The sequence below is a fragment of the Eulemur rufifrons genome, chromosome 13, assembly GCF_041146395.1.
Source record: "Eulemur rufifrons isolate Redbay chromosome 13, OSU_ERuf_1, whole genome shotgun sequence".
Classification (NCBI taxonomy): Eukaryota; Metazoa; Chordata; class Mammalia; order Primates; family Lemuridae; genus Eulemur; species Eulemur rufifrons.
In genome coordinates, this window is record NC_090995.1 from 657,523 (window position 1) to 729,611 (window position 72,089).

The 72,089-nt window shown below is 39.3% G+C and overlaps 2 protein-coding genes, 1 long non-coding RNA gene and 1 pseudogene across 3 annotated transcripts; 3 read left to right on the forward strand and 1 right to left on the reverse strand.

Annotated features, from left to right (window-relative positions):
- The first annotated feature begins 379 nt into the window (after nucleotides 1-379).
- On the forward strand, nucleotides 380-1,666 carry LOC138393912 (zinc finger protein 678-like). The gene is given in 1 exon segment (XM_069485449.1): nucleotides 380-1,666. A coding segment is annotated over 1 exon segment (1,287 nt).
- Nucleotides 1,667-33,601: 31,935 nt separating this feature from the next.
- Nucleotides 33,602-34,694, forward strand: LOC138393913 (transcription initiation factor TFIID subunit 10 pseudogene; annotated as a pseudogene).
- Nucleotides 34,695-51,537: 16,843 nt separating this feature from the next.
- Nucleotides 51,538-64,119, forward strand: LOC138394003 (uncharacterized). Its single transcript, XR_011235282.1, has 3 exons — nucleotides 51,538-51,634; nucleotides 63,522-63,809; nucleotides 63,988-64,119. It is a non-coding gene; the product is annotated as an uncharacterized lncRNA (long non-coding RNA).
- On the reverse strand, nucleotides 53,212-55,779 carry LOC138394005 (dual specificity protein kinase TTK-like). Its single transcript, XM_069485590.1, is given in 1 exon segment — nucleotides 53,212-55,779. A coding segment is annotated over 1 exon segment (2,568 nt).
- Nucleotides 64,120-72,089: the final 7,970 nt, after the last annotated feature.

Below are 72,089 nucleotides of genomic sequence, written 5' to 3' on the forward strand. Positions count from 1 at the left end.
GATTCCTGTACATCAGCACAGAGGAAGGGCTTTGGTAGGTAAATGTAACAAACTTTCCTTCCAGTACCATTTGGTTCCTGGTGTCATTCTCATCTGGGGTGCTATGAACTATTACCAGTTATGATTTCTCAAAAAGTCATGTTCATAAGTATACTTTTAAGGTCATACATCTGTGATGGAAGTAAGACCATGGTATTCTATTGTGCTTTCTTGCTAATGTGCTTGGTATAGTTTTATGTATTCAAATTGTGAAGTATATTCACCTGAGTCTAGTTAATGAGATACTTTGTTATTTTCATTTATTTCAGAAATGTCTTCCCATTGCACCCGAGACCTATTGCCAGAGCAGGGCATACAAGACTCATTCCAGAAATCAATAATGAGACTACATGGAAGCTGTGGCCTTGAAAATGTACACTTAAGAGAAGACTGGGAGTGTGTGGGTGAGAGTAAGAGGCAGAAAGTATATTATGATGGTCTTACTCAATGTTTGTCAACTACCCATAGGAAAATCTTCAAACATAATAAATGTATAAAAGTCTTTACCAAATCTTTAAACCTAAATACACATAAAAAAAGACATACAGGAGAGGGAAGTTTCAAGCATAATAAATGTGGCAAAACTTTTAACCATATCTCAAAACTTTCTGCAAATAGGAAAATTCATATAGGAGAGAAACCCTACAAGTGTGAAGAATGTGGAAAAGCCTTTAACCGGTACTCAAAACTTACTATACATAACAGAATTCATACTGGAGAGAAACCCTACAAGTGTGAAGAATGTGACAGAGCCTTTACCCAGTCCTCAATTCTTACTCTACATCAAAGAATTCATACTGGAGAGAAACCATACAAATGTGAAGAATGTGGCAAAGCCTTTACCAGGTGCTCACGTCTTACTGAACATAAAAGAATTCATACAGGAGAGAAACCATACAAATGTGAAGAATGTGGCAAAGTCTTTAGCTGGTGCACAGACCTCATTCAACATAAAAGAATTCATACAGGAGAGAAACCTTACAAATGTGAAGAATGTGGCAAAGCCTTTACCCACTGCTCACGTCTTACTGAACATAAAAGAATTCATAGTGGAGAGAAACCATACAAATGTGAAGAATGTGGCAAAGCCTTTACCAGGTGCTCACGTCTTACTGAACATAAAAGAATTCATACAGGAGAGAAACCATACAAATGTGAAGAATGTAGCAAAGCCTTTAGCTGGTGCACAGACCTCACTAAACATAAAAGAATTCATACAGGAGAGAAACCATACAAATGTGAAGAATGTGGCAAAGCCTTTACCCAGTGCTCACACCTTACTCTACATCAAAGAATTCATACAGGAGAGAAACCATACAAATGTAAAGAATGTGGCAAAGCCTTTACCCAGTGCTCACACCTTACTCTACATCAAAGAATTCATACAGGAGAGAAACCATAGAAATGTGAAGAATGTGGCAAAGCCTTTAGCTAGTGCACAGACCTCAATCTACATAAAACAATTCATAGCGGAAAGAAATCCTACAAATGTGAAGAATGTGGAAAAGCCTTTACCCAGTGCACAGACCTCACTCTACATAAAAGAATTCATACAGGAGGGAAACCATGCAAATGTAAAGAACGTGGTAAAGCCTTTACCCAGTCCTCAATCCTTACTCTGTGTTAAGTCATAGTGAAGGGAAACCACACAAATGTGAAGAATGTGTCTAAGCCTTTACCCAGTGCTCACACCTTATGGTACATAAAGAAAAATCATACTGGAGAGAAATCCTACAGATATGAAGAATGTGGAAAAACCATTACCTGGGACACATACCTTATTCTACGTAAAAGAATTCATACTGTAGAGAAACCCTACAAATGTGAAGAAGGTGGCAAAGCCTGCAATAACTGCTCACATCTTACTGAACATCAAAGACATCATACTAGATAAAAGTGAGATAAATGTAATGACTATGGAAGTGCTTTCCCAAAGCATTAGCCTTAAAATGCACAACAGTACTTATTCTGAAAGTAAACAATAATAATGTAGAGCACCGAACATACCTTTACTTCTATCACAGATCTTATTGGACATGAGAGAACTTACACTGAAAGAAACCCTCCAATGTTTTCTCAAGCATTTCTCAACATCAGAAAATTTTTAATAGATAGAAACCTTACAAATTTAATGAACGTGAAAAAAGATTTATGGAAAAGGTATACCTTAGAGAAACAACACAGAATTGATACTTAACAGATATAATAAATTTCGGAACAGATTTAATCAAAAATCAAGTCTAAATAGATATCAGAGGATTCACAGTACAATGCACTAAGGCACTAACACATTCACCCATTTCTTTAAACCAGGTTGTTGATTATAGAGAATAATCCAGTTAAAATAGTTAGATAATTTATTTGTATGTCAGTTTTAAAAAAGAGAGAGATTTTTTTGAGAGTTACAATTACATGTAAAATATACTTTCTGGTCAGGGTGGGATGAAAATGGAACAAAGTATAATCTTTTGCATTTTTTTGACAAGCAAATACTGATGTGATTCAACTCGCAAAGCAGTAGATGTTATGCTTTAATTCCTAGTATGTATGTGAATGTGTGTGGGTAATGGTAGGTGCATCACAGGTATTAGAAGTCTTTCTGTATTAAGTAGGCATCATTCATGTACTTTTCCATGGAAAATTGAAATCACTGAAATGTAACATGTATGAAATGGAGAGATGCTTTGTGGTTGACTTTTAACAAACAGTATTTCAAGTGATGTATAATGTAGGTATAGAGACTAATATTCTTCTCATCATAATCAGAATGAAACAATTACAATATCAGAAATAAATTGTTTTACTAATTGGAAATGAGGATGATGAAATAGAGTGAATTTTGAAATATTTTTAGATTACATGTAAACTTAATTTGTTTTATTAAGTTAAAAAAAGTTTCTATTGTGTCAAACATGTTGTAGATTGAATGAAGTGTTATTTTGCCACTAACATTAACCTGTCTGATGTTACTCAGAGTTGGAGGTAACGGATTGTAAAAATGTACAATTGGTTGCACACTAAAATGACATCATTTGTGATCCTTTTTTGTAGTGGCTTTAAATTTCTAATACTTTGAAGAATAATGTTCCCAAAAGTTTTATTATTTTTGCAATTACTTTGTTACTGTAATGCTTATAATAAAGATTGTCCATTTAATGAAAAGCCATCCATTTCTGAACACTGAATGACTACTTGTTCCATTTTATTCTACATTTTTCTTTCAACATGCAACCTCTTTAGCCAGTGAAGCACAAATAAACACATTTTTTATTTACATAGAATCAAACATGCAAATATATCATGGTTAAGATGAACTTTAGTTGTAATAGATTTACAGAGTAAGTAATTATGTTTGTGTGAATGTGGATGTATACCTATTTTGAAAAGAAAAGAAGAAATATTGGAAAAAATAGGTAATTTCAAAAGTGTTGAGAATTTACTAGCAAACTAGAAACTTCAAAGATTCTGAAAGCAAATTTTTTTTTTTGCTTTATGTTGAATTAATTTGTTTAAAAGGCCGGGCGTGGTGGCTCATGCCTGTAATCCTAGCACTCTGGGAGGCCGAGGTGGGCGGATCGTTTGAGCTCAGGAGTTCAAGACCAGCCTGAGCAAGAGCGAGACCCCATCTCTACTAAAAATAGAAAGAAATTATATGGACAGCTAAAAATATATATAGAAAAAATTAGCCAGGCATGGTGGTGCATGCCTGTAGTCCCAGCTACTCGGGAGGCTGAGACAGGAGGATCCCTTGAGCTCAGGAGTCTGAGGTTGCTGTGAGCTAGGCTGACGCCACGGCACTCACTCTAGCCTGGGCAACAGAGTGAGACTCTGTCTCAAAAAAAAAAAAAAAAAAAATTTGTTTAAAACCCTAAAGCTTCTGGTTCAGAACCTGCCCATGCCAGTCCTCTGTTCTTACATGCTTATTACTCATGCTAGGCCTGATGTATAATTTTATTATTTCAAAGTTCATTAAGTATTCTTTATATGACATGCTCTTCAATTATAAGAATGATTTTTATAAAATTTAATAGTGCTCATAAAATAATCTGAAGGTATGAGTAATTCCACAGTGTATCAATTTCATTTTATTTATTTAGCACATTCTATATTTTCCTTCTAATTTGCGGAGTGTATTGAAAGCACTTTTGGTCACTGTTTCTTTTACTTTTGGTCATTGACCTAATTGATTTATTGACTGTGTCAGCTAATTTGTTCAAGTAAACACTAAGAAGGATTTATAAATTATGGGGTTGTTTTGATATTTAAATAGAAGGAACAATTACATGACAGTCTTATGTATGTAACAGATGCTTTATAATTAGCAGTAAATATTTCTGTGGGAGTGAGTTTGTGGTTCCAGGTAAGAGATTGAAAATGTCCAGGGTGAAAAAATGGCACTGACTTTGCATGTGGAGAGAAGAGACCTACACAACAACCAACACTTGGAATTTATAAGTGGAAACTCTGCTTCTTTGATTGCATAATTTTCTCCATAATTTTTTTCCTATCTTTTTATCTTCATTCCCTGCTACAAATGTATCTAAGCCATTCTTCTTTCTGCCTGTACTTGGTCTACAACTTTCTCACTGTTGTACTCACCCCCTGCCAGTTCACACAGTACTTTAAAAGTTCTGATGAGAAGTGCAGAATTTTTTAATTTGGTGAAAATATAATTTAACTAGAGAGTTTGAGGCCATTTATAGGTTATACATGCAGCATTCTGATTACTTAAGATTAGAGAGATTCAGCATCCTAAGGTAAAAGTAGGAGCCTTAAAGTACAAAGAAAGATAAACAATTCTGAATGCCAGAGGATTAAATCAAGAACTCAGTACTTTTTGTTTTGTAAAAGCAAAACGTTATTAGATCCTAACATATAATGTCATAAATATGAAAATAATTAAAATAAGTAAAGCATTCATAAGTTTGTGATGCATATGGTAAGCACTATATAAAGAAACATCAGAACTTGGCCATCTTTTAATAGAGAGTTTAGGTAAAGGAAGAAGTTTGAATTTAATTTTCTATCAATTATTTATAGTACAATATATGTATCCATCTAGAATCTACTTATGAGTATGTATTTTCAGTGCATTTTTAGAATTTAATAGAATGATTTCTGTGGATTTAAAATTTGGAATGATCTTTCTTTACCTTATATTTCAATCTTAGAGAATTTATTTTACACGACTTTATTTGAGTTTGTACAGTACGTAGTATACAGTTTTCGTTTTCAGTCTTCTAACTGTGGCCAGCAATTTGGTCATTCTCTCTAGAAGAATCTCGGATCATGGCAGCTTTTTGATTGAAAATTTCATCAGTGATTTGGTATGCAATCTTGTTTTCTGTGCTGACAGTGGCCAGAGGTGGCACAGTGAGCACCGCATATCTCTTTAGTTTCTTCCATACCATAATCATCAACACCAAGAATTCCAGTTGTCCTTAGCTTAACATAAAAGCATTCAAGCCCTTTTCATGTTCTGTGCTGGATTCTGAATCTGCTGGTAAATATCAGAGTTCCCTTGCTTATGACTGACAAATAGAATGACAAAAACAGCACTAAAGCTGTATATTTTTGATACTGTTCAGTTAAGCTCATGACAAAGATCCAGGCTCAGCATTTAGAACAGTGCTATACTTCAAAGATTTTTATTGATTTTTTAATTGATTGATAACCTTATATGTATTTATCATGTAAAATGTGATGTTTTGAAATATATATACATACACACTCACATCCCCATTGTCTAATGCTTATTCTAGCTAATTAACAGATGCTTTAATTCTCATAGTTATCACTTTTGTGGTGAAGAACACTTATCATTGACTGTCTCAGCATATATTTTTTTAATTTTTATTTTTTTAATTCTTATTTCAGCATATTGTGGGGGTACAAAGGTTTAGGTTACGTATATTGCCCTTACCCCTCCCCCAAGTCAGAGCTTCAAACGTGTCCATCCCCTAGACAGTGAGCATCACACTCATTACGTATGTATACACCCATCCCCTCCCCCACCCACATCTGCCCGACATCCGATTAATGTTCTTCCTAAATGTGCTCTTAGGTGATGATCATTGAAACCAATTTGCTGGTGAGTACATGTGGTGCTTATTTTTCCATTCTTGTGATACTTCACTTAGTAGAATGGGTTCCAACTCTTTCCAAGGAAATACAAGAGGTGCTATATCACCATTGTTTCTTATAGCTGAGTAGTACTTCATGATATACATATACCACATTTTATTAATCCACTCATGTATTGATGGATGGGCACTTGGGTTGTTTCCACATCTTCTCAATTGTGAATTGTGCTGCTATAAACATTTGGGTGCAGATATCTTTGTTATAGAATGTCTTTTGTTCTTTTGGATAGATGCTCGGTAATGGGATTGCTGGATCAAATGGTAGGTCTACTTGTATCTGTTTAAGGTATCTCCATATTGCTTTCCACAGAGGTTGCACTTGTTTGCAGTCCCGCCAGCAGTGTTTGAGTGTTCCTGTCTCTTGGCATCCATGCCAACATTTGTTGTTATGGGACTTTTTGATAAAGGCCATTCTCACTGGAGTTAAGTGACATCTCATTGTGGTTTTGATTTGCATTTCCCTGATGATTAGAGATGTTACGGATTTGTTTCATGTGTTTGTTGGCCATTCTTCTGTCTTCTTTTGAAAATTTTCTGTTCATGTCCTTTGTCCACTTTTTGATAGGTTGTTTGATTTTTTTCTTGCTGATTTTCCTGAGTTCTAAATAGATCCTAGTTATCAGTCCTTTGTCAGATGTGTAGCATGCAAAAACTTTTTTCTATTCTCTAGTTTGTCTATTTACACTCGTGACAGTTTTTTTTTGTTTTTTTTGTTTTTTTTTTTGGCTGTGTAGAAGCTGTTTAATTTATTCAGTTCCCATTTATTTATTTTTCTTGCTGCTGTGATTGCTTTTGGGGTCTTCCTCATTAATTCTTTTCCTAGGCCAATGTCTATAAGAGTCTTTCCCACATTTTCTTCTAGAATTCTAATCGTTTCACACCTAAGGTTTAAGTCTGTTATCCACCGTGATTTGATTTTTGTGAGAGGTGAAAGCTGTGGGTCCTGTTTCAGTCTTCTACATGTGACTATCCAGTTTTCTCAGCACCATTTATTGAATAAGGATTCTTGTCCCCAGAGTATGTTTTTGTCTGCTTTGTCAAAGATTAGATGGCTATATGAGGATAGTTTTTATTTGGATTTTCTGTTCTGTTCCACTGGTCTGTGTCCCTGTACTTGTGCCAATACCAAGCTGTTTTAAGCACCACAGCTTTGTAGTATAGTTTAAAGTCTGGTAAATTAATACCTCTCATTTTGTTCTTATTGCTTAAAATTGCTTTTGCTAAATGGGGTCTTCTTTGGTTCCATACAAAGCATAAAATTATTTTTTCTATATCTGTGAAAAATGATTTTGGTAATTTAATAGGGATTGCATTCAATCTGTAGATCACTTTGTGTAGTATAAACATTTTAACAGTGTTGATTCTTCCGATCCATGAGCATGGTATGGTTTTGCACCTATTTACATGTTCTGCAATTTCCTTCCTCAGTGTTTGATAGTTCTCCCTGTAGAGGTCTTTTACCTCCTTAGTTAAATGTATTCCTATGTTTTTACTTTCTTTGTTGATATTGTAAAGGGTATTGAGTCTTTGATTTGGTTCTCTGTTGATTGTTATTGGCATATATGAATGCCTCTGATTTGTGTGTATTGATTTTGTATCCTGACACTACTGCATTCATTTATCAGTTCCACAAGTCTCTTGGTTGAATCCTTGGGGTTTTCTAGATATAATATCATATAATCTGCAAAGAGTTAGAGTTTGATCTCTTCTGTCCCCATTTGGACACCCTTCATTCTGCTCTCTTGCCTGATTGCTCTCACAGGGACTTCCAGCACTATGCTGAATAGCAGTGGGGACAGTGGGCAACCTTGTCTGGTTCCAGTGCTGAATCGGAAGGCTTTCAATTTTTCCCCATTCCGTATGATGTTGGCTGTGGGTTTTTCATATATGGCTTGTGTTATTTTTAGGTAGGCTCTGTCTATGCCTATTTTATTAAGCATTCTTATCATAAAAGGGTGTTGAATTTTTTCAATTGCTATTTCTGCATCTATGGAGAGGATCATATGGTCTTTGTTTTTGCTTCTATTTATGTGGTGTATTACATTTATAGATTTGTGTATGTTGAACCATCCCTGCATCTCTGGGATGAAGCCCACTTGGCCATGATGGATTATTTTGTTGATAAACACCTGGATTGGATTTGCTAGGATTTTATTGAGAATTTTTGCATCTATATTAATGAGGGGTATTGGTCGGTGGTTTTGTATTTTTGTTGCATCCTTTCCTGGTTTTGGTATTAGAGTTATGCTGGCTTCAGTTATACTATGCATATTCTCAGATCACAATGGAAAAGTAGAAATCAACCCTAACAGAAATTCTTGTTTCTGCTCACAGTCATGGAAGCTAAACAACCTTCTCCTGAATGATCACTTTATAAATGAGGAAATCAAGATGGAGATCAAAAGATTCTTTGAACTAAATGACAAAGGAGACACAAGTTATCAAAATCTGCGGGACACAGTTAAAGCAGTCCTGAGAGGAAAGTTTATTTCCATAAATGCCTCTATCAAAAAGACAGAAAATTTACAAATAGACAACCTAATGAATAGACTCAAAGAGCTGGAGAAAGAAGAACAGACCAACCCCAAACTCAGCAGAAGGAGTGAAATTAATAAGATCAAATCAGAACTAAATGAAGTGAGCAACAGGCAATTTTAAATTGATCAAAATAAAGTGATAAAAGATAAATGAAAATATCAAAATAACAAAATGGAACATAACCACAGAATGTACAGTCATTTATAAGGTAATACTCCAATATTACAGTCACATTTTTGTCGTACATTTGAAAATTTACCTGAAATGGAAAAGTTGATGGAATAACCACCAAGAGAAAATATTTCAAACATAGTATCTTTAAACACAGACTAGTGAAATATATTCTAACGACAGGATAATGGCAAAGATATATCAAACTACATTAAGTAGTTTTGTTTTGTACTACTACTGGTATTATTTTGAGACACATAAGACAAATTGTTAAGTAATTATACTGATATTATCAAAAACAAGATTTTCAGGAAAAGATAAAATATTTTAAATAGATAGAAACAACTAGTTTAAGTAAAAATTCTATAATTTTAATTTTAATTAGAAATATAAAATTATAGTTTATTTTTCTCTTTCTAGAAAAAGCATAGTTATTAACTCTCTGTTGCAAAAAACATAAAAGCCATGCTAACTAGTAGCAGTGAGAACTAGAGTTTCCCAAAAGTTGTCTTTAGATATAATTCTCAGGTAAATTAACTATGATTTCTAAAGAAATGCTAACAATAGTCCTAAAACATATTCTTCTTCAGAAAGCAAGAGAGATATCAAAGAGTAATGAGGTCAAGTGAAAAGGAAGCAAGAGTACCTGAAGTAGTTCCACTGGGTAAAATTTGGACACTTTGAGCATCAAAAAATATAATAATTGAAGCATATTGAAACATCCAGATTTGAAGAAACTTCTCATTTCCTAACAATCTCTCTTCCCATAAATAAGATTATTCACCACTGGAGGAATACATATACTGCCTCTGTAATATGAATTTCATTAGTGTAACCAAAATTGTTACAAAAAGTTTTCATTATAAAATGCAGAAGTAATAACAGGAATCACAATCATCATTTTTCCTTCCTTGATGAAATCATGGATCCAGCCAAGGATCATCAGTGCCTCATAAATATTGGAGGTCGCCCTTGCCCCTGCAGGGGGCACTGGGATTGGAGAGATGACATAGGCAGACAGCAGACAGGACGGAGCACTTGAACTCGAACTCTGTGCTGGGAGCGGTCCCACACCTCGTTTTTCTATTTGTTCTTGTTTTGTTTTGTTATTTATTATTATTATTACGAAGTTTCATTCTTCAGCAAAAAGGAAAGCCAATAAACTTTTTGTATTTATGAACAAAATATTCACAACAGGGCAGTTAAGACGTGATTAGAACAAAAAACCAAGCACTTTAATTTTTTTAGGTGTCAGATGAGTTTGTCAAATGATTTTGTGACATCTCTATGGTTCTCCTGGAGAGAGTTGGAACCCATTATATTAAGTGAAGTATCCCAAGAATGGAAAAACAAGCATCACATGTACTCACCAGAAAATTGGTTTCCCTGATCATCACCTAAATACACATCTGGGAACGACACCAATTGGATATCAGACTGAGGTGGGGGGTGGGGGAGGGGATGGGTGTATGCCTACACAATGAGTGCATTGCGCACCGTTTGGGGAATGGTAACACTTGAAGGTGCTGACTTGGGAAGGGGGGGTGGGGAAGGGAGGGATATATACCTACATGATGGGTGCAATGCGCACGACCTGGGGAACAGACACGCCTGGAGCTCTGACTTGGGGGGAAAGGCGGTACAGGAGCAACGTATGTAACCTGCAATTCTGTATCCCCCATAACAAGATGAAAAAAAAATGATTTTATGTATCTATAAAAATTATATAATTTTTATTCCTTCTGTTGATGTGTTCTGTCACATTTATTGATTTGCATTTGTGAAATCATCTTTGCATCTCTGCGATAGATCCCACTTTATTATAGTGTATGGATATTTTAATGTGATTTTGAATTTGGTTTGCTAGTATTTTATAGAGGATTTTTGCATCTGTGTTCAATAAAGGTACTGGCTGTGGTAATGCTGGCCTCATAAAGTGAGTTTGGAAGTGGTCCCTCCTATTCAATTTTCAGAAGTTTGAGGTTTGGCATTGATTCTTCTTTAAATATTTGGTGCAATTGTCTAGTGAATCCATTTGGTCCTGGGTTCTTGCTGGGAGATTTTTTATTACTGATTTAATCTCTTCATGGAAGACAATTTTTCCACAGAAAGCCAGGGGCCGTGGAGCTCAGGCTATGATGCGTGGCACGGTTCTTAACAGGCCACGCACCGGTTCTGGGCTGCCGCCTGGGGGTCAGGGACCGTAGCTTTGCAATATAATCGTTTTCATGTCTGTAAAATTAGTAGTAATATCTCCTCTTTCATTTGTTATAGTACTAATTTGAATCTTTGAGTTCTCTCTCTCTAATTAATCTAGGGAAAAGTTAGTAAATTTTGTTGATCTTTTCAAAGAAACAACTTTTATGATATCAGATCTCACAATTAAGTCTTTAATCCATCTTGAGTTAATTTTTGTATATGGTGAGGGGTAGTAGTTCAGTTTCATTTTTCTCCATATGGTTCTCCAAGTTTCCCAGCACCGTTTATTGAATAGGGCATCATTTCTCAGTGTTTTTTTCTGCTTTGTTGAACATCAGTGGGTTGTAGCTATATGGCTTTTTTTCTATATCTAAACATATCTAAACATAAAAAGATACAGTAAAAATGCAATAAAAAAGATTAAAAATGGTACACATATATAGGACACTTACTATGAATGGAGCTTGCAGGACTGGAAGTTGCTCTGGGTGAGTCAGTGAATGAGTGGTGAGTGAATGTGAAGGCCTAGGACGTTACTGTAAACTATTGTAGACTTTATCAAACTTAGGATATACCACTTAAGTACACTTAGGCTACACCCCTTAATTTATTTTTAAAAGTTGTTTTTTCCTTCAATAATAAGTTAGCCTTACCTTACTGTAGCTTTGCTTTATAAACTTTTAATTTTTTTTAACTTTTTGACTTTGTTTTAATAACACTTAACTTAAAATACAGACTGTATAGCTGTATAATAATAGTTTCTTTCTGTATATCCTTATTCTATAATCTTTGTTTTGTTTTATATCTTTTTTTTATTATTTTTTAAACTTTTTTTGTCAAAGACTAAGGTAAAACACACACATTAGCCTAGGCCTGCACAGGGTCAGGATCATCATTCTTACTATCTTCCACCTCCACTTCTGTTCTACTGGAAAGCCTTCCCAGGCACTGACATGCCTAGAGCTGCCCTCTTCTGTGATAGCAATGCCTTCTTTTGTAACACCTTCTGAAGGACCTGCCAGGTGTAGTTTTACAGTTGAATTTTATAATAAGTATTACATAGAAAGAGTAACTCTAAAGTAACAATAAAATGATAGTATAATAAATACATAAACCATTATGTATTTCCAAATATTATGTACTGTACGTATGTGGGATACTTTTATATGACTGGCAGCACCTTAGGTGTATACACAAGCATCAACACAACCACATGAATAGGGAACATATTGACATAGTTTAAAATATAATACATGAAAAGGAAAACATCGAGAAATCGCTCTCCTATTCCCTTTACCCACCTCTTCCTTGTGCGCGCTCCCGACCACCCCTCAAAAGAACTGTCATTGATTACCGGCTTCTATTATATATTAATGCATATAAAATAAAATAATGCATTTTTATTCTTCCCTCTTGATTTTTTAGAGAGAATGTATAATATGCACACTTCTGCACATTGCTTTATTATTAATTTAATCTACTTGGAGGTTTTTAAACACCACTACACAGAGAATGGGCTCCATTCTTCCTAGAGCTGCACTCATTCCACCGTATGCATGTGTGGTGCTCTATTTACCTAGTCCGCTGCGTATGGACACTTGGGTCGTTTTTCTGACATTTCGGTACCAAAAATCCTGCCGTAAATAACCCTGCCCAAGTACATCTGTAGGCTAACTTCCCAGAAATTGATGGGTCAAAGAGCACCAGAATTTTATATTTTGATAGATGTCGGAAATTTTCCCTCTAAAAGAGTATCAATTTATATTCCCACCAGCAATACCCGAAGATGACTGCTCCTCCTCAGCCTCGGCAACAGAGTGTAATATTAAACCTACAGAAATGTTTATGGGTCAAAAATACCTTCTTTTGTGTCACTTATTAGGAGTGAAGTGGAGCATCTTGTAATATATTAAACGCTGAGCGGCAGCACAGCTTGCCTGGCCTTTGCCTTCTGAGGAAGAGGCTGTTTCACTTGGCATCCACTCTCCGTTCGTTCCATTCTTATAAGGAGATCTATGCTTGGCTTGTTCCTGGGGGAGTGTGGGCAGGGGTGGGCAAAGGCTGGCAGGGGCCATTGCCCGCCACTGTTTGCCCTGAGGGGGTGAGGCAGGAGGAGGAGGGACTGGGTTTTGTGGGGCTGCAGGTGGCCCTGTTCCCCTTCGCTGAGGTTGGGGACCTGTGTGCCCTGCCTGGGTAACCGTTTTCTCTTCGGACAAGAATGCACAGTCTTGCGCAGGCCTGCAGAAGCGGGCATCTGCATGTGACCCTAGGTAGGCTGTGCTTTCCCCGAGCTCTCTTGGGGCCCTCTGGGCGCCTGGAAAGGGTGGCTTCTCCCCATCGTCGGTCTTGGAGCGGGCCGGTCCTGCGCGGGGAAACCCCGCCGCCTCCCTGCCTGCGTCCTGCTGGGCTGTCAGGTCTTAGCCAGGCACCGCTCCGGTCACACTTGCTGTCCCTGGGTCTTGCCTGGCCGTGCCTTACCTCCCACCCTGAAGAGCAGAGGGGACAGGTCGCAGCCCCTGGCAATGAAGACTGGGCCTCGCAGGCTGAAGGTGGCTCCGTGGCGGCATCCAGGAAGCAGCAGCGGGATCCACGGACCGGTCGCCCATCGCCACCTCACAGCCGCCTGCTGGCTGTGTATGTGAGTCTCCCCGAGAGTCCAGAGTCTTCACGCCCGGGACTCGCAAGGCTCGACTACCAGTATGCCCGTGTGTCCCTCTGGACGCAGGGGACCTCCTTTGCCGGCCGCAGAGCCTGGCCCTGTCGGGACCTGCCTGAGTCCCTGTGGCTTCTGAGAGAAAGAGGGACACAGAGAGAGAGACAGAGAGATAGAGATTATATGTATGTGTGTTCGCACGTGGGAGTAAATGGTCTGCCATGTTCGCCATTTGCCTCGGGGCTTCTTGAAGTCACCTATCCTCGTGGTGAGCCCCTCCGTGCAGTTCCGCTCCGGCTAGGGAGCCGGGTGCCGTTCGTTTTCCCTGGGGTTCCTGCTTGGGAGTGGGATGGTCTGGTTCCGTCTCGGTCGGGGGGGGGGGGAGGAGGTGCCAACTGAGACCGGCAAGAGTAGGAACGTCGTAGCCGCCAGGAGGTGAGCCAGCTTTCCCATCCGAAGAGGACGAAAGCCAAGCCGAGGACGGCTACGACCTCCACCACTTCCACAGGAACTCTGGATGCCAGGGACATGTGTGCAGGGAAGGCCAGGAAGGAGATTCTGCCACCCTTGGGATTCAGGCCCGACCTAGGCTCAGGCCTATCTTCTCTGACGGAGGCCGGAGGGCAGAGAAGCAGAGACTATGGAGGGAGAACATCTGTCCTTCCACAGGGGCCTCTATGGCTAGCTCAGCCATCCAAGGTGGCATCCTCGTGCCGGTTGGCACTGCTTTCTCCTGCCGGGGTGCCAGTTTGTACACCGACACCATGCCCCCACATCTTTTCTCTTCCGCATTGGTTTCCGAGGGCCTGGACCCTTCTTCACCTGGATAAACCCTGTGCGCCGTCAAACATTCCCACTGCATCAAGCTCAGCATTGGGGGCATCCACTGGGTGAGGCTTTCCTTCTCCACAGTGCTTTCTTAGTGACTGGGTAGGCCTGACGTCCGTGCCCATCTGCCCAGTCATTTGTTCTGCCAGCAAGGTTTGAAGTCTTGGTGTCAGTGCCCCATCCGTCTTCCCCATGATTCCCATGAGCTCAGCGGCAGCACACGTTGCCTGGCCTTTGCCTTGTGAGGAAGAGGCTGTTTCCCTTGGCGTCCGCTCTCCGTTCGTTCCTTTCTTGCAGGGAGATCCATGCTTGCCTGTTCCTGGGGCAGTGCGGGCAGGGGTAGGCAAAGGCTGGCAGGGGCCATTGCCCGCCACTGTTTGCCCTGAGGGGGTGAGGCAGGAGGAGGAGGGACTGGGTTTTGTGGGGCTGCAGGGTGGGTGGCCCTGTTCCCCTTCGCTGAGGTTGGGGGCCTGTGTGCCCTGCCTGGGTAACCGTTTTCTCTTCGGACAAGAATGCACAGTCTTGCCCAGGCCTGCAGAAGCGGACCTGTGCATGTGGCCCTAGGTAGGTTATGCTTTCCCCGAGCTCTCTTGGGGCCCTCTGGGCGCCTGGAAAGGGTGGCTTCTCCCCATCGTCGGTCTTGGAGCGGGCCGGTCCTGCGCGGGAAACCCCGCCGCCTCCCTGCCTGCGTCCTACTGGGCTGTCAGGTCTTAGCCAGGCACCGCTCCGGTCACACTTGCTGTCCCTGGGTCTTGCCTGGCCGTGCCTTACCTCCCACCCTGAAGAGCAGAGGGGACAGGCCGCAGCCCCTGGCAATGAAGACTGGGCCTCGCAGGCTGAAGGTGGCTCCGTGGCGGCATCCAGGAAGCAGCAGCAGCATCCACGGACCGGTCCACCATCGCCACCTCACACCCACCTGCTGGCTGTGTACGTGAGTCGCCCCGAGAGTCCAAAGTCATCATGCCCCTGACTCGGGAGGCTGGACTGCCCGATGGCCGTGTGCCCCTCTGTACTCACGGTTCCTTCTTCGCCCACCGTGGAGCCCGGCCCTCTCAGGAACTGAGTGCCTTTGGCTTTAGAGAGAGAGAGAGAGACAGAGAGAGGGTGAGAGAGAGAGAGGGCGGTGATATGTATTTGTGTGGGCAGGTGGGAGCAACTGGTTTCCCTCGGGGCTCCTTGAAGTCATCTTTCTGTGGTGAGCCCCACGGTGCAGTTCTGCTCGGGCTAGGGAGCCGGGTGCCATCCGTTTTCTGTGGGGTTCCTGCTTGGGAGTGGGATGGTCTGGTTCCCTCGTTGTCGAGGGGGCGCCAGCGGACACAGGCAAGAGTAGGAACGTCTTTGCCGCCAGGAGGTGAGCCACCTTTCCCATGTGAAGAGGACGACAGCCAAACCGCTGACGACGACCACCACTTCAACAGGAACTCTGGATGCCATGGAGAGGTGTGCAGGGAAGGCCAGGAAGGAGATTCTGCCACCCTTGGGTCTCATGCCCTACCTAGGCTAACGCCTTCCTTGTCTGACAGAGGCCGCAGGGCAGAGAAGCAGAGACTACGGAGGGAGAACATTTGTCCCTTCACAGGGGCCTTTCTGGCTAGCTCAGCCATGCAAAGTGGCATCCCTGTGGCAGTTGGCAGCGCTATCTTCTGCCGGGCTGCCAGCTTGTACACCGACACCATGCCCCCACATCTTTTCTCTTGCTCCATGGTTTCCGAGGGCCTGCACCCGTCTTCATCTGGATGAATCGTGTGCGCTAGAAAACATTCCCACTCCATCCAGGTCAGCACTGGGGGCATCCACTGCGTGAGGCTTTCCTTCTCCCCAGTGCCTTCTTAGTGACTGGGTAGGCCTGACGTCCGTGCCCATCTGCCCAGTCATTTTTCTGCCAGCAAGGTTTGAAGTCTTGGTGTCAGTGCCCCATCGGTCGTTCCCCTTGATTCCGATGGGCTGAGCGGCACCACACCTTGCCTGGCCTTTGCCTTCTGAGGAAGAGGCTGTTTCCCTTGGCGTCCGCTCTCCGTTCGTTCCTTTCTTGCAGGGAGATCTATGCTTGGCTTGTTCCTGGGGGAGTGTGGGCAGGGGTGGGCAAAGGCTGGCAGGGGCCATTGACTGCCACAGTTTGCCCTGAGGGGGTGAGGCAGGAGGAGGAGGGACAGGGTTTTGTGGGGCTGCAGGGTGGTGGTGGCCCCGTTCCCCTTCGCTGAGGTTGGGGGCCTGTGTGCCCTGCCTGGGTAACCGTTTTCTCTTCGGGCAAGAATGCACAGTCTTGCGCAGGCCTGCAGAAGCGGGCCTGTGCATGTGGCCCTAGGTAGGCTATGCTTTCCCCGAGCTCTTTTGGGGCCCTCTGGGCCCCGGCGAACGGTGCCTTCTCCCCAAGGTCGGTCTTAGAGCCGGCCTGTCCTGCGCGGGAAACCCCGCCGCCTCCCTGCCTGCGTCCTGCTGGGCTGTCAGATCTTAGCCAGGCACCGCTCTGGTCACACTTGCTGTCCCTGAGTCTTGCCCGGCTGCGCCTTTCCGCCTAGCCTGAAGCGCAGTGGGGGCAGGCAGGAGCCCACGGCGATTGTGACCCGGCCTATACCTGGTGGGCCCTCGGGGCCCGTGGAGGCACAGGACACCTAAGTTGGTGAACTGTTATCTGGAGCCCTGCCTCGGGCCTCAGGTAACTCCTTGTGCCCCACAGGCCCCCTCCCCGCTCACCAGAGTTCATCGCTGCCACCCTGGGCAGCCACGCCTGTCCCCAGGGGGTCTCATGCCAGCTCAGATCCCAGGAGGAGGGATCGCAGTGTTCGCCTCTCTCCCTGAGGCCGGGCCCGCGCTGGGAGCTGGGATCCCAACCAGAGCTCTGCGCAAAGGGGTCCTGAGAAGAGGACGGGGAGGCCGTGCCCCCGGCCCCACCGCGGTGCCCGTCCGCTCCGGGTCTCGTTCCCTCACAGCCTCCTTCCTCCCTCCCAGGCACCCTAGGCAGCACCGTCCCGCCCTCCACCGCCGCCGCAGGTGGGCACCCCCGTCGCCATCGCCGGATCGCGAGGCCAAAGCCGCCATGGCCTGCTGACAGCCTTGGCCGGCGTGCGAGCCGGCCTTACAAGCGCGCATGCGCAAGGCGCTGTCGTAATGACCGCGGCCGTTGCCTAGGGGCGCATCCCTCTGGCGGGAGCCCTCTGCGGCCAGGCCGGGCGCGTCCTTGTCAAGCTCTGGCCTGTCCTCTCCAGGATGCCTGCCAGGGGATCGTCCACGGTTCCAAGGAGAAGGAGGAGGAGGGCTCAGCGGGCTGCAGAAGGCTCCGTGGTCGCAGCCTGCAGAACGCAGCCCCGGGATCCACGGACCGGTCGCCCGTCGCCACCTCACAGCTGCCTGCTGGCTGTGTATGTGAGTCTCCCCGAGAGTCCAGAGTCTTCACGCCCGGGACTCGCAAGGCTCGACTACCCGTATGCCCGTGTGTCCCTCTGGACGCAGGGGACCTCCTTTGCCGGCCGCAGAGCCTGGCCCTGTCGGGACCTGCCTGAGTACCTGTGGCTTCTGAGAGAAAGAGGGACACAGAGAGAGAGACAGAGAGATAGAGATTATATGTATGTGTGTTCGCACGTGGGAGTAAATGGTCTGCCATGTTCGCCATTTGCCTCGGGGCTTCTTGAAGTCACCTATCCTCGTGGTGAGCCCCTCCGTGCAGTTCCGCTCCGGCTAGGGAGCCGGGTGCCATTCGTTTTCCCTGGGGTTCCGCTTGGGAGTGGGATGGTCTGGTTCCGTCGCGGTCGGGGGGGGGGGGGGGGAGGTGCCACCTGAGACCGGCAAGAGTAGGAACGTCGTAGCCGCCAGGAGGTGAGCCAGCTTTCCCATCCGAAGAGGACGAAAGCCAAGCCGAGGACGGCTACGACCTCCACCACTTCCACAGGAACTCTGGATGCCAGGGACATGTGTGCAGGGAAGGCCAGGAAGGAGATTCTGCCACCCTTGAGATTCAGGCCCGACCTAGGCTCAGGCCTACCTTCTCTGACGGAGGGCGGAGGGCAGAGAAGCAGAGACTATGGAGGGAGAACATCTGTCCTTCCACAGGGGCCTTTCTGGCTAGCTCAGCCATCCAAGGTGGCATCCTCGTGCCGGTTGGCACTGCTTTCTCCTGCCGGGGTGCCAGTTTGTACACCGACACCATGCCCCCACATCTTTTCTCTTCTTCCATGGTTTCCGAGGGCCTGGACCCTTCTTCATCTGGATAAACCCTGTGCACCAGCAAACATTCCCACTCCATCAAGGTCAGCACTGGGGGCAACCACTGCGTGAGGCTTTCCTTCTCCACAGTGCCTTCTTAGTGACTGGTTAGGCTTGACGCCCGTGCCCATCTGCCCAGTCACTTGTTCTGCCAGCAAGGTTTGAAGTCTTGGTGTCAGTGCCCCATCGGTCGTTCCCCTTGATTCCCATGGGCTGAGCGGCAGCACACTTTGACTGACCTTTGCCTCTGAGGAAGAGGCTGTTTCCCTTGGCGTCCGCTCTCCGTTCATTCCTTTCTTGCAGGGAGATCTATGCTTGGCTTGTTTCTAGGGATGTGTGGGCAGGGCTGGGCAAAGGCTGGCAGGGGCCATTGCCCGCCACTGTTTCCACTGAGGGGGTGAGGCAGGAGGAGGAGGGACTGGCTTTTGTGGGGCTGCAGGGTGGCGGTGGCCCTGTTCCCCTTCGCTGAGGTTGGGGAGCTGAGTGCACTGCCTGGGTAACTGTTTTCTCTTCGGGCAAGAATGCTCAGTCTTGTCCAGGCCTGCAGAAGCGGGCCTGTGCATGTGGCTCTAGGTAGGCTGTGCTTTCCCCGAGTTCTCTTGGGGCCCTCTGGGCCCCTGAAAGGGTGGCTTCTCCCCAAGGTGGGTCTTGGAGCGGTCTTGTCCTGCGCGGGAAACCCCGCCGCCTCCCTGCCTGCGTCCTGCTGGGCTGTCAGGTCTTAGCCAGGCACCGCTCCGGTCACACTTGCTGTCCCTGGGTCTTGCCTGGCCGTGCCTTTCCACCTAGCGTGAGGAGCAGTGGGGACAGGCTGTAGTCCCAGGCAATGAAGGCTGGGCCTAGAGGGGTTAAGAAGGCTCCGTCGCATTTTCCAGGAAACTACAGCAGGATCCATGGACCTCTCAGCCATTGACACCTTAGGCCCGCCTGCTGACTGTGTACAAATAGTCTTTAAAAGGAGACACAATTAAAGATCGAGGAGGTATTAAAAAAATATATTAGATTATAAACAAATATTTGCCAATATCATCAAAAATAAGAAAATGTTAGCAAATTCCTAGAAAAATATAAACCACCTAGATGACTCAATAAAAAATTAACAAATCTAAATCATTATAGAACTATTAAACATTTTCAATTAGTTGTGAACATATTTCTGCAATAGAATAAACCATTTCATGTCGGCTTTTTGAGTAAATTCTAACAAGTATTTAGTAAATCAACAATTCCACAGCCAGGCATGGTGGCTCTCACCTTTACCCTGGCCCTATGTGAGGCCGAGGTTGCGGATTGCTTAAGACCAGGAGTTCAAGATCAGCCTGAGCAAGACTGAGATCCTGTCTCTAAAAAAAATAGAAAAATTACTGGTCATGGTACCATACACCTCTAGTCCCTGCTACTCTGGAGGCTGAGGCAAGCGAATCACTTGAGCCTAGGAGTTGTAGCCTACAGTGATCTATGATGACTCCACTGCATTCTAGCCTGGGAAACAGAGCAAGACCCTGTCTCAAAAAAAAAAAAAAAAAGAAATCCACCCTTACAGAAACTCTTTCAGAAGATAAGAAAGAAGAATCTCTCCCAAATCATTTCATATTAACAACATATGCTTGATGCAAAACTAGGCACAATAATTTTAAAGAACATTGATATTGATAAAAACAAATAAAAATAGAAATATATCATACGAACACCTATGGGATACAAGAAAAAGCAGTATTAAGATAGAAGTTGATACCAATAAACCTCTACATCAAAAGAAGTAGAAAGACATCAAATAAACAAGCTAGCAATGCACTTTAAAGGACAAGAAAGGAAAAATAAGTGAAACCCAAAATTAGTAGACAGAAAGAAATAATAAAGTTTAGAGCATAGATAGATGAAATTGAGATGAAAACACCATAAAAAGATTAGCAAAAAAAAGGTTAGTTTTATGAAAAGATAAACAAAGTTGACTAAACTTTAGTTAGACCTGGAAATAAAAGAAGATCCAAATAAATGAAATCAGAGATAAAGAAGGAAACATTATAATTATTACCCCAGAAATTCAAAGGAACATCAGAGACTATTATCATAGTCTCTTATGATGCCAATAAATTGGGAAATGTAGAAGAAATGGTCAAATTCCTAGACATATACAGCCTACCAAGATTGAACCATGAAGAAATAGAAAACCTGAACAGACCTATAATGAGTAACAAGATAAAAACACTAATAAAATATTTCCAATCAATGAAAAGCCCAGAACTTGATAGTTTCACTGCAGAATTCTATAAAATATTTAAAGAAAAATTAACACCAATTCTACTCAAACTATTCCAAAAACTTGAAGAAGAGGAAATACTTCCAAACTCCGTTCTACAGTCCAGCAATACCCTGATACCAAAACTAGACCAGGACACAGCAAAATAGAATAGTACAGGCCAATATTACTGATGAACATAGATGCAGAAGTCCCCAACAAAATACTTTCAAACCAAATTCAGCCACATATTAAAAAGATTATTCTCTATGATCAAATAGGAGTCATCCTAAAGATGCAAGGATTGTTCAACACATGCAAATCAATAAGCATGATACATCACATTAAAGACAAAAATCATATGATCATTTCAATAGATGACAAAAAAAGTATCCAATAAAATTCAACATTCCCCTTCATGATAAAAACTCTTAACAAATTGGTTATAAAATGGGAACATATTATAACTCAAAACAGTAAAGATCCTATATGACAAAATAACAGCTAGCATCATACTGAATGGGGAATAATTGAAAGCCTTTCCTGTAAGTTCTGGAACAAAGACAAGTTGGCCACTTTCACTGCTTTTATACAACAGAGTACTGAAAGCCCTAACCAGAATAATTAGACAAAGAAAAAAATACAGGGCACCCAAAGTGAAAAGACGTCAAATTGTCCTTCTTTACAGATGATACCATCTTATATTTAGAAAAACCTAAAGATTCTGCCAAAAAACATTTAGAAGTAATAAATGAATTCAGTAAGTTTTCAGGATACAAAACCAACATACAAAAATTAGTAGCAATCCTATATGCCAATAGTGAATGATCTGAAAATGAAATCAAGAAAGCAATCCCCTTTATAATAGCTATAAAAAAGTTAAAATAATATACCTAGGAATAAACTTAACTAAAGAAGTGAAAGATCTTTACAATGAAAACTATAGAATGCTGGTGAAAGAAATTGAAGAGGACACAAAAAATGTAAAAATATCCCATGTTCATGGATTGGAAGAATTAATATTGTTAAAATGTCTATAGTATCCGAAGTGATCTACAGATTCAATGCAATCCCTATCAAAATACCAATGAGATTTTTCACAAAAATAGAAAAAGCAATTCTAAAATTAACAGGGAATGACAAAAGACTCTGAATAGTTAAAGTAGTTCCAAGCAAAAAGAACAAAGCTGGAGGCATTCCATTACCTGATTTCAAAATATACTACAAAGCTATACTTACCAAAACAGCATGGTACTAACATAAAAAGAGGAACAGATCAACGAAACAGAATGGAGAACCCTAAAATAAATCCATGCATTTACAGCCAACTCACATTTTACAAAGGCACCAAGAATATACATTGAAGAAAGGACAGTCTCTTCAACAAATGGTGCAGGGAGAACTCAATCCATACACAGAATAATGAAACAAGACCCCTATCTCTCACTATATACAAAAATCAAGTCACAGTGGATTAAGACTTAAATGTAAGACCTGAAACTATGAAACTACTAGAAAACATTTACGAAATGCTTCAGGACATTGGTCTGGGCAAAGATTTCTCGAATAAGACCTCAAAAGCACAGGTAACCAAAGCAAAAGTTGACAAATGGCATTATATCAAGCTAAAAATCTTTTGCACAGCAAACGATCAACAAAGTTAAAACCTATAGAATGGGAGAAAATATTTGCAAACTACTCATCCAACAAGGGATGAATAACCAGAGGGTATAAGCAACTCAAACAAATCAATAGCAAAAAATCCAAATAATCTGATTTAAAAGAGGGCAAAGGTCTGAATAGACATTTCTCAAAAGAAGACATACAAAATGCCAAAAGGTATATGCAAAAGTTCTCAACATCCCTAATCATTAGAGAAATGAAAATCAAAACCACAATGAGAGATCATCTCACCCCAGTTAAAATGCCTATTATCAAAAAAACAGGGCTGGGTGCAGTGGCTCACGCTGGTAATCCTAGCACTCTGGGAGGCCGAGGCAGGACAATCGCTTCGAGGTCAGGAGTTCGAGACCCCATCTCTACTAAAAATAGAAAGAAATGATCTGGACAGCTAAAAATATATATAGAAAAAAATTATCCAGGCATGGTGGCACATGCCTGTAGTCCCAGCTACATGGGAGGCTGAGGCAGAAGGATTGCTTAAGCCCAGGAGTTTGAGGTTGCTGTGAGATAGGCTGATGCCATGGCACTCTAGCCTGGGCAACAGAGCGAGACTCTCTCTCAAAAAAAAAAAAAAAAAAGGAAAAGGAAAAGAAAAGAAAAGAAAAAACGACAACAGAAAACGAATGCTGATAATGACTGAGAGAAGGAGGAATATTCATACACCATTGATCAGAAAGTAAACTAGTACAGGCACTATGGACAACAGTATGGAAGTTCTCAAAAAACTAAGAGCAGAACTACTACCTGATCCAGCAATCCCACGCTGGATATATATCCAAAAGAAAGGAATCACTATATTGAAGCAATATCTGCCCTCCCATGTTTATTGCAGCACTAGTCACAATAGCCAAGATGTGGAATCAACTTCAGTGTTCATCAGTGGATGAATGGATAAAGAAGATGTGATACATATATGCAATGGAGCAGTATTCATCCATAAAGAAGAATTAAATTCTGCATCTGCAGCAACATGGATGGAACTGGAAGATATTATGTTAAATGGAATAAGCCAGGCACAGAAAGACAAATATGGCATGTTCTCACTCGTATGTGGGAGCTAAACATAAAATTGATGTAATGAAGGTAGAGAGTAGAATGATGGCTGGGAAAAGTAATGGGGATGGGGAAGAAGGGGGGTTAAAGAGAACAAAACTACAGTGAGATAGAAGGAATATGATCTAGCACAAGAGAGCAACTATGGTTAACAATATTGTATATTTTAAAATAGCTAGAAGAGAAGAATTGGAATGCTCCCATCACAAAGAACTGATAAATATTTGAGGAGATGGATATCTTAATTACCAGATTTGATCATTACACATCATATTCTTTTATTGAAATATTACATGTACCCTAAAAATATGTGCAACTAGTAAGTATCAATAAAAATTAAAAATTAAAAAGAACAAAGGATGAGTGGGGAAAAACCCTACTAAACCAAATGTTAGCAAACCAATTCCACAATGCATGAAAAGATAATACCTCATGTCCAGGTGGGCTTCCTCTAGGAAGGCAAGATGAATTTCATATTAGGAAATTCATTTAGATATTTTACCACTTTAATGTATTTTTAAAAACCCGTGTTATGATCTCAGTAAATGTGGAAAAAATTTCAGGAATATTTCACTGATGTCTCCTCCTGCCCCTTCTATCTGACATTGTATTCTGGCAATCCAAATAAGACAAGAAAAAGAAATAAAGGATTTAAGCTTTGGAAGTGAAAAAATTTAAAAATATCTTTTTTCACAAATGATACTTTTCCCTAAAAGATATTATATAAGGCAATTACTAAAAATTAATAAGACAGCCTGGCAAACTTACATTGATATGCGATCAATTCACAAAAGTCCATTGCATTTCTGTATACCAGGAGCAAACGGAGATTCAATTTTTAAAACATACTATCTACCAGTGCAACAAAAAATAATGTTTCTAAGGACAAATGCAGCAAACATGTACAAGACCTTAGTGTAGGAATCCTAAAACTATGTCAAAAGACATTTTTATTTTTTTTATTTTTTTTTTTTTTGAGACAGAGTCTCACTCTGTTGCCCAGGCTAGAGTGAGTGCCGTGGCATCAGCCTAGCTCACAGCAACCTCAAACTCCTGAGCTCAAGCGATCCTCCTGTCTCAGCCTCCCAAGTAGCTGGGACTACAGGCATGCGCCACCATGCCCGGCTAATTTTTTCTATATATATTTTTAGCTGTCCATATAATTTCTTTCTATTTTTGGTAGAGGTGGGGTCTCGCTCTTGCTCAGGCTGGTCTCGAACACCTGAGCTCAAACGATCCGCCCACCTCGGCCTCCCAGAGTGCTAGGATTACAGGCGTGAGCCACCGCGCCCGGCCAAAAGACATTTTTAAAAAAACCTAATTAATGGAAACACATGTCAGATGCATAGTTGGGAAGACTCAATATTGGAATCACATCAACTCTCCCACAAATTAATTCATAGAATTAGTTTTAAAATGCAAATTAATATTTCACGGAAGTTGACAATATGATTGCGAAGTGTATATGGAAGTTCAGGTTGCCAGTAGTTAAGACACTTTTGAACAAGGAAAGCAAGATGATGGTACCTGTGTGACCCAATATCAAAACATATTAACACAGCCATGTGTAGTATCGGAGCAGGAATAGACAAACCGAGCAATGGACCAAAAAGAGAGCAAACAAACTGACCTATGAGTATAGTATGGAAACCTGATTTACTGCTGTTTCTATGGGAAAATCTGGACTGTTCACTAATTTAAGTGCATGAAATTGAATCCACACTTCACACCATATGCATGCAAAAAATCATTCCAGATAGACCAAAATTTTTAATGGCAAAGGCAAACTCTAAGACTTTGAAGAAGGGGGGAAAAAAAACACATATAGGCAATGCAACCTGCAAAAAACAACTTGGTTTCAGAGAGGCAGCTCTGGTCGGGTTAGCAGCTGTGGCCCTGGAGTTTTGCTGCCTCAGTTCCAATCCCTGCTTCATCACATCCTAGATGAGTGGTCTTGGGAAAGTTACTGAATTTCCCCAAGCAAGTGTCTTCATCTGTAATAACGGAGTAATATTAACACCCCCTCCAGAGCTTTAAGTAAAGCTTCAGTGAGATCCTTTCTGTAAAGTGCCTAGCACAGGATCAGCATGTGGTAGAAGCTCAGGAATGCCGCCAGGACAATGACCCTGGCCGTTTGGACAACTGTGGGAGAATCCAGGGAGCCAGAGCCACATTTCCTGGAGAAAAGCAGGAAATTCAAGATTTGATGCCCTGGGGAGGGAGGCCGAGGATTTTGTGGTGTTCCAGGGGGAAGAGCTAGTTCTGAGGGAGACGGATGCCAGAATACAGAAGAAATCTTTAACCATTTAAAATGGACCAATGGCTGTTTACTCCAGGAATTTTGCTGTAAGATGGGGCAACTACACCACCCATTTCTCTTTAACCTGTTTTCTTTTTAATTTCATATGTCGCAGACATCTCATCTGTCAATATATGCAGATCTGCCACATTCTGGATTTGCCTAAGATCCTGTAGTGCAGATATAATATAATTTATGTAATTGATCCACTCTTGATGAACATTTAGATAGCTTCCCTTTTATGTTTTTTTGCTTTAAAACCATAGGAAAAAAATGAATCAATAGAAATGTAAAAACAAGCACACATATGTATCTACGTGTGTGTGTGTGTGTGTGTGTGTGTGTGTGTAGATAGATAAATCATTTCAAATTGGAGTGGGGATGAAGAGACCCCATTCTCTACCAATTTCTCTGTAAGTGAAATCATAGAATCATTGAATGACAGGGCTAGATGGGGCCTTAGAAATATCCAGTGGGATGACTTTAAGTTTATAGTGTTGTTTGTTGCAACACCATTCAAAGTAGCCAAAATATGGAATCAGCCAAAATGCCCATCAAAGGATAAACAGATAACTAAAATGTGCAGAGCACTAAACACAAATGGAAACATGCAATTGCTGAATGTTATAAACTCCTCCTCTAGGCTTGGCTGGAGGTAGGTGCTCTGCACATGTCACTTATCCTTACAACTCTCTTCTGAAGAAAGTACCGCTAGAGTGACCATGTGACAATAAGGAAACTGAGGTCATATTGTTAGCAAGTGGCGCACTTGGCAGTCCAACAAGTAAAACCGAGAAGCCTGAATTACTCTGGTGAAGCACGTGTGGGACTGCACAGGCCTACCCGACCTGCTCTGCTCTGTACACACACCTCTGGCTTTTCCACTAGCCCTGGAAGATTCCCAGACCCAATTGCAAACTGGGTCTATAAACTTCTTTAAACTGAAGATGAGGCCCAGAGTCCTTCAGGGATCCAGCCAGAAGTAGGTAGTGGCCAAGGACAGGGACACCGTGGACCTGCGGCTTCTCGTAGACTGCTGCCTATGCAGGGAGCAGCCAGGTGGGCCCTCTCTTGGGAGAAGGGGAGCTTTACCCGGAAGAAACCAGAGCAGATGCTGATGAAATCCCTGAGGTTCTCTGATTGTCTGACAAGGGAGGCGAGGTCTTCACTTCCCTGCCTTTTCTTAATCCTCTTCAAATTGTAGCAGAGTACAGACACTAAGACACATAATTTATCACCACCATATTCTTCTTCCTAAAATGTTCTCATCATCTAATCACATCACGACTCAAGAATGCAGAGGTGTCGCTCTTAGCCTGCAGAAAGGCTCCCCAGTTGCCCTAGGAGCCCTCTGCTTCCTCGGAGACAATCTGGGCGTCATGGAAGAGGAGTGAAGGTTAGGGCACAGGTGACCAGGGAGATCTGGGTTCCCCTGCCCTCGGTTAAATTTGTATTTATTAATTTTTAAATTCCCATACAGTAAAATTCACTTGCTGGGTGCATAGTTCTAGATTTGACCAATGCATGGGATTGTGTAACCACTATCACAATCAAACACAGAGCGGCTCCATCACCCCCAGTGACCTGCATGCCACCCTCGGCCCTTCCCCACTCGGTGGTCCTAGGTCTTTTGGCCTTTTCCATACTGTCAGGTAACTGAATCCAGACAGAATGAAGTCTGTGAGTCCAACTGCTTTCAGCGGGCATAAGGCATGTGAAATTCATACATTCTGTTGCGTTAATCAACAGAGTGGTCCTTTTTACTGCCGAGAGGTATTCTGTCGATGGATGAGCCACAGTTTGTTTATCCGTCCACCCACTGAGGACTTCGGTTTAATCAGTTTGCAGTTTGAGGCAATTATGAATAAAGCCACTATAAATATTTACACACTTTACAAATGTAAGCACAGTTTTCCTTGTTTGTTTTTTTAACTTGGATATATTCCTAGCTGGGATTACTGATTTGGTAAATGAATGTTTACCTTTCTAAGAAACTGTCCAACTTTTTGAAAGTGGCTGCACCACTCTGCATTGCTGCCTGCGATGTACAAGTTTCAGTTCTACACACTCACAGGACGTGGTATTTCCGATTTTTAACTTTACTCACTTGTAGCGACATCACCTTGTAACGGAATTTGCATTTCCCAATTCTTTGTAATGCTCAGCATCTTTTCACATGCCTTTTGCCATCAGTATATCTTCTTTGATGAAGTGTCATTCAAGTCTTTTGCTCATTTGTTTTTAAAGAGGTTTTAGATTCACAGCAAAATTGAGTGGAAGGTATAGAATTTCCCATATACCCCTTCCTCATATATCTAAAAATTTCAAAATTTTACATGTTATGCTTACCTCTGTGATATAGTTTGCATTTATTTTTATATCTTTGTGTACAGTTTTCTGATTATTCTAGCATCATTTTTTAAAGGATTATCCATTCTCCATTGATTTGTTTTTGCACCTTCCCCCAACCCCACATGGGAGCCTACAGCCCACACCTCCTTTGGTCTGTAGCTCTCTTCATCATCCCAGAGGAAGTGATAAATCTTTTTGGTATATTCTCTCCCATTTCTCAATGAACATTCAACTACCTCCACTTATGGAGTATTCATCCCATTCTCTATCCTTCCCCATCCTAAGTGAAGGAGCCAGGGAAGGGCCTCATTGTTCCTTCCTCCCACTCATTGAAGTAGCTGATACCCAGGATAGTTCACACCCAAATATTTGAGGATTTCTTATTTAAATTCAAACTAGAAGTTGCCATAGGAGACTCTATATGGTATTCTTAATACAGGTTTTCTGTTGCCTTGATGAAAGCTTTCTTTTTTCCTTCCAACTAAATTCAAACACAAAGAAAGAAATTTGGGGGCTGCTTAAAATAACTGAAAAGTGTGAAATATTATTGACAGAGCTGCAGAATTTTTCTTTTAATATGAAGTAGTTTACCCATGGATTTGTGATTTCTTTAAAATTCTAACTTGGACACAGGTATATCTTCAGTGACTTAAGCCTTCATTTTCCTGCTCTAAAGGAGAGGTGGTGTAAAGGTTTGGGAGTTAAAATGCCAGACCCTGCCTGTAAAAGACTGTTTCCATGGCTCCCCTCCTCCACCCCCAGTAGAATCCTGTTCAAAGATAAGAATGTTGAGGTAAAAGTTCTTAAGACTCTAAACCACTGGGAGAAAGGAGATGGGAGGGGGAAAAGGAAGAAATATTTGAGGTTTTTTTTTTTACTTTTCTTTAATTTGAGCATATCACCAGTACAAAAGTTCAGGTTATGTATATTGCCCATGCCACTCCCACCCTGCTGAGTCAGAGCTTCAAGCGTGTCGATTCCCCAGACAGTGCACATCACTCTCATTATATAGTTATACACCCATCGCCTCCCCACCCCCACATCTGCCCGGCACCCAATTAGTGTTATTCCTAAATGTGTACTTGAGTTTTTACTTCTAGAATTTTGAAAAGAGATGAATCTAGGTAAAAATAATTTAGGATAACAAGGTGGTTTGTGAATAAAAACTCAGTGCTTTGAAATAGAAAACATTGTATCACAAAGATGTTTACATGTGGCTGGCTTATTTTTTCATTTAAATGCCAGTGGCTTCAGTGCTATAGAGGAAAAGCCTTAGAGCTTTTCTGTTGAAACTTTGGTTAGACTCTTAATTCACTTAAAAGTTAGAATAATTAAGCCTCATGACATGAGGGATGTGCCTTTGCCATTGGGAAGTGCTGTATTCACTTTTCAGAATATTCAAAAATTGCAGAAGAATGAACAAATATATTATGTGAATTAATTGATTGTACCTTTATACACAAAGCATGTAAGTACTTGTGAAAATTTTTGCTCTGCTTGGTGGTTTAAAATAAGCCTGTGAGTGATTTTATAAAACAGTTAGTATATGGGTAGCATAGGATGAAAGTCCAAAATGGTCTCTTTACATCATTCTTTTTTTTTTTTTTTTTTTTTTTTTTTTGAGACAGAGTCTCACTCTGTTGCCCAGGCTAGAGTGAGTGCCGTGGCATCAGCCTAGCTCACAGCAACCTCAAACTCCTGAGCTCAAGCGATCCTCCTGTCTCAGCCTCCCGAGTAGCTGGGACTACAGGCATGTGCCACCATGCCCGGCTAATTTTTTTTTCTATATATATTTTTAGCTGTCCATATAATTTCTTTCTATTTTTAGTAGAGGTGGGGTCTCGCTCTTGCTCAGGCTGGTCTCGAACTCCTGAGCTCAAACGATCCGCCCACCTCGGCCTCCCAGAGTGCTAGGATTACAGGCGTGAGCCACCGCGCCCGGCCTCTTTACATCATTCTTTAGGATGTATAACACATTTTCATGTACATCTTATTTGGCCCTTCCAAATACAAATAAAGCCTGTGTATATTCTCTCTATATTTCTGATGAAGAAACAAGGACTTAAAGATCTGAAATGACTTCAGTGTTCAGTGTAAGACAGCTACTGAACCACACAAAAGTTCTAAGTCCTCAGACTCGCATGGAGGTAGCAGATATGCCAAATTTGGTTCTTAAAAAACTTTAAAAGCTGAGGAATGCATCGTATTAATATTTTACCCAGCTATTTTTTAAAAAATTTTTTAGAGATAGATTTTGCTATGTTGCTCCACCTGGCCATGAACTCCTAGCCTCAAGCAATCCTCCCTCTACAGCCTCGAAAAGTGATGGGATTACAGGTGTGAACCACCATGCCTGGCTTGCATTGTTAGAAAGTACTTAAGTGTATAGCAATGTACTTGTAAAATAAACTGGTACATCCACACAAAGGAGTTCTATGAGCTATAAAAATAATAATATCTCTCTTTACTGCTATGGAGTCATCACTAGGATGTTATATGAAAAAGCAAGGGGGAGAACATACATTAACTTACATGAAAGAAAGCAGGGAAAATATGTGTTTTTTTGTTTGTGTGTGTGTTTGTTTATTTAAAAAAAAAAAAAGAAAACACTGAAAGGAATTTTTGTGTGTGTGTGTGACTGTTTTTCTCTCAACTTTAGTAGGTAGCCAAAGTGAATATTTGCCCAAGATACTGTTTTGGTATGGGTTTTCCAATGAATGTCAAATATTTACTTTTTGCTTTTGAGTTAGTGAAACCTTTGTTTTTTAGTTTATTGTGCATTATATAGTATACATATTGCTCTTGCATTTCATTCACTCCTCACAATGTTTTGATTTAGGTAGTGGAGAAATTATACCTGTTTTATATATGAGAAGACAGGCTTTGAGAAGTATAAATTGAGTTTCCAAGATTTTAAATAAGACTTGGTAGATCAAGAATGTAATTTCCAGACACATAGAATATAGGAACAAAATTAATAGAAGCACTTATATGGGCCTCTTTGGATATTACATTTTTTCTCAACTTTATTTAGTGTACTAAAGTAATTAAGCTTTAGGGTTAAAACAGTAACATTAGATAATAAATGAAACAGAGGTACCAGTAACACAGAAATGTTCTTCAAAGTCTAATAAATGGAGTTAAGTGCTCCTAAGGAATATATGAAGGAAGAAAGGCATACTACAGTATATGAATTGTCACAGCTCAGTCACAGTCACTAAAACAAATTGAGGATTAAAAAAGTTAAGGCAAGACTGAGAATTGATGGAAAGACAGATAAAAAATTGAGAGACTTAAAATATTTGTGTTATGGGCCATAAAACTAATACAATGTGCAGTATAGGAATGACAGAGCAGGTCAGTAAATTCAGTGAGCCTTTACATAAATGGGTACCCAGCAGTTGGCCCAGAAACTGCTTCTATTTAATTGAGATATACTGCAATCAATGTTGAACTCGATCTCTTTCTCTGAAATTTACTGGTTCTTTGATTAATTTCTTGGTCACTGCCCTCTCCCTTTACTATTTTGCAAGGAAAGTTATTTCTTGATAGTTTACAATTGTATAATTTTAACACTGTTGGCCTTTAATAATGCATTTCATTTATTCTAAGTTACATATATTTTTACATTTTAACATCTGTGCAATTGAATTGGATCTTACAACTAACAGAATCTTAGAGGAAAAGCAGTATTCAACCTCAGTGAGGTGTCTTATGGACTTTTTCCTCTGAGGGATGTTTACCTTAATTAATTAGTTTATTGTTTCCTCTCATGACAACTTTTATTATCCCATATGATGGTAAAGTTTATCTTATGCAAATTCAATAATCTGTTTTGCCGTCTCACTTAAATGGGAGATTGTCCCACTTTGGTGACCTGCAGGCATAGGTAGGATCAAAATTTTTTAGAAGCTGTTCTATGACCTGCTCCAGAAGATAATTTTGATGAATCCCCAAATTAACCATGCCATGGGAAGAAAAATATGAGAGTTTAGCTTTGTATATTGAGGGAAAAATTAAAAATCTCACTTTCTGTTATGACAGTGTTCCTGCAGATCAGAAAATTAAACTTTTTATGCAGCCCTCTTAAATCTGCCATGATGAATATCCCAGATACATCACAGCTAAATAAAGGAGTTCATTTATTGAATGGAGTTAAAATTAGCCTTTGATTATCTAAAGAATGCTTGCCAAAAACCACCCTCTTTGTTTTAGCATATTTGATATATTGAGCTGGTGTCTGACAGTAATTGGCCACAGCATCACTTGCTACTTGAGACTGATCCTGAAATGTGCTAGTCATATCAGCATAGAGGAGGGTGATAGTGTTCCTTTTTGAGAAGTACAAGGAGGAGATCATGTATACGATTCATCTACTAATTGCATCACATTTTTCAGGTACAAGTTCCAAAAAAAAAGTTGCATAGCCTAGTTTTAGTCTACATGTACGGAAAGATTCAACCACGTTGTATTTCCCAGTAGAATTTTTATATTGTTGCCACCATATTTCTTCATATTTATTACTACACACTTCTTTCAAGACTGCTAAAAGTGATTAAAATTAATGTGTAGCTATTTTTTAGACAGCATCTCCCTCTATCATCCAGGCTGGAGTGCAATGCTGTAATCATAGCTCACTGCAGCCTTGAACTTATGGGCTCAGATGATCCTCTTGTATCAGCCTCCAAAAGTGCTGGATTACAGGCATGAGCCTGTATGCCTGTAATCACAATATATAGCTGTTTTTAAAAGCATCTTTTTCATTCTTCCAAATTATCACGTCTTTTTCCTCTTCTTCCTCTACAGATTTAACTTTGGAATCAAATCCAGCTGACCATCCCAGGGCAGGAGCAATTTTTCTGAGAAAATCTAAAATGGATGGTAAGATAGTATTTTTTTCCTCCAAGAAAAGACTAAAAACTGTTTCTGTTTTATGGAATGCCTTATAGAAAGTATTTAGAAGAACTCATAATTACTTTAAAATTTTCAACTTTTCTTTTATTCATCTGTCATTTTGACATTTGATACACTTGCCTCTAGTTGTCACTGTTTCACTGAGAACACCTAGACTTTCTGTTTCTACAATTTGCCACCTCTTTATGAACACAATAGGCCCCATGATTTAGAAGTGGTCATAGATTTATCCCCATCTCTCCATATTTCTTTACCCTTCTTGCCCTGCTCCAAAGAACACAGTTTAAAGATGAATGATCGGATTTAGCCTGCAGGTAGGTTTTTATTTGAGCAAATGAAAAAAAACTCAGTTGTTTACATGTGGGGATTGAAACTGTGATTTTGGCCCCTTTTAACACAGTGATCTAACCAGATGATCCTGTCACATCCACATCTGTCCTGCTCAGACATTTACGCTATTCGAAACCTTTTCATCCTAGTGTAATATAAACATGCCCTGAGATATTTCCCAGAGGTTGGCCTCAGCAAGTGAAAGTACTGCCAATTTTCCAATCCTGCTTGTTTTAGGATGAGAATCAGAACCCTAGGACTGTTCTGCACTCCTGCTTATTTACCTGAATGTTACGTTGAATCTTAGTTTATTTGCTAAAAAGCCATCTACAGCCAGGTTTTCCAGTTGATCTCAACAGCAAGAATACAAGAATGAGGGTGGTATTACATAAGGATATTAGACATCGGCCTCTCCCAAGGGTCATAGGAGCTGCAGCGACTCTAACGCAGACCGACCTGGCTCCGGCCTCCACCGCTTTGGCCCCAGGCCCGGTCCCCTGGTCCCGGCTCCCATAGCGCCGCCCACTGGTGCCGCCCCCGCCGCAGAGAGCAAGGCCAGCCCCGCAGGGCCGGCAGGGGGACCCGGGGCGGGAGCCGCGGCTGGGGGCAGGGGACCCTTGGCTGCGCGGGCGGGACCAGCCCAGCGGGGCGGCTCAGGTGTGGGCGGGCGGCGCGCGGTTCACCTGCTGCGGAGCGCGACCGGCGGGGACGCGGAGCCTGCGGGGTCCAGCCCGCCTCTGCTGGACTTCTTAACGCAGCGGGAGGGTCACTCGCCCAGGGTCCCTGATGCAGCGACTGGCTACTACCTGGACCCTGCTGGCTTTGAGGCCTCAGACCCACACATAATTGGGCTCATCCCCCAGCTGCCCAGAAATTCATCCCAGATATTGCCAAGGATGCCCCACAGCTCTGCAAAATGAAGGGCCCAGCCTCGGGCAGCTCCCGGAGCAAGAGCAAGGACCGCAAGTCCACTGGAACCGCGGGGGACCTGGCCCTGCCCTCAGCCAGTATGGCATCCATGCGAAGAAGCCCCACTACTTCACCTGGGCCACCTGACCTAAATGTGCTTGTCTGTCCGATGTCCCCACACCAGCCTGTTTTCATAAAAACTGGATTGTGACCAAAAAAAAAAAAAAAAAGGAATGCAGCACAATAAAAAATGGGGGTTTCTTTTTTTTTCTATCCTTTAGAAATGAAGAAATGGGGTGTCTGTCTATACTGCATTTCCATAGTTCGTGCGTACTTTGCCTGTCTTGAGCCAATCATTTCTGGTTAGGATCGCTGTATTTCTCCGTTTCTTGCAGAGCCACGAGCTTCTCTCATGTAGAGTGTGTGGAAACAGAAGAAAACTATCCCGTCCCCCCTGTCTCTTCAGTGGTGAGAAATGTGTGCCTAAAATGCCATCCAGCCTCAGAGGAGGAGGCCGTGTGGGAAACAAAGTGCAGCCAAAGTCCCTCTTGGAGCATTTACTCTTCTCACCTTTGTTACAGCAAAATTATTTTGTGTTCTGTAGGTACCATGTTCAATGCAGTTAGCACACTCATTTTAAAATTTCAATGTCAGCTAGGTTACTTTCCAGTTATGTAAAGACCAATTTATTTTTCAGTGACATATTAGTAGATCACCAATAAGGATGCTTCCAGGGATTCAGATGCATCTAGGGATTGGTGCCTGACCAGAGACTGGTTCTTAAGAGCTGTCCGCTGTTGGATACTGGTAATTAAAGTAAGCTGTGTGTCAATGTAGAATTAGAAGGTACTACTGGGTAGTGGTTCAAATATGCAACAGGTTTACTTTTTGATTAGCTAAATTTCTCATCTGGCCTAATTTGTTTTGCTCTTTTGTACCTGGGGATTCTTTCATTTGTATGTAATAGATTTTCATTTATTTCTTATTTATTTTGAGACAGGATCTTCCTCTGTGTGACCCAGGCTAGAGCGTAGTGGTGTCATCATAGCTCATTGCAACGTCAAATTCCTGTGCTTGAGCAATCCTCCTGCATCAGCCTCCCAAGTAGCTGGGACTACAGGCATGCCTGGATTATTTTTCTAATTTTTTGTAGAGATGGGGTTTCTCTGTTGTTCAGGCTGGTCCCAAACTCCTGGCCTCAAGTGGTCCTGCTGCCTCGGCCTCCTTTACAAAGTGCTAGCAGTACAGGTGTGAGCCACTGCACCTGGCCTGCATATAATAGAATATCTGTTAAATCAACAAGTAAAACTAACATTTTAGATTTTCCTTTATGACATTCATCTTGTGAGGTGATTTAAATTATAAATTTTGCAGAAAATTATTTTTAAAAGAATGGGATTTTATCTGATTTTGTATAATGGGAATTCATCAGATAATTAGCAATTACTTTTATTCTATGACATTTGTATCAGAATTGATCAGTTTTGTTATTACTTTGAGGGCAAGAAAAGAGGAAGAGCAACCATTTAAAGCATGTAAGTAAACAGCTGAAAACTTAAGACATTAATAGTTTGAATTAAAAGTATGTCTGTCATGATTCCTTAAAAATATAAAGGGGACCACATACTGTTAGCATGGAACTCTTTTTTGTGGATTTTCTAAATCTCTTGTATTTTCCAAAGTATCAAATTTATGTGGAAAAACCTTTGACTGAGTGGTGCCAATTTTTTAAGGCTTTCTAACATTTCAGCTAAATTTCAATAACTTGGTTGTGGTATAAAGATCTGCCTTAAACATTTTTGCCTTAATTATTTAAACTTATTTTTTAATCAAAGTAACAGTTGATAATAGCTAAGTTCATTTTTAGCACTCTCTGCTGATTTCCCATCATAGCAGGTAAAAGCTGAGCTTCCTCACTCCACCATGACCTTATTTCCCTCCCTCCATTTCCATGACATGTATCACATTTTGTATTAAATCAGTAATTAATATTTGCATTATTATGACTATGCAAATATTGTTTGTTGCTGAGTCATACAGTTTTCTTGCTGTTCTTCTTCTGCACACCCTTCATTCTTTCTCTTAAATATTTCTGAAATCTGAGCACCTCTCTTCTCCCAGACAATCCCCTTTTCATAGCCTACATTAGCTCACACAACCAAATAAGTAGTCACCGGCTGGTCTCCCTGCTTTCACATTCTTCTATTTCTTGTGCAATTAATTTCCTGACTATATTTATTTGCCTGTTTTCTTAACAGCTATTAATCCCCCAAATTTTGTGACATTTGTCACATGCCCATCTAAATATTTTCCATCTACTAAAATATATGTTTCATTTTTCTCTTGGTGACAACTCCTCTCAGCCTTTTGTCATTCTCCTCCAGTATGGACTGCTTTGTTTTGCTAGTCCTGCTTTGTTAGCCTGTTTTTCTGGGGCATCTGTTTGAAGTCCTCTGGGCTCTCACATAATGGCTCTCACATATGTGTTTGTATATTCATGTATATATTTAATATATATATATACTTCTTCAATTATATCCATACATAAATTCTTAAAAGCACAATTGCTGGCATAAAAAGCATATGTGTCTTCAGTTTTTATCAATATTGACAAATTACTTTCTAAATATTAATAATTTTATTAAATCAGTAGATTTTTTGACTCCTCTAAATTACAAACAATTATTAACTGCTTTGCCTCAGATTCTTGTTGAGGGAAAGTGGATAATTATTGATATTCTCTATATCAAGGCAGAAAAGGACTGAAACCACTTTTAAAGAAAATGCTATACCTACTATGATACATACAGTTGTCCCCCCTTATCCAGGGTTTCACTTTCCACAGTTTCAGTTACCAGTGGTCATCCATGGTCCAAAAATATTAAATGGACAATTCCAGAAATAAACAACTCATAAGTCTTAAATTGCACTCTGTGCCGAAATCTCTTACCATCCCACCCAGTAGGTGAATCATCCTTTTGTCCAGTGCGTCTCTGCTACACATGCTACCAGACTATTAGGCACTTAGTAACCATCTCCATGATCAGATCGGATCCTCTGTCCTGGTTCCACAGTGTTTGTATTCAAGTAACCCTTATTTTACTTCATAGACTTATAGTAAAATTAAGTAAATACTACATAATAGTGATCCCCAAACTCAAGAATAGTGATGCTGGCAATTCAATATGCCAATGAGAAACTGTAAAGTACTTCCTTTAGGTGGAAAAATGAAAGTTCTAGACTTACTAAGGAAAGAAAAAATTATATGCTGAGGTTGCTAAGATCTACGTTAAGAAAAAGTCTTCCTCAGTAAAACTGTGACAAAGGAAAAAGAAATTCTTGTGTAGCATATAGAGGGTTCAGTACTACCTGTGGTTTCCAGCATCCACTAGGGGGCTTGCAATGTGTCCCCCTCAGATTGGGGAGGGGTAGTGCAAAATACTGGGTTTAAGACAAAGGAAAACTAAGCATGATTTTGGGGAAAGAATTTCTGTATTTAGAATAGCTGTATTTAGAAGATAAGTTCTTTGTGCCCCTGTAAAGGCTCCTTGCTTATCCCAGTTTCAGCCAGTTAGGTGGTAGCAAGGAAAGAATGAGGTCTCTCATTGCTCACACCATAACTTTGAGCAGCAATCATTCTGCAGTGGTGACTGACCTGCATGATCCTCCTAATGATCCTCATGATGATGATACTGATGATCCTGATCCTCCTGATGATCCTGATGATCCTCGGGATCTATGAGTTATCCTTATTTCTTGAAATTCAGGATCTGTGATAGTTGGGCTCACTTAGAATTTCGTTTAAACTTCTTATGTAGTTGTAATTCAATTAATGTTTTTAAAGTTTTAACATGGATGTCCAAGTTTCAAGCTGCTGGACAAATCTTGGCATACAGCCAGACTGCTGTAAGCCCTGAGAAAGATATGAGGGTTTAACCAGGGTGTGCTTTCTTTTGAAACTAGGCATTTTCATTTATTTTTCAAGAATAAAGTATTTGTACATGGTAAAAAAAAAAAAAATAGCTTTCTCTTTCAGCTAATGAAAGTATCAACTCATTAAATGGACTTTTCCAGTCCTCAGTAGTTCTTTCCCCTAAGTCAGCGTCTTAGAAACTCATGGGTTATGGGAACAAGAGTTAAAGAAACAAAAAGAAAAAAAAAACCTAAACTCAAAAGAGTTTTCAGGAGCACAAAGAGCTACTTACATTTCTAGACCAGCCAGTGAGTTTCAACTTAATCGTTTGAGTTTTTTTTCTTTTTTTAACTGTTAGTGTGGTAAAACAAAAAACAAACAAACAAAAAAAAAACTGTAATTCTCTTTTAGTGAAAAAGTATGTAATCCTGACTTGTTTCTTCTACAGATTGCAAACGCTTCAAGGAGGGGTGGAGGATAGAGTTCAGGGGCTTTTAGCAAATAGCAGCGTCCTGCTAGTACCCGGACGGCAGCTCTCCGTCAGCGCCCCCATCCCTTGCCCAGGACCCCCTCCCTGCGACCCCCCCACTTGCCAGCAGACCCTGTAAACCCCGTCAGGTTTGCACCACCTGCCATCGCGCCCGCCCCGCCCCGCGCCGCAGGCGGCGGGTCCGTGACGTCATGAGGCCACGGCCCAATCAGAGGCGGCGTTTGGGGCAGTTTCGACTTAAAGGCGGGGCGGCCCTCGCGCCCTGACGCGCCGGCGGCGCAGGGACTTGGCGTTTTCCTGGGCCCAGCGCGAGAGGACGGCGGGGGAAGGCGCCCTGGGGGTCCGCGCGCGGGTCAGGCCGCTCGGCAGCAGGTGGGTGGCCAGACGCGGCGGGGCCGAGCGGGACGGTGCGTGCTCCGGCCTTTCCAGGGTAGGAGCTCGGCGCTTGGCCGCTTTGGGCCGGGGTTTCCTCCTCTGTGAAGTGACAGGGAAGGATCGAGATCCGGAAGATACTTTCCAGCCGCGAGAGTCACTTAAATCTAACGCGGCCTCGCTGGGGTTCAAGACCTTCCCACGCTGAGCTGCAGGGTTCCCACATCTGAGCCTCCGGACCCTACTCCGTGCCCTCAAGACGTCCTGTGGGAGGGTGTCTTCCTGTTACTCACCACAGTCAGTCATTTTAGGCTTAATTGGCTGTCTCTAAACTCCCCGAGGGCAAGGACTAGTCTGTCGCCTTGTGTTCAGTAGGCACTCAAGACTGCTTCCGTGCATTCGTTCTGCAAATACTTCTCTATCTGCATATGTGTATTTTAGTGCACCCTTACAGTGCTGAACAGACGCTGCCCTCATTGCCCTGGGGATCTTCCATTCTAGGGGCGAGAGAGACGGAAAGTAAAGTTAAAAATACAGAGTGTTAAGTGGTGACATGTAAGTGATAAATGCTATAGGGAAAAACCAGGAAGGGGAATAAATGAAGTCAATTTGTTTCACTAGCCTCTGGTCCTCGACCCCAAAGGCTAACATTTTCTGTGTTTGAGAAATTTTTATTGAACACAGCATTTAATAACAGAATATCAAGACCTAGGATTTCCTGTTTTTAAGGAGCTCCTTATCCAATACATTAGAAGACATCAACATAAAGAAGCCATTACAATAGGGTGTGACAAGTGTTATGATGGGCAGGTGGAGAATGTTTGCTAAAATGATTAGTCCATAAGAGAGATGACAGTTTGGGTGGGGTGGGCTTGTGTCAGGAGAGTCCTGACAATTTTCACAAGTGAAAGATAAGTTACTTAATGGAAAGGAAGGTCAGAATATTCTAGGCCCAAAGAGGTTAAATCTGTCATGTTGAGAAAACCTTCAAGTAGAGCTTAGGGTTCATATAGAAATTTAGAGGACGATGAGGTTGGAGAGAGAAATGACCTGAGCCAGGTCTCATGTGCTATGCTAAGGATTTCCTAAGTTTCCAGGAGGTTTTTAAGCGTTTTAAGCAAGAGGGACATAATCAGTTGCATTTTTAATCTATCCCTTCAGCTGCCAGTGTTGGGTGAAAGGGTGAATGAATGGTTTCACAAGGAACTCCCATGACAGGGCAGGAGGCCCTGAAACCCCATTTAAGAGAGCTGAATCCTCAAAGCTGGATTTTCCGTCTTTCTCTTATACGTGATATATTATTACTATCTTTTAAAATATTCTTCATCTGGGCATGGTGGCTTATGCCTGTAATCCTAGCACTTTGGGGACTAAGGTGGGAGGATCCCTTGAGGCCAGGAGTTCAAGACCAGCCTGGGCAATATATGGCTGCACCACCCCCCACCCCCTACAAAAAAATACAGACATGGTGACACAGGCCTGTAGTCCTATCTACTTGGAATGATGAGCCAGGAGATCACTTGAGCCCAGGAGTTTGAGGTTGCAGTGAGCTGTGATTGTACCCCTACACTCTAGTCCCAGCAACAGGGCAAGACCCCATCTCCAAATAAAATAAAATATTCCTCAGAAGATGAAATCTTAAATTATCCTTTCTCTAAGATAACTTTTATGATCAATTATGCTAAAATACAGTGTTATTATATTTTTAAAGAAGAAGCACTTGGAGAAACTGCCCAAGTTTACTGGAAAACTGACAATAATGCCATTTATCAAGTTGATGGAAGTAAATCTTTCCATTTTGGTAAGATATAATAGCATCAAAAATTAGCTGGTTATCCTTTTGCTATTAAGAGTATGGAAGGCTTATCAGTAATACTAGATTTATTACTAAAGATCAGACTAAGCCTTTTGTAAACTGCTTCATTGGAAACAAAATATTGTTTAACTGTCATGTATGATAAGTGAGATAATAAATTGATATTCAAAACACAGTTACATAATTTGTATCCAGACAGATTCCAGACCTCCCATGCACAACCACTATGGCCTACTGCCTTGTAAAAACACACAGGATCATTAACTTGTGGTATATATTTTGTCTTTGAGGGCAGAAACATTTTACCTCAAGGAGAAGTTTTTCCAAAGGACCAAAAAATTGAAGAAAATACTGTCTTAAATATTTTATCATCCTAGGTTGGCAATTTTGTTTCTTTGGGTAATTACTTGTCCAGAATGAAAACACATTTGATTTATTTGGTTTAATTTCAAATGTGATGTTGTTTTGTAGATCGTGTCTTTCATAGTAATGAAACTACTGAAAATGTGTATGAAGAAATAGCAGCACCAATCATCGATTCTGCCATACAAGGCTACAATGGTTTGTATTCGCTCAGTGTTGCAGAAACATGTTAGTGTTGGGTGTCTATGCAACAGGTATTGATAGTTTTACCCACTGCAGATTTGTTTTTAATCTTTATGTGTGTGTGTATTTTGTTTGTTCAGGGACTATATTTGCCTATGGGCAAACTGCTTCAGGAAAAACGTACACTATGATGGGTTCAGAAGATTACTTAGGAGTTATACCCAGGGCAATTCATGACATTTTCCAAAAAATTAATAAGGTAAATAATTTAGATGAATTTCTAGTGTATACTGGTAAAAGTAGCAACAATCTTAGTGTTTTTCTTGTGTAATCATAAAAGGAAGTAAATTTACAGTTATCTCTTGATTATCCATGGGGAAAGAAGGGAGGCATAGCATAGATGCTTTTACTTTTATCCCCACAAACTTACTTTTTAAAGCTTAAAGTTCTTTCATTCTTTCCCTTTAATCCTGCGACAATAATACTTTCAACAAAAAGTAGTCACTAAGGAACAGGAAAATCTTATCTGAATGGTTTGCTCCTCATTCCCTTTCTTTAACTACTAGCTAGTGATTATAAAGGAACAGTAAAAAGTGGGTGTAGGTGAAGGAGAAGGGGAGTGGAAGACCAGGGTAGGCAACCTAATTAGTTAAGACTTGGTTTTAAATTAGAATTTTCATTAAAATAAGAACGTCTAATTCACCACATAAATAGAAGCAAAAACAAAAACCATATGATACTCTCATTAGATGCAGAAAAAGCATTTGACAAAATTCAACACCCTTTTATGATAAAAACGCTTAACAAAATAGGCGTAGATGGAACCTACCTAAAAATGATACGAGCCACATATGACAAACCCACAGCCAACATCATTCTGAATGGGGAAAAATTGAAAGCACTCCCACTTAGAACTGGAACCAGACAGGGCTGCCCACTGTCCCCATTACTTTTCAACATAGTATTGGAAGTCCTTGCGAGACCTATCAGGCAAGAGAGCAAGATCAAGGGAGTCCAAATAGGGAAGGAAGAGATCAAACTCTCACTTTTTGCTGATGATATGATGTTATATCTGGAAAACCCCCAGGATTCAACCATGAGACTCCTGGAATTGATTAACGAATATAGCAAAGTCTCAGGCTACAAAATTAATATACACAAATCAGAGGCATTTATATATGCCAATAACAGTCAATCAGAAAAGCAAATTAAAGACTCAATACCCTTCAAAATAGCAACAAAGAAAATAAAATATCTAGGTATATACCTAACTAAAGAGGTAAAGGACCTCTATAAGGAAAACTATGAAACACTGAGAAAAGAAATAGCAGAATTTGCAAATAGATGGAAAAATATACCATGCTCATGGATTGGAAGAATCAACATTGTTAAAATGTCTATACTACCCAAAGTGATTTACAGGTTCAATGCAATCCCTATTAAACTACCAACATCATTCTTCACAGACGTAGAGAAAATAATTATACACTTTGTATGGAATCAGAGAAGACCCCGTATAGCAAAAGCAATTTTAAGCAACAAAAACAAAATGGGAGGTATTAATTTGCCAGACTTCAAACTATACTATAAGGCTGTGGTTCTTAAAACAGCCTGGTACTGGCACAAGTATAGGGACACAGACCAGTGGAACACAACAGAAAATCCAAATACAGAACCATCCTCATATAGTCACCTAATTTTTGACAAAGCGGGAAAGAATATACTCTGGGGACAAGAATCCCTATTCAATAAATGGTGCTGGGAGAATTGGTTAGCCACTTGTAGAAGACTGAAACAGGACCCACAGCTTTCACCTCTCACAAAAATCAAATCACGATGGATAACAGACTTAAATTTTAGGCGTGATACAATTAGAATTCTAGAAGAAAATGTAGGAAAGACTCTTACAGACATTGGCCTAGGCAAAGAGTTTATGAAGAAGACCCCTAAGGCAATCACAGCAGCAACAAAAATAAATGAATGGGACATGATTAAACTAAAAAGCTTCTGCACAGCCAAAGAAACAGTCACGAGAATAAACAGACCACCTACAGAATGGGAAAAAATTTTTGCATACTACACATCAGATAAAGGACTGATAACAAGAATCTATTTAGAACTCAAGAAAATCAGCAAGAAAAAATTCAAACAACCCTATCAAAAAGTGGGTAAATGACATGAATAGAAATTTCTCAAAGGAAGATATAAGAATGGCTAACAAACATATGAAAAAATGCTCAACATCCCTATCATCAATCATCAGAGAAATGCAAATCAAAACCACAATGAGATATCACTTAACCCCAGTGAGAATGGCCTTTATCAAAAAAACCCAAAACAACACATGTTGGCGTGGATGTGGAGAGACAGGAACACTCATACACTGCTGGTGGGACTGCAAACTAGTGCAACCCCTGTGGAAAGCATTATGGAGGTATCTTAAACAGATTCAAGTAGACTTGCCATTCGATCCAGCAATCCCATTACTGGGCATATACCCAAAGGAACAAAGGTCATTCTGTAACAAAGACACATGTACCCGAATGTTTATAGCAGCACAATTCACAATAGCAAAGATGTGGAAACAACCCAAATGCCCATCAATACATGATTGGATTAGTAAGCTGTGGTATATGTATACCATGGAATATTACTCAGCTATAAGAAATAATGAAGATACGACATCTCTATGGTTCTCCTGGAGAGAGTTGGAGCCCATTATATTGAGTGAAGTATCCCAAGAATGGAAAAACAAGCATCACATGTACTCACCAGAAAATTGGTTTCCCTGATCATCACCTAAATACACATCTGGGAACGACACCAATCGGATATCAGACTGAGGTGGGGGGTGGGGGGAGGGGATGGGGGTATGCCTACACAATGAGTGCATTGCGCACCGTTTGGGGAATGGTCACGCTTGAAGGTGCTGACTCGGGAAGGGGGGGTGGGGAAGGGAGGGATATATACCTACATGATGGGTGCAACACGCACTGTCTGGGGAACAGACACGCCTGGAGCTTTGACTTGGGGGGAAAGGCGGTACATGGGCAACGTATGTAACCTGCAATTCTGTATCCCCCATAATAGTAAGATGAAATAAAAAAAAATAAGAACGTCTAATGGTAGAGCTTTATTTTGAGCCTGGAGAGATGGAATGAGTGCTCTGCTCTCCTAATTTTATGATACATTACTTTTCATTATTTCTGAAACAATGCTTTTATATTTTTGTGTTTATTATTGTCAACATAGAATCGTGGGTTTTGTTTTTACAAACATAACTTCCTTCTTTTCCTGTTTAATATAAGCACATAAGCATTCAATACTAAGTTTTTATAATTGGATGCTCACTGATGTTTTTACATATTTTTTCTTCCAGTTTCCTGGTAGGTAATTTCTCTTGCATGTGTCTTACATGGAGATATACAATGAAACCATTACAGATTTATTCTGTGACACTCAAAAAATGAAACCTTTAATAATTCAAGAAGATGTCAATGTGAGTAACAGACATTATAATCAACTTATTTGGATTATTGTTCTTGAATATTTACCTTTAATTTTTAAAGTGTCTGCTGTTTCTCTGGTTTTCTATTTTGAAGTGTTTATAGAGATTCATTTTTTAGATAATATGTATAGTTTTAAAATGCTGATAGCTCTAATAGGTTTAAGTGCCTAAAAATAGCAACAGGGAAGTATCAAGTTAGAATTGAATATGCTTTGGTAAAGGAAATAAATTGTATTCATGGAGTTGCTTGTTATATTCTTATAGAATAGTGATTCCATTTTCCACCTTTAACTTCCACAAATGAACTCTGTAATAGTTTGTACCTTCTTTTTGAAAAGAAGACTTTTAAGTGATTTCTATTTCTTTAATCTTTCCACAATTAAACTTGTTTCAGAGGAATGTATATGTTGCTGATCTCACAGAAGAAGTGGTTTATACATCAGAAATGGCTTTGAAATGAATCACAAAGGGAGAAAGTAAGACTTTCTGCTGTATTTCTTTAAAACCTTTATAAAAGCTATCTTTTCAATCAAGTGTGTTTAGGCTTCAAATCATACTTTATTAAGTTAAAATAAAAATTATTTTTCGTTGGATTTTAAAATATAAGCAGCTGAAATATATCTCATTTTTATGGAGAACAGACGTTATGGAAAAACAAAAGTGAATCAGAGAAGCAGTCGTTCTCACACAATTTTTAGGATGGTAGGTAATATTCTCTCTCTCTCTTTCTCCTTCTCTCTGTCTTTCTCTCACTTTTACAACATCTGATGGTAGAGTTTTACTTTGAGCCTAGAGAGTTGAACTGGACACACTCTTCTTATTATTGTATGATACTTTGTTTTTCATTATCCCACGTAAGAATGCACTAATTTTTATACAAGCTGCCTTTTCTATCTAGATTTTGGAAAGCAGAGAGAAGGGTGAGCCTTCTAATTGCGAAGGCTCTGTGAAGGTGTCCCATTTGGTGAGTATAAATGAGCCATGATAATGTACTGTGTGGGCCAAACAAAAGTTAATTTAGCTGCCGGGTTTTTGGTTTAATATGAACTGTTAACTAAATGGGGGAGACTGTCAATTGGCAGTTTCATCTTGTCAGTAGCATCAAATTACTAGCTGAGATGTTGTAGGAAAAATTCAGAGGGTCTTTCTTCCTGTTATGTCATGGGTGTCATCTCCTAAAAGTTAGATGTAGGAACTGTAGGAGTTGAGGCTTTCTCTACCCACTAATGCAGTAGGGTTCTTTCTGTACACATTTAAGAATTTAAGTACTCTTAGAATTTGGGGACTTTTCTTTTTAATCTTGGCCAATATCATTTAAACTTGTGTGATTAACATAAATCTAGGTGGGATGGTTAAAAAATAAATCACATTATTGAAGGCTTTTCTTAAGTACGATAAGAAAATATATTTTGTATTATAAATATAGTGTTTTAGACTATAAATCTCTTGAAGATGGAAGACTGATACTGCATTCATCTTTGTAGCCCCAACACATTGTATATTACATAGTTTATGTTCAATACATGTTTGTTGACTAAGTGAATATAAGCATTATGCAAACATTCTTTTTTTCCACATAAGTAAACTTCCCATTTCCTTCTTGCTGCACGGTATCACTGTCTTTCTTACTCCATTCCTCTCCTTTACCTTTATTGCTTTACTCTTTGTCTTCAGGGCCTCAATTTTGGTTTTTTTTTTTTCATTTCGAATACCTTTTTATTTTTTATTTTTAATCCAACTCTCACAAGAACCCTGAGCTGGTATCATGGTTAACATTATTATGACCCCCTTACTTCTTTTTTTTTTTTTTTTTTAGCATATTTAGGTGTACAAAAGTTTAGGTTATGTATATTGCTCTTGGCCCCCCTCCCAGGGCCTCAATTCTTTAGCTTGATGTGGATGTGATTTAAGATTACCCTATTTGATTTAAAAAAACTTCAGGAGAAAAAAGTAATAATATGTTTATTCATTTTCATATTTTGTAAAATCAAATTCTTAATATCCAATCCTAACTTCACTTTAGTTATTTTGCTATGAAAGTATATAACTTATTTTAATCTTTAATTTTTATTTTAATCTTTTGATCTTTAATCTTTAATCTTGTTTTAATTTAACAACAACAAAAAAAACAAAACCTGTGTTTTGTATTCCAACCTTGGCCTTTGATATTTAACTATAATTTAACATTTCTCTTAATAATTTAGCTTTAATACTCTTGGTATCATTCATGATGTATTTGGTGATTTTCCTCAGATTCCTTGATGCTCTGTCATTTATGGTCCAGGTGGGCCAACCCTCCAGGCTACCCAAAGACTGTAAGAAACTTCTTGGAAAGAAGTCTTCCCCAAAGAGTCATCTTCTGGCTCTTTAGAGGTGGAGCTTTATTCTGTCTAGATTTTGAGGTTGTCTAGTGGCCTTGGTGGAATAATAATATTCAGTTTCTCTTAGGTCTGTTCATTTTCTGTTTTCTCCCATGGCTTCTTTTGTCCTCCCCTACTAACAAAAACTCGGAAGTGTTTTGTGGCCTTTCTTACTTGAAGTTCTTGCCCTCGGACATTCTATCATCATTTCTGTGTTGATTACTGCCAAATATATATATATTTTATAGTCTCTAAGTCCTAATTCATATCTTCCTAAAGATTGTTATAATTGTGTCCTGTTGTTATCTCAAACTTCAATATACCTAATTAATTTCTTCCTACCCTAATGAATATTCTTTTCTTCTAATAAAACAAGCATTATCTCAGTTACCTAGGCTGGAAACCTGAGTTTTTTGACTCATATTTTTCTGCTTTTCTCTTTGTTCACTTGTCCCATTTCTTACTGATTCTACCTTTGAACATTCCTATCTGTGTTATACTCATCTGGGTTCTCATCTATACATTGTGTGGTATAGGTGTGAGGCACAGAAAATGGGGCAAATAATTTGAGGATATGGACTTCAAATGTCAAACATGATTTAAATAATGCTATGGAATCTAAGATGATGAGATGAGAAGCAAGAGGGAGCTGGCCAGAAGAAAATCCTATAACAAGAGAATAGCGTCTCTCATAAGCTAAATAGCTGTAATGGGATTAACCCAATCAATGAGTTGGAAGGATGGCAACTGGAGTAAGAGCAGAAGGTCTAAGATTTAGTTTTATGAGTTTCAGATAATGACAATGTCCAGCGGTGGCGTTGGGAGCAAATGAGGTTGAGCTAAATGTTCTGGGAGTAAAGGACTTTTGTATGACTGGGCTTTTGCAGAATGGGCTGTGGAAAATGCTGCTCATTTCAAGCAGAAGGGAAGCATGTGGAGAGGCTTGAGAGAGCACGTAGTATGTTCTGGAGACAACAGATAATCTGGAGAGGAAATGTGGGTAGGGTAGGCTCTGAAATTGTAGGCATGAGCTCAGCCACCAACTGGCTGTACAACCTTAAACAAATTCTCCAAACTTGTTGGACACCCAGCTCATATATTAAAAGGATCTAGTAAGAGAACGTAACCCATAGGGTTGTTGAGAGGATCACATAAGATGAGATGGTGCGTGTACCTAGTAAAGGTGCAAGAGGAGAGTTGAGACTGTGAAACCTGGAAAAACACACACATTTAAGAGTCAGGCAGAGGAACAGAAAGCAGCAAAGTGGAGTGAGTAGTAAGGACAGCCTGCTGGGTAGGATCAGAAGTTGGAAACAGAGGGGTCCCTGAAGGGATGAGGAGCCAATGGATAAATGATGAGAGAGACCAAAGTAGGAAAAAAAGAAAATGGTAGCTAGAGCGAAGTCTTACTTATTTAAAGAAAAAAAAAACTCAACCAGAGAGGCTTGAGTATTTGTGAAGCAGAGAGGAGGGAGGGAGTGAGTGCAGATGACAGATGGACAGATAACTGAAGGAGCAAGTCTCAAGGGAGAAAGGAAGGAAGGAGGTCAGGGGCACTGGTGGTGGCATTTGCTTTGCCAAGCAAACTGGAAGATGTACCCAAGAGAAAAGAGTGTATACTTCCACAAAAACACATGTACAGGAATATTCATACCAGCTTTATTCAAAAATAGGCATTTGAATTGTTTTCAGTTGTTTGCTATCAGAGAATGGATACAAATATTGTGATATATAAGTTCAAAAGCAGGCACAACTATTCTAGGATGATAAAGGTCAGAATAGTGGCTCCCTCTAAGAAGGGACACATAGAAACCTTATGGAGTACTGGAAATATTCTCTGTTTTAATCTGGGTTGTAGTTACATAGCCGTATAACATGTCACAAATAATTGAGTTATATACCTAAGATTAATGCACTTAATGTATATTGTACTTCAAAAGAAAATTAAATTCTATGGAATTATGCAGGGTATCAGTGACAGTAACATAGGTAGACCATTTTTTTTTTTTTTTTTTTGGAGACAGAGTCTCGCTCTATTGCCCATGCTAGAGTGCCATGGCATCAACCTACCTCACAGCCACCTCAAACTCCTGGGCTCAAGCAATCCTGCTTCAGCCTCCCGAGTAGCTGGAACTACAGGCATGCCCAGCTAATTTTTTCTATAGATATTTTTAGTTGTCCATATAATTTATTTCTATTTCTTTAATAGAGATGGGGTCTCACTCTTGCTCAGGCTGGTCTCGAACTCCTGAGCTCAAACGATCCACCTGCCTCGGCCTCCCAGAGTACTAGGATTACAGGTGTGAGCCACCGCACACAGCCAAGAACCAAGCTTTTTTGAAAAGGATAACAATATTTTTTTTTCTGGAAATCTCTGTGAACAGTAAAGGGTAGTGGGAAAACTATTTACTATAACTTTCACACAAATAGTGAACAGTTTTAAATGAAGTCAATTTTTTCTTTTTAGAAAATACCATTTAATTCATTATTTTTAAGAAAAGATTTGTTAAAGCAACTATTTTCCTTAATATAATTTTTTAAAATCGTTTTGAAGCCAGGAAATATCATTATTCTAAGTGAAGAAATATTTGAAGGATCAGTTTGTAAAAGAGCAAATGATCTCATTTCTCCACACGACATGATAGAGTTCGAGAGATGGGTTCTTTTGGTGAAGTTAAAAGGGGAAAAAAAGGCAACATAAATATAAAAAAGAGAAGTTCTTCTGGTATGGCTATTGATAAATATTCAGAATCTCTTATATGTGTGTATGTATGTGTATATATATAAATATATATATGAGAATATTTGTGAAAAAATATATATCTATTTTTAAGACAATGTCTTGCTCTGTTGCCCAGGATAGAGTGATAGAGTGCCAAGGGCATGATCATAGTTCACTGTAACCTTGAACTTCTGGGCTCAAGCAATGATCCTGCCTCAGCGTCCTAAGTAGCTAGGACTACAGGTGTGTGCCACCACTCCCAGCTAATTTTTCTTATTTTTTGCAAAGACAAGGTCTCACCAAAGTGAGCCACTGCACCGAGCCCAAAATTATATAGTCTTTTTTTTTTTTTTTGTAGAAACAAGATCTTGGTATGTTGCCCAGGCCTAGGCTGGTCTCAAACTCCTGGCCTCAAATGATCCTCCTGTCTTGCTTGACCTCCCAGACTGCCAGAATCATATATTTTTAAAAAACTTGATTGAATCCTCTAAAAAGTAACAAAAAGTTCAAATAAATAAGTGGTATGAAATAAGTCTGTAAAAATGTTTTTCATTTTCAATCAATAATAAAGTAGAAAACAATTTCATTTGCTATCTGAGCAGAAACACTAGACATTTGGGAATCTGTGTTCCTAACTAAATTTATATAGAGAGTTAATTCATTCAACAAATATTTATTGAACACTTAGTCATTCTCCTGTATACTCTAGTGAACAAGATAAAACAAGTGGGAGAAAGTGTTTTGTTTTGTACATTTTAATCAGAAATGCAAAACATAAACAGGTTATGAACTTTCTGTTCCCAGGTGCTGGGAAGAATATATGACTAGGGCTTGGAACACTGTGGACAGCACAGGTAGCTTTGCTAGCGTATTTGGTTGGTGGCAATAAAGTGCTTTAGGATAAAAGTTAGTGCCCCCTGTCAAAACTACAAATGAATAATGCAGTGATTTGGAAAAGTAGGAACCAGAAATAAATCTAAAACCTTATTTCACAACTATGAAGAATAAATCTTATCTCCAAAAAGTATATGATTCTCCCACTTTTTTTTTCCCAGTGGGTTGAGGTCACTCAGTATAAGATTTAGTGATACTATTATACATTTTCAGATCATGTTAACATTGAGTTATCAGTGTAATATTTAATTCCATTATTGAAAGTTGATGTAAAAAGTGATAAAAAAGTATACCATTAATTAGACATTATGTGAGAATGTAATTACAGCTGAAGTCCTGTTTATTTCTTTGTACCTAAACAGAACCATCAGAACCGCGAAGAGGTAGTACAAATGAAAAAAGGTTACTAAGCGATGGACAACAGCACCTTACAGAAAGCCTGTGGGAAAAGTGCTTTCAGATAAAAGTAAGTGCCTCCTCTTAAAACTACAAGGATTCCTAAAAAGGATTCAAAGGGACCTCGGTGGAATGAATAGTTGGTGCTCAGTAATTTTCTAAACGTTCTAATCTAGTACAGGTATGTACGCGTGTGCATATACACATACATACACAAACAACAATAGCAGTTTGTGAGGTAAGGCCTCTCTGGAAAGGTGACATTTGAGGAAATACCTGAAAGAGGTGACACAAGGTGAAGCCATACAGGTATCTGGGAGAAGAACATTATAGGCAGAGCGACCACCAAGTACAAATCTCCTAAGGCAGAAGCCTGCGTGGTGGATTGAAGGAACATGAAGAAGGAGAGAAGCTAATAAGAAATACGGTCAGCAAGTTAGCAGGGAGGAGGCAGGCTGCGGGACATTAAAAGGACTTTGGGTTTCATTCAGAGTAAGATGGAGACCCATTGGAGAGTTTTGACCACAAGAGACACATACGTGACTTACATTTTAAAGGGATGACTCCTATTGTTGTATTGAAAATGGACAGAGTGGAAGCAGGAAGATCACTCCAAAGACTAATTTCAATAATCCAGGCAGAGGTGATCATGCTTTGGCCCAGAGAAGGAGCAGTGGAAGGTAGTGAGAAGTATTTAGATTCTGAATATATATTGAAGGTAAAGCCAGCAGGATTTGCCATCACCCCTATCAGACTGCAAGATCACGAAGGACTTTTTGTATAGTTTATGGTTATACCATTTAGCACAGTCCTGACAGAAGTCAGCGCTCACTGTGCCGCTGCGTACCATAACGTGGTTCATCCCAGACCAGAAGTAGGAATCCGCTCTCCAGCATCACAGATTAAGGAACATGTAGCTTTTCTTAAATTATGAGAAACAGAGGGCTCATCATTGTGAGAAGCCCCTTGTTGTATTGCTTCACACCCTGATTGAAACGTGTCACTGACGACATGATTGCAGCAACTTGAACTTAACATGCTCCTCCACCTGTGCTCTGACCAGTGTGTCACCTTCCTGGCCCCTCGTCATTGGAGTTTACGGGCCCAGGTTTATTACATGTCTACCACATGCCAGGTCCCATGCTGGGTGCTTTACCTCAGGAGATGGGCTTTGTCGCTCCATTCATACACAAGGGAACTAGGGCTCAGAAAGGAAATTTAGCAGTTGCCCAAGTTTACACAACTAATAAATTGGTAGAATAATTGGAAACCAAGTCTAAGATTAAAACTTGGGTACAGAAACATTTTTTTTTTTTTTGTCATTTTATGCTACAAAGCTTTATTTACAAAGTTCTTCAGAATATGTCAGTTGTCCACCCACTGTTCCAAGGGTGAAATGATATCAAATAGATTACATTTATAGGAAAGCATAAAACAGAGAAACCAATTCTATAATTTAATATACACACTATCATTAGTGGTTGTTATTTTTAAAGTTTTCTTTTGAGGATAATCTACTGAATATTTTTGCTGATAATATTTCAGAGTAAAGTTGTCCTCAATAGCAGATTTCTACAGGGAATCAAGAACATTAACAGTTCAATATATTTTACAGGTATCATTTAACAGATAAAGAATAGCTGCAAATTATTTTTTTTCCCATTTTTTTTCAAAAGTCTTGGATGATGAAGAATCATGACTTTCACCACCGCTATAGTGCTCATATAAAGTTTTAGCAGCTTTCAAAATGGAGTTAGGAGAATTCAGACCAACAAGTTGACCCAGAACATATTTCATTTCTTCAGTGGTTCCCTTAGCCATTTGGTTACCTGGATGAGTTTGAATTTGAACATACGGATGCACCAAGAGCTCAGGAATGGATATCCTCTGTTTCAGATCCCTTATTAAACAACACTTTAACACATCTTGAAGATCTTTCTCTGGAATATCAGGAAATTCAATTTCATGATTAGGGTCAATTATGGCATGCAATTTAGAAATCTGATTAATTATATGCTGAAATGGTGTTTTCCCGTAAGTCATATAGTATAAAATGCATCCTAATGACCAAACATCACTTTTGGGGCTTACATTTGACTTGGTTTTCCCATTCTCTCTTGAGGAAGACATATCCTTGATTGCTTCTGGTGGCATATAATTAACTGTGCCAACCTGAGAATCTTTAACAATACTTGTTGTATCTGGTTGCATTTGGTTTGCAATCCCAAAATCAATTAGCTTTAGCATTCCATCAACTATCAGAAAGTTGGCAGGTTTCAGATCACTGTGAACAATGCCATGTTGATGGATCGTGTGAACTGCTTCCAACATAGTTTTCCAGTAACTCTTTCGTTCCCATGGATCAATGGATTTTTTCTTTTTAAGCTAACTATTAAGATCAATATTTCCACACTCCATTACCATATAGATGTACTGGTCTGTGATTTCATAATCATAAAGACGGATGATCTTATCACTGTGTTGCTGTAGTTTATTCAAATAAGCTATTTCATTCCGGTAACTATCAATAGTTTGGTTATCTGCTTCTTCTAAGTTCACATATTTTATAGCATATATCTGTTTCTTTTCATTCAACACCTGAAATACCTTACTTGAACCTCCACTTCCTATCTGCTTTAATATGGAATAAATTCTTCCTTTAACTGAAATGCATTCATTTTTTGATGAGGATGCTGAAATCTATAAATTTTGAAGTGGAGTAGCAGGTATTTGCTGTTACTGCTGGAAATAGGCAAGTTGGCCATAAGGTGTTGACAACTGACAAGCAGGTGGAAAGTCATTCTTTACAACTGGAGTTCTAAAACAGCTCATGTAATCATCCGAATCATTGCTGCGTGGTGTCTTACAAATAGATTTTGGATCAAACCATTTATGTGCTGACATTGGTGGTGACTACTTTGAAACTGAAAAAACAGGTGGCTCAAAAGCGGCATGTTTCTCTGTATGAACCTTTCGGGCTATCTCCGGAATCTGCCCCTGATTTGAAGATGCAGCAGGATTCTGGTTCACACATTCTGACTTTCTCTTAGATTGCCATTGTTTTTGGTTACCTTCTGGAACCTTTGGTTCTTGGTGCTCTTTAGTTTCTTCTAATTTAGTTAGGAAACTTGATTCAGTTTTATTTTTCAGGGTTACTGAATCAGTAATAAGTTCAGAATTCTTCTCATCTGACACCAGAGGTTCCTTGGAATGAATATTACTTTGAATAGACTTTAAATTTCTCAATTCACAGGAATCATTTCCACTTGATTTAGATCCAGGTAGAATGACATCTCGGCATTCTGATCCAGAGGTCTGTCTTTTTAAAAAACTTGGCACAACTGAACCACCTGTCTTCACATCATAATCTGGGCTATTTAGCAGGTTAATTGGGACTCTTCCAAATGGGCATGACCGTTTAGTTTTGTTAGCTTGTTTCAAGGGATTCCAATGACCTATTTCTGCATCTTTTGGGGGCATGTTCTCTCCATATAAAAACCTGGCTTTAGTAGCCTGTCCTCTAGAATCACAACTGATGTTCCTATTCTGCAAATGCCCAGTTGAACTGCACAATGATTCTTGAGGAGTTAATATTGTAGATGCTGATAAGTTCTTCTTTTCTTCCTCTGAAAGCAGCTGCTTTTTTTGGAGGTTTAAATTTCGTAGAGCAATTTCCAGCATTTCCAGTGGTACTGCTCCACGTTCTACAGCTTTATGAAGAAGTTGTTTACTTTTTTTGAAATTACCTTGTGACAGTTCAAATTGTGCAAAAGATATATGCACAAAAGCAAATTTCTTGCAGTTTGCTCTGGCCATTTGAAAGTAGTCACGTGCATGATCTGGCTCTTGAATAGCTTTTAATTCAGCAAATCTCACTTGAATTCGAGCAAAACTCTCATCTTGGCCATATTTATCTGGAGGAAGTGCTTCAATTGCTTCACTGTAACGACCAATCAATTTATTTAAAAGAGCATCACTTAGGGGGACACTGTTTTTCTCTAGTTTGAGCAACAAATTCAACCAGTCCTCTGGATTGTTCGCCATCATCATAATTTGGTTAACAGTTCCTGAGTTATCTGTACTATCAGCAGAGACTTTATTCAAGCTTAGCTCATCAGTAAGGTCTTCATTTTTAAACTTATTTTTAATATCTCTCACTTTGTTCATTATGGAATCAATTGTCAATTCTCTGCCACTTAAATCCTCAGACTCCATGTCTACAAGAAGCCGAGCCGAGGAGAAGAAAAGATGGAACCCCCAGAAACATTTTTACAAAGATAATTTTATTTTTTGCAAGCTTAATGTCTGTATGTTTTTATAGAGTACATAGATATACAGATGGAGTCAATGTTTTACTTAATTCCCTGGAAAACTTTGTGGCAGTTATTGTAGTCATCCTGTTGTTGATGGAAATGGCTTGGTAATTTGCCCAGCTAAGAAAGTGCCAGAGCTAGAAACTGAACCCTAGCACTGATAGAGGGCTAGAAAGCAGATTCTAGGCAGATAATAGAAACATGTCAAGTGGCTATACCAAGCTGACAGATAGGCAGTTTGATTCTTAGTCTCTTGTCTTAGTGGCTAATTCACACTGCCTACTATAAAGCTCCTCTAATTGTTTTTTAAGATCCATTATTTCTTTTCTATATCTTTTCAGGAGAGCTTCATTGCTTGATACCTCATTAACATAAGGAGTATTCTTCATAAATTTAGCAGTGCTGGCAAACTGGGGGAAAAAAACAAAACCCAAAGTGCTAAGTGCTCAACACTAAAACAAATTCTAACTTAATATTTAGGTTTCTTGTACTCGACTCTCTTAAAAGAAAGAAAGCCAATCTTTCTAGTTGGCTTAATACTCTTGAACACAGGGAACATTCCATGTTCTTATAACACTGCTCTGTAACATACCCTGACTGATAGTCTTCAGAAGAAAAAAGATATTCTGAAGACAGGTACTAACAGAGAACCTACAAACACCAGCTTATTGGGATACCATTGACCCCTCAAGGTCCAGAGCAAATGCTCCCTCTACTCTGAAGTTTGGCTTCCACCCGAAAGTCTCTCTCTTTCCTTTTAACTCTATCCTACTTATTACTCACTTAACTATTAATCCAAGGCAACCACGTTAGAAGAAAAGTGTTATCGGCCTTGTCACAGCGTTCATAAGTTCTGTTAAGTCAGGGACTCCAGTTTCTATCTTTGTACCTCTGACGTTACCTTGGTCCAGTGCTCAACAGCTAAAGCAATGCTTTTCGGAGTATGACTACCACAAGGAACTTTAAGTGGGTACCTGAAGGTGACCATTAAATAACATCAAATCCTTCTTTGAGAAAGCTATTCTACTGACATTTCTCATTTTTTCCTTTGCTTTTTAAAATGGTAAATGCCGGCCTTTGGCGCAGAGCAAAGAAAGGAAACAGTCAGGTGGCAGGAATTTAAGAATCATTTTGTTATAGACACACAATTTTTTGTTACCTTCTATTTGTGGCAAGTAATAGTTTTTCATTGATAGGACTGATATAAAAGTTTCCTTTTATCATACATTAAGTATGAAAAGTGAGTTATTTAAAGAAAAATATCAAGCCAATTTCAGTAAAATAGCACTGGATGTGGCAAAGGTGAGATAGAAATTAAGTCTGGGAAAATTAAATTAAGGAATGCTATTTGGTAGAAAACACATGAATTTTGTTGTAACAAATGTATTAATTTAAAAAACCTATGCTTAATTTCAGTAGGTAATTTTTTCTTCTTAAGGTTGATCTTCTTCCATATTAAGCTGAGATAAAAATCAAACTCACCTGAAGAGTTGTAAGGGTTTCCTCAAAAGACAGCGGTGTAATAGTGCAGATTACACGAGTTTTTGCATTTCCTCCCAGGGAATTCTGGAGAATTCGTGTTAATTTGCTGTCTTGATAATTCATGAAACCGCTTAGCAAAAAATGAGTTTAGGAAGAAAAAGTTTAAGAATTTTTATATAAAAAAAGAACATGGTTTTTAATGTAGAACATTTAAATCAGCCACAGTTTTAAAAATTAATTCTTTACAAGCTATATGAGGCAGATTAAAACAAATTGTAAATATTTATTTATTTATTTTTGCATTTTAAAATGTATTTTATTTAAAGACAATTTTTAAGTCATTAATAAATTGTGGTAAATCCATGATATGGCTAGTAAAATCAAATTTTTTAAGAATATTTAATGACTTGGGAGAATGTTTGTAATACAATAAAAATTCATGCTGTATTCTTTTCAGTATGATCTGGATTTTGCAAAAAGAAAACATACACATGTTGGTGTATATACATTTAAAAATCCTGAGAAAGAATGATTAATAAACAAAGGAATGTATATATGAAAAATTCCTGCAAATTCTTTGTCACTCTCCTCCCCATCCCACCCCTGAGTTGGGGTCTATTTCTCCACCTTCTTGAATCTGCTTAGGCCTGAGACTGATTTAACCAACAGAATGAAGGATAAATGATTCTGTGCTAATTCTGGGCCAAACTTTTCAGAGGCCTGGCAACTTCTAAGTCTTCCCTCTTTGAACCCAGCTGCCAAGCTATGAGGAAACCCAAGCATCATGCAGACCCACGTGGAGGAAGCCATCACTCTTGGCCAACAGCTGCAGCTAGCTCGGGCCCGCGTAACTTGTAAATATTTAAAATAGAAAGAATCACAAAACTTTTGAATATATGGAAGAAATCAGTACACTTATTTGAGGCACCAAAATATCATAATTTTCAATCTAATGAAAAACACAAGCATATTTGGAAAGCGTGCAATGGGATACACTTACCCAGCTTGTCCATCACTAAGTTTCCTGGTTACTTCTCCCAAAATAGATGAGCTTCCACTTATATTACAGCCTTCCTTGAGTCGCACACCTGAATTTGTTACACAAATATGAAAACGAAACTTGTCTCCTTTTCTAGATGATAAACTTATTTGTCAGTAGTTTATAAAATAAACTAGAAATAAAGGATCAGACGCTAAAGTTTATGTTTAGTATTAGACCTGAGCCCACTTTTAATATCTCACTGGTAGAAGGAGCTCTCTTCCTATTGCTATCAGCTATTAAGTGAATCAAAAAGGTTATCACCTGAGAGAAACAGGAAAAACAAAACGATGAAAAGGGAGAAAAGAATGAGGGATAAAAAGCCTGTTTCCTAGAAGAGCTCCTCTAATACTTCAGGTCAGATCTTTTTTTTACCTCTAAATAAAGGCAACCATGGAGTTACAATGAAATTCATCTCTAATTTCTTACTTTTGGTTAATGTGCTTACATGACTTAAAGAAAAAAAAAGCACACTCTGAAAAAGCTCCCTTCCACTTTTATCCCCCATTCAACCAGTTCCTGTCCCTCTACCAAGAGGGACCAGTTATCATTATGTTTATTCTTCCAGAGATTTTTAAAAACCCAAGTCCATATGTTCATTTCCTCCCTTCCTTATTGATACAAATATTCACGGTCTATACACACTACTTTGTACTTTGCTTTTCATTTGGTAACATATCTTGAAAATTTTCCATATGAGTAAACACTGGTCTTTTTCATTCTTTTATAGCATAGAATTCTATTTACAGATGTACCAAAATTTATTTATCCTGCCCCCTGTTAAGGGATATGTACGTGTTCAATCCATTGCTTATGCAAAAAATACAGGAATAAATAATTTTGAATCGATGTTATTTCACAGGTTCATTGGTAGCTATTGCTGTAATGCTGCTACTTAACAAATCAGCTAAAACAAACATTTATTTCTTATCCACAGTTCTGAGGATAGACTGGTGTGGATGTAGGCCAGGCTCAGTTGAGTGATTCTACTACTAATGAGCTCAGCTCTGCTGCACAAATCTCATCCTCCTTGGGTCAGCAGCTCTTCTCATGGCGTATGGCGAGAGTGCAGTCATGAGCTAAACCCACTTAAGCATTACGAAGTATTTATTCATATTCTTTGCCCAGTTTCCTATTGGTTTCTCTTAAGCCTTTCTTTTAAGGTTCCGTACTTTGTGTCATAGTTAGAATAGGTCTTTCCCACTGTAAGTTGACTTCCAATAATTTTTGTGATTCAATTTTGACACTGACTTCTTTGAGTCATTTATCATGCATTCCTTGGTGTATGGTATGATGTATGAATCCAACCTTTTTTATTTTCAAATGGCTATCAACTCAGGTATAAGCTGTCTTTTCCTCACAAATTGAAAGATCATCTTTACTATATTCTAAGTTGTGTATGTATTTGGAACTCTTGTTGGACTTTCTATTCTCTTCCACTGGGCTGACGACTCACACTGTTTTAATTAGTACAGTCTCATAATATGTTGGACTCTTTTGTAGGGCTAAAATCCACTTTCAGAATTTTCCTGGCTAGTCTTGTCTCTTTTGATTTTTCCATACAAATTTTAAAATCACCTTATCTAAATAACACAAAAATGTACTATTTTATTTTTATTAGGATTGTGATAAATCTAGAAATTAACATAGAGAGGCCTGACATCTTTGTGATTTTGAATCTTCCCATCTAAGTATGCTTTTCCATTTTTCCAAGTATTTGTGTCCATCCTTCATGTTGAATTTAAGGTGTTCTTTATATCAGTCTTGTGCAAACTTTGTTGTATTCCTTCCTAGGTTTCGCATCTTTTGAATCATTATTGTAAATGGAGTCTTTTTGTCTGCTAAATATTATAATTGGTTTTTGTTTATGAGTTATTTATGCCTGTATATTAATTTTGTACCTCACTTTCTTAATTTCCTTATTAATTTTCAAACTTTAGATGATTTTCATGATACTCTCATGGGCTTTCAAACTATACAATCTTATTAATTGCATACCTTTAGTTTTCTAATTGATGCTATAGTAGCCCAAAGCAAATAATCCACCAGATACAAATGCTAATTTTTTTAAAAAGCCCATCTCGCTGCATGCTGATCAGATGCTAATTTTTATGTTAAAGACTTTTTTTTTAGCAGAAAATGATTACTATTATTACTTTATCAGTTTCTAAACATGTCCTGTGGTACTTTTTATCCAATAAAAGAACAGAAAGACATTAAGACTAATATATTTCTTTGATTATATTAGGCTTAGCAAATTAAAATAAAGGATGCCAAGTTAAAATTGAATTTCAGGTAAACAATGAATATTTTTTTAGTATTAAGTATGTCTCATGCTATATTTGATAGTCTCTCAGTACATTTACTATGTTTTTTCACCATAAATACCATTTTGGTATTTCCATAATGCAATATTTGAGAAATACTTATGGTAAAATATTCCTTGATTATTATAAATTCAAATTAAACTGGGCATCCTATTAAAAAAAAGACTAATGTATTTCATGAGTTTTTATTACCTTCAGCTCCTGTTTGAGCAGCTTTTTCACTCCCTGCAAGGTCAACCAAATTCTGTAAGATTGATGAAATAAATCTTTAGGAAAGGAATTTTGAAATAATAAAATCCAAACATTTTAAATACATGCCGTATCTGAATATCCCATCTGTAACCTTGTTTCCCAGCTCACTGTTTAGGCATGTTCATTTCTGAGTCAAACTCTTCTCTACCTTTCCTTCTTTCTTTATAATACATTCTCCATAATTCTGCCAGTGTAGGTTCTGTTTCCTACAGAGTCCAAAATGTTGCCATGGTGAATGATTCTTCACAACTTGGCACTTCCATTGCTCCAGCTTTATATCTATGCAGCCCTTACTCTTACCTCTCTAGCCGAACTACTCACCATTCTCCAAACACTGCCCCCATACTTCTATACCTCCAAACAGAAGCTTTTTGCTATTGCCTTTGTTTAGTTAGTTCTAATGTTCCCAGTCTGCCCTTATTCTTTTTTTTTTTCATTTTTTGTTTTTTATTTCATCTCATTATGGGGGTACAAAAGTTCAGGTTATATATATTTCCCATGCCGCCCATCCCCCTGAGTCTGAGCTTCAAGTGTGTCCATTCTTCAGGCAGTGCACATCGCACTCATCAAGTAGGTATACACCCATCCCTTCCCCCCAGCCCCCACCTCTGTCCAATACCCAATTTGTGTTATTCCCAAATGTGCACTCAGGGAAACCAGTTTGCTGGTGAGTACACGTGGTGCTTATTTTTCCATTCTTGGGATACTTCACTTGATAGAATGGGTTCCAGCTCTCTCCAGAACCAAAGAGATGTCATATCGCCATTATTTCTAATAGCTGAATAATACCCCATGGTATACATATGCCACATTTTGCTAATCCATTCATGAATTGATGGGCATTTGGGTTGTTTCGACATCTTTGCAATTGTGAATTGTGCTGCTATAAACATTTGGGTGCAGGTGTCTTTTTTATAGAATGACTTTTGTTCTTCTGGGTAGATGCCCAATAATGGGATTGCTGGATCGAATGGTAGGTCTACTTGAATCTGTTTAAGGTATCTCCTTAATCATTATGCAAAAACCTGGGCAAATTTTACCTCCTCAAGATAGCTCTGCACACTTTATCCTTCTTCCCCTACATCTTGAATGAACTGCTCCTTCAACTGCATGTCCAGAACTCTTAATAAATACAAACAGACTTATTTATGGATGAGACTTTTTCTTAGAGCACTTATTAGGGCTAGCCATTCGTGTCACTGACTACACTATAGCATCTTTAAAAGCATGTACCTCTCTTTCATTTCACAAACATTACTGAAAAAAGTGACTCCTTATCATGTTCCAGGTGGTGCATTAGGTTCAGGGATACAGCAATGAACCAACCAAATAAGGTCTCTGCTCTCATGGAACTTACATTCTACAGAACGACTGAGGATTAGAAAAGGAAAGAAACAGACAAATAAGAAACACATTTCGATTAGTGTAACAGAGATAATATAAATATAGAGTTGGAAGAGGACAGAGGGAGAGATTGAATACATTTGCTGGACTGGGTGGCAGGGAAAGGCCTGGCATTAACCTAAGATCTAAGTGACAGAGAGGTGGGGGCCAGTTATGAAAAGATCAGGGGACACTGTAGTCTAGTCAGAAAGAACAGCCAGCACACCTGGTCACAAAGCAGAATGTGCTTGGTGTGTTCACAAACAACGTGGGACAGTTGGTGAAGACAGGAGAAGATAGGGCAAGAGAAGTAGACAGGCGTCAGATTATGCAGGACTTTGTGAGCAAGCTTAAGAAGTCTGAATTTTCTAAATGCATTGGGAAGCCATCGGAGGGCTTCACACAAGGGAGTAATACGACCCGATTCAACTTCCGAAAGGATCCACTGCGGTCCCTGGTGGAGGGTGGATTGAAGAAGGGCAAGAATGGCCGCAGGCAGCCTCACTGGGAGGCTGGTGCAGGGATCCAAGTGAGAGGTGGCAGCAGTTTGGGCTCGGGAGACTACCTGTGAGTTAGCGCGGGGATGTCTTGTTTACTCTTTCAATCTTAGAGCCCAGCAGCATGCTCAGAACATGACAGAGGTTCATTAAGTCCCCTGAATGTGTTAAAAGAAAGTTAGAGACCGAGCACAGTGGCTCACACCTGTAATCCTAGCACTTTGGGAGGCTGAGATGGGAGGATGGACAGGATAAGACCAGCCTGAGCAACATGGTGGGACCCCACCTCTACAAAAAGACAGAAAAATCAGCCAGGCATGATGGTGTGCTTGTAGTTCCAGCTCGGGAGGCCGAGAAAAAACATAAAATACCTGGCACGCAATAAAGATAGAGAACTCTTTAGAATGATAAGTAGGATGCCTCTTTATTTTGTTAATTGTTTTCCCTGACTGTTCTCCATGCCATCCTTGTTAGACCCAAAGAGATTAGAAAATACAATATTGAAGGTAAACAGACTAAGTTAGAGAAATGTGACAATAAGAATACTGTCTTGCCTTTCCTCAGTCAATTCTTTAATTTAAATGACTTTTTTTTGCAGAGAAGTTTTTTCCTGAAAATTGCTTCAATGAATTATACAGTGCTAAATCTTATTTTGTTTTCCTAGATGCATGACCAATCTGAAGAGCTCTGCATAATGACATCAGAAAAAGACAAATTGTTTTCTGAGGTAGTTCATAAGGAGGGTATAATTCAAGGTTTACTTGAGGAAATCGGTAAAACTAAAGATGACTTAACAACAGCCCAGTCAAATTATAAAAGCACTGATCAAGAATTCCAAGATTTCAAAAGCTTTCATATGGAATTTGAGCAAAAATATCAGATGGTCCTTGAGGAGAATGAGAGAATGAATCAGGAAATAGGAAATCTCTCTAAGGAAGCACAAAACGTTGATGTAAGTTTGGATGCTTTGAGGACTGAGGTTGGTACAAGATGCTGTCTAAAGAAATGACCTTTAGTCTTCTTGGGTTTGGGGGGGTGTGTGTGTGTGTGTGTGTGTGTGTGCACATGCACAACCACACCATAAACTGCTCTGCTCTTACTGTGTTATGTTTACTTTTTTTTTTTTAAAGCTTTCTCACAAGACCCAGGAACTTCAGCAGAAAACATTTGAGGATCATGAAAGGTTAAGTGAGGTGGAACAGCTGAAGAAACAATTAGAAAATAGAGGCTCTATCCTGCAAACTGTAGAAAAGGAGAAAACACTGATTCCTGAGAAACTTCAGCAAACCTTAGAAGTAAGAATTTTAACCCAAGAAAGAGATGAACTAAAACAACTCCAAGAGATCCTTCAAATTGAGAGGGACCAACTCAAAGGTGATACTCAGGATACTGTCAACATGGTAAGGTATTGATTGATTAAACTTTGAAACATCAGAGCCTCTAAAAACATTTTAGGAGCGATCATTTATTATGTATGTTCAAGTAGTAACTATAGAATAATTTTGTTTCCTATGCTAATGGAAATTATTTTATATTTCTCTGACAAAGAATATAGACACTCAAGAACAATTACGAAATGCTCTTGAGTCTTTGAAACAACACCGAGAATCAATCAGCACACTAAAATTGAAAATTTCCAAGGAAACTTCCAGGAATTTCCATATAGTGCAAAACATAGGAGAAACTAAAGAAGAATTTCAGCAAAAGGTAAAGGGTGTTTATTTTCAGAATTTTCATATATATAAGCTTTCTCTTTAATCTCAAACACTTAAGTATATAATGATAATTTTGGTTTTATTTGTTATTCACAATGGCAATAACTAATAATAATTTTATAAGTTTAACCCAAATGTCTTTGAAATAACTTTGAACATAACTGTTTACAATCAATTTGAAAAGGAAAGGACAAAAACGGAGTTCAAACGTTGGATAGCTGGTATCTTTGAGACCTGATGTATTTTAAATATCTTTAAAAGCCCCTCTGAATTCTAATTATGGCTAAAGTGTTTATTTTATGTCAGGTTTTCTGTACTAAATTGGCTTAGAGTTCACAATTCAGCCCATTACAGAGGAGATTGCCTATAATGTTATAAAGAGCTTTATTTGTAATGCATTTCTGTTTTCTCAAAATAACTTTAAAATATATTGTCAACAATAAGTTTGTTAATAATCTTTCATTTTTGTTTTAGTCAATACCATTTAAATCCAGAATATTTACTATTAGAATTTTAAAGCATTCTTCAATGGGAAACTGGTGAAATAATCTTTCATACATCCACAGCTTAAAATAGTGTACAGTCATGTTTTTAATTTGTGATAAAATATATCACCTTAACGATTTTTATGTATAAAGTTCAGTGGTGTTAAGTTCAGTCACACTGTTACACCACCAATCTCCAGAACTCTTTTTGCAAAACTGAAACTCTGTACCCGTTAAACAACAGCTCCCCAATTTCCCCTTTCTCCAGGCCCTTGCAACTACCATTCTATTTTCTGTCTCTATGATTGACTATGATGGGTACCTCGTACAAGTGGAATCATGCAGTATTTGTGTTTTTGTGACTGGCTTATTTCAATTAGTAGAATGTCTTCAAGGTTCACATGTTATAGCATGTGTTAGAGTTTTCTTCCTTTTTACAGTGAATAATTTTTTATTGTGTGTACAAAGGGGCATGCAAGAGTGTGTAGAGGCCGGGTGCGGTGGCTCACGCCTGTAATCCTAGCACTCTGGGAGGCCGAGGCGGGTGGATCGCTCGAGGTCAGGAGTTCAAGACCAGCCTGAGCAAGAGTGAGACCCCGTCTCTACTAAAAATAGAAAGAAATTATATGGACAACTAAAATATATATATACAAAAAAGTAGCCGGGCATGGTGGCGCATGCCTGTAGTCCCAGCTACTCGGGAGGCTGAGGCAGTAGGATCGCTTAAGCCCAGGAGTTTGAGGTTGCTGTGAGCTAGGCTGACGCCACAGCACTCACTCTAGCCCGGGCAACAGAGTGAGACTCTGTCTCAAAAAAAAAAAAAAAAAAAGAGTGTGTAGAAAATGGAATTAAAAGATAAAAATTAAAAATATGAACTTTGTTTTTGAACATGAACTCCATCCAAGTCAAGACACTTTTGTAAGCAGGGATACCAGCCATTTAGTCCATCCATAAAGAACTGAGAGTCCAGGGAATTTAACCATGTCAGTGCAGTCTTTTTTACATCATTAACTGAATAAAATGGCTACCCTTTAAAGACTTCTTTAAGATTATGAAACAAAAAAAAGGCAGAAGTGGCCAAATCAGGACTGTAAGGTGATTTTGCATCAAAACTCTCCCAGAATTGTCGTCATTTGATAACGAGCAGCAGGAGCATTGTTGTGGGAAAGGAGGATTATCTCATGAAACTTTCCTGGGTGTTTTTCTGCTAATCTTTTTTTTTCTGCTAAGTGAAAGAAGCCAACCAAAAGGGCTACGTCCTATATGGTTCCAAATATATGACATTTTGGGAAAGGCAGTGGACACTGTAAGAAGATTAGCTGTTACCAGGGATTAGTGAGGGGTGGGAGGGATGAATAGGCAGAGCACAAGAGATTTTTAGGACAGTGAAACTAACCTATATGATACTATTAAATATAATGATGAACAAGTCATTGTACATTTGTGAAATGTATAATACCAATGAGAAGCCCTAATGTAAACTATGGATTTTAATTATGTAATTAATAATATCTCAATCTTAGTTCATTACTTGTAACAAATGTACCATACTAATGCATGACGTTGATAATAGGGAAAAAGGGCTGGGCACAGTGGCTCACACTTGTAATCCTAGCACTCTGGGAGGCCGAGGCAGGAGGATCACTTGAGGCCAGGAGTTCAAGACCAGTCTGACCCTGCCTCTAGAAAAAATAGAATAATTAGGTGGGCATGGTGGCACACACATGTTGTCCCAGCTACTCAGGAGGCTGAGGCAGAAGGATCGCTTTAGCCCAGGAGTTTGAGGTTGCAGTGAGCTATGACGATGCCATTGCACTCCAGCCCAAGCGACAGAGTGAGACCCTACCTCAAAAAAATAAAGAAAGAAAGAAAAATGAAGAAAAGGGGGTGGGGACAGCAATATATAGGAACTCTCAGTATTTTCCATTCCATTTTTCTATAAACCTAAAATTGCTATAAAAAATAGTCTATCTTTTTTTTTAAATTTTGTACACGAACATACACTCTGCATGGATACTAGATATATTTATAAGAGTAGGTTGGACTGTCTTTCGCTACAAAATATACCCAGTAGTGCTTTGCTTTGTGGCTTGAATTTAGTTCTCTCTTGATGTTTACATTGCTTCTCTGATATCTTTCTGTTTAATTTCCTGATTTATGTTGGTCCACCCATTTCATTATTTTCAAACCATTTCATGTTGTAGGTGTATCATTTTCTAATAGGGAAAAAATATTCATTTTAAGAAATAAAAGTTATATCTATACATATTAGCTTCAAATATAATTCATATCAAATAGTTATTGTCATTCAGTTAAAATTCATGCCTTTCCTGTTTTTCATATATTTGGAGTTGCTTACTATTTCAAAACATTCTTATTACAGCAAAGGCCTCTAACTACTCTTTAACACTGGAGAAATTGAAACTGCTCCAATAATTACTTTATTTTATTTTCTCTAAAAAATTAGGACAAAGTTGCTTTACGAACGAGGCCCTGTAATGAAGAAATTGAAGATCTGAAAACGAAGCTGGTGAAAATAGACCTAGAGAAAATGAAAAATGCCAAAGAATTTGAAAAAGAGTTTGTCTTTGCTTTAACTGGACATGGCTTTAATAGCTTAAATTTCCATTGTAAATTACATAAATCTCTTTGATTAGTTAACTATTTAAAATATAATTTAAATGTTGTTATTGCTTTTTATAAAAATGCAAACATAGATTTTTTAACTTATTAAATTCTCATTACATATGCAAAGTTTTTAAAAATAAGCACAATTCTGATCAGTTACTACACTGTGTTTTTGAATGCTTCTTCTTTAATCATGTAAAACAACTTTCAAGTGGCTTTTTTATGCTTGAAAATGATGTGAACCTTTATGAGTCTGGGGGGTCTTCAGCAGTTTGACTAAGGTTTCTGCCGTTTCTCTTAATTTCATTTGTTCTTCCTGTTGTGTTTTTGTGTAAAGGTTCTATTTCCTTTTAGTGTATGGATGCCTGGGGCCCAAGAGCATGTCTTCTTCTTATTGATTTATTTATAAGTAGCATTGTGCATAATAGCATGCCTAAATTGCTTTGTGGTATATCATAAGGAAGAGAACGTTAAACACGGAGTCAAGAAAACTAAATTAGAAATCTCTTCCCACTTATTAATGCATCACCTTAAATCATTTAATCTCTCTGGTCCTCACATTCATAATCAGTAAAAAGAGAGGTTTATATTAGAGGACTTGTTAAGATGTCTTCTGGCTCCTAACACTTCATTCTTCCTATAAATCTTGAATAAATATTTAATGATGACCTCTAATTCTGCCCCAAAAGTAGGACCTTGAATCTTCATGCTGTCTAACGAGACTTCCATTGAGAAGACGTATTGATTTTAATGAAATGTATACCTTTAGGTTCTAAATTATAAAAAGCAATTTTACTTATAGAATAAAGTGAGCAGATACTTTCATAGTAGTTAAGAAAGGCAGAAAGTCTCATAATTTATCATTAATAATTAATGTCCAAACCAACAATTCATAAAATTTCTCTAATGGGGCACAATGATAAGAATTTGACCTTTGACTATAGCACTTTAGACCAGAGCTCCAGTCAGGGTTTGCCTTCCTGACAATGTAGAAATGAAACTGCTTTTTCTCTTTCATGTTTTATTAATTGTACCTTTAAGATGTTTCTAGGGCCCCATGGTAACACCTCAATTATTTGTTTTATGGTACCTCCAAATATAATTTTGTTCGATATCCAATTAATAGTTCTTGGGCCTCCAGAAATTTTAAAAGAACTGGTTTTTCAATGTTAAGAATATTGGACTGTCCCTATAACTAAACAAACTACTTCTAATTTGATGGCATGACAGCCATAAAGGGCATGATACCAGAGAGATATCATAAGGGCCTATCTGCTGCAACTGATGGATATTATATCAATATGATGTATTTGAAAATTCTTGAGAGCAGTTCTGTTATTCTCCCATAAAAAAATTAGTTCTGTATTTTTATTGTTCTTGTTAGAATTACTTCCACAAAAGCCATGATAGAACATCAAAAAGAAGTTATAAGTCTACTGAAAGAAAACCTTAGAAGAATTCAACAGGCCCAAGATACCTCAAGTAAGTATAAAGTGCAGATCTTTTCAGATCCTTTCCATTTTATTTCTCAACACAGTTATAACAGACTCTGAAGACTACTATTGAGGAGGAGACTGTTCAGAGTAAGCAGTCTTGGGCCAGGGGCCATTTTGGAATATTTTCTTCTTTTAATTCAAGCTCCACTTCTCTCTGAGTATGGAAAATCCAAGAGGCAAAGAGTGGAATTCCACAGAGAAGTCCAGGGAGGAATGTGGACATTCTAACTCTGAACAAGAGCCAGCAGAAACTAGAGGGGATCAGCAGGCTGCCAATCAACAAAGCACTGTGTTACCGGGAAACTTAATGAGGAAGGGGACCAAACGAATAATGTCTGGCAAGCATAAGGAAGAGTCCTGCAGAAAGAAGGCAGCAGAACTCAATGACAATTCCAAACCCCGAAAGAAGATACCAATTCCTCCCTTACCTTCTCAGCTGCCACCAGTTAATCTGCTACACCGAGACATTGTACGGGCTGGTGCCAACAGTTAAAGCTAAGTAGCATTGTATAAAGGACAAAAGCTCTTATTATGAAAAGTGAATATGTAAGGCTATGAAAGGAAATTTCTAAATTAAAGCAGCAAAATGAACAGCTAACAGAGCAAATGAATGACCTGCTAAGGTAAGATCTGCTGACATGATATAGATATTATGCTTATGGCTATTATATCTGTGTAGGGGCATAGTATGCATACATACTTTTGCAGGTGGTAACCATTCACACATTATGGAGGAAGTAATTTTTAGAACTCAGGTAGTAAATATCTTTTAAAAAAAATAAGCATATGGTAGCACCATTCCCAATGTTTGCTATCCATCAGCTGACCTATTTTTAACTAAGACAGGAACCAGGGAGTAAACAAAGACCTTTGAGGGGGCAGCTGAAATACACTACAAGTTCATATACCCAAGCCAGTGAGGCCTTACTCAGAGAAGAACCCCTTTAAGTACATTATCGTAGCCTTTTGACTTTATAAACAGAGCTAACAAATTTAACTATTTGGCTTCTACCTCCATGAAAGATCTTTGTGCCAAGCACTCTGCTAATGGTACAGTAGAAGACAAATAGACGTTCAATAATTTTACAAATAACTGGTTCTTTGCAATGAGTGCTATTAAAATGAGCAAAAAACAAATCCCCAAAAGACATTCTAAAAGGACGCTACTATGAAAGAGGGATCTAACATTATCGGGGTGTTGGGGAGGAGGGGTGGTGATCAGGAAAGTAATACACAGGCAGACCTTGTTTTACTGCACTTGGCTATATTGCACTTTGCAGATATTACTTTTTTTTTTTTTTAACCACTTGAAGGTTTGTGGCAACCCTGCGTGAAGCAAATGTATTTGTGCCATTTTTCCAGTAGCATGTGCTCACTTCATGTCTCTATCACCATTTCTTCCCCATGAGTATTTATTTAATGTATGTGCATTTTTTAAAGATACAATGTTATTGCACACTGAATAGACTATAGCGTAAACATAAACTTACATGTGCACTGGGAAACCAAAAGTTTTGTGTGACTCGGTTTTTTTGCTGTGGTCTAGCACTAACCTTCAATATCTCTAAGGTATGCCTATATAAGAATAGATCTGAAAAATGAGTGGAAATTAGGTTAGATGAGGGAAGAAGAGGGGTAAACCTTCAAGGCCAAGGGAATAGCATATTGCCTTGGAAGAATGACCAGTGGTGGGGCTGAGAGACATCCACTGTGGCCAGGTGTAGAGAGTGAGGCAGGGTAAGGTATGAGATGAGGTGCCAGAGGTAACTGTATCCAGATCACACAGGCCCTTCTGGGTCATTCAGAGGATGTTTGGGTGTTCTCCTAAATGGAATGGGAGGATGACCTGCACTGGGGGGTTTTAAGCTGAGGACCTGATGAGATCATACAGCATCTTTGGCTGCGAGAGCATCATAGGGGAACCTGAATTCAGACCCTGTTTGTGGTAGCCCAGGTAAAAGATAATTTTGACATGGACCAGAATGTCACCAATATGGTAAACATGAGGAGATGACTTTGGAAGATAGGTATGAGATTGTATCAACAGACAGGTGACTGGTAAAATAATAGGCAAAAAAATAGGAGAGCCAGCCTTCTAGGATTGCTTCCCAGGTTTCTCTCTGGAGGAACTAGATAAGTGCTGCTGGCATTTCCTGTAAAACCGAGACTGTAACTATCTAATCTTTTATAAAGTACAGTGTAATATTTCCCTTACAATAGTAAAGGTACATCAGAGATTCCTATATCCAGGAGACTAATTTATTAAATTATTATGGCAGAGTGTCAATAGATAAACCACTCCAGATGACATCACTGATTCATTTGAAAACCTAATGTCATACTTTGAGCTTTCTTTTCAAGACTCCATGATCACGGAAGTTTACTACAATTATTCAATCTATATAGATCCATTTCATTTTCTGAACAGTAGAATTAGTCCAAACAGGAAGCATTAGGTTGAAAATAAAATGTAAATGTGATAAAATGGTAAATTTTCTTATGTATATTTCATCATGGTATTTTTAAAATTTTAATGTAAATGCGAATACATTGTATGGATTGAGAAGTCTTACAGTCTCCCTTTTTTTACTCCCCATATTTAAGCCATAATCATCGTCTTTCCAATGAGGTTGAAACTTGGAAGGAAAGAAGCCTCAAAAGAGAGGCTCACAAAGAAGCAGTTTGTGAGAATTCTCCAAAGTCTCCTAAGGTGACTGGAACAGCTTCTGAAAAGAGACAGATTACACCTTCTCAATGTAAGGAATGGAATTTACAAGATCCTGTGCCAAAGGAGTCACCAAAATCTTGGTTTTTTGATAGCCGATCAAAGGCTCTACCAGCACCTCATCCAATTTCCTATTGTGATAACTCAACTTTAGGCCTTTGTCCAGGAAGGTAACATTTCTCC